This window comes from Haliotis rubra, unplaced genomic scaffold (assembly GCF_003918875.1).
Source record: "Haliotis rubra isolate DU_JTF1 unplaced genomic scaffold, ASM391887v1 Scf66, whole genome shotgun sequence".
Taxonomy (NCBI): Eukaryota; Metazoa; Mollusca; class Gastropoda; order Lepetellida; family Haliotidae; genus Haliotis; species Haliotis rubra.
In genome coordinates this window covers 505,329-577,417 of record NW_025767368.1, presented here as the reverse complement: position 1 = coordinate 577,417, position 72,089 = coordinate 505,329, and the positions used below count along the sequence as shown (strand labels likewise).

Below are 72,089 nucleotides of genomic sequence, written 5' to 3'. Positions count from 1 at the left end.
AGGCTATAAGGAATACACAATATATTCAAGATTGAGTTTGCTTTTACTTTTTTATCTTTTTAAAAATTGTCAATATTTTTGCTACAGCCGAAAAGATTTACCTTGACTTCGTTGTGTACAGGTCCGTGGTTGTGGTCTCTTTGGTATTTTAGAAACTATGTCGTTAAGACAGTTGAGAGTGTTGATCTGTATGCAGTCTTTCTGTATGCATTTTCACGAGATCCATTCTCCCCTTTTCCTCTTTTTCACTATGAACATATAACCATTTACACAAAGGTATCTTCCACCACGAAAAGTAGGGAAAACTACGAGTATTAGTGCACTGTTGATAAATGTCAAATCAGATTTGACATTTATCAACAGTGCACTAATGCTCCGGTATACACATGAATGGGTTCGAACTCGTATACCACTGCGGTACTCGTCAGGTCGGGGATGTGTACTGGGTTTTAACGTCGGTTGGAAGATTATTCCACATAAATAGCAACTTGCATGTATGTGAGTGAGTGAGTGAGTGAGTGAGTGAGTGTGTGTGTGGACGTACGCTTGTCAATGCTCGTGTGTTGTTTCTTTGCGTGTGCGTGTGCGTGTACATGTGTACCGTGCTGCTCGTATTAATCCGGAATAATACCGGTTTTGTAGGGTATACCCCAAACAGTTAACAGATTCGGTGAGCCCTTGTTTTATCTCCATCACAATAGTGTCAGGCGACAGAAACTGTACCATGGTTTGGTATGACGCGCCCAGGGATCGATCCATCAAACTTCCGCTCTCCACATGTGAAAGAAAATAGATTTGATAAAAGTAACTATTGGTATGAAGTAACTAAGATTATCAGTACCGTGTGCTCGGACATTAAATTCTCATTATGGCAACGAGTACATTAAATATTACAATGCTTCCAATTTTGATAAAGAACTTATTCAATAATACAAATTACCGAAATCAATCAGTCTGTAACGTCAAGAACAACGAATGACGTCATTTTAAGTTTGTGCAACAAATCCCCGAAACAATATCACATTGGGGCTTTTTACAACCTTTAAATGAATATGCGTGAACTAGACACAAAAATAGCATTCACATTGAAACTTACTGACAATAATGTTTTTGTTCCCCAATAAGAAATACAGCATAAAGACAATTGCATACCATATATCATCTGTTCCGATCGTTGTAACTTTGTAAGTCTCGAGCATTTGTGAGGTACGCAGAGAATTATTTCAAGAGAGGCAAACAATCCACAATTGTAGTTTTTTATATACTGTACCACCCTTTGTCGCAGACTGTGACGTCATGAATAATGGAAAACGCCAGCTCCAATTGTTTGTGACGATGTGTTGATATGACAACACGTTCCTGTCAACTACGTCGTAGCAAACACGAAACTAGAAGAAACTGGCATGCACTGATCAATTACCAGATTGAAAAACATAATTCTCTGTGAGACAAACCGAAAACAACGCCACCCAGTGCCCTTACTATCGCCTTAAATAGTTTGGTCTCACCATTAAGTTAAATCTAGCTATAAGTAAAAGCATTGTTTTGTTTCGGCAGTTTCCATGAGAATATTTTTTCGACCTCTGATAGTTGCTTGATAAATTCGCATCAGTTGACAGCTTAATATTTATTTAAATATCATTACTTTATCGCAAACTTAAACACCAATTGTGCTGTTCAGCGAAAATGGTGTACATGGTCTAGCGATGCGATCCCATATAAAGATCTATGTAGAAATGTTTAGACGGAGAGCTCGCGATAGAATCTCCCCGACCCTAGCCCTTGTTAGATGTGTGATATTTGGTGCATAGTAGGGTGGTTTGCTAGCTGCTTCATTTCGAATACAAAAACACTTGTAGAAGACAAAGCCCTCAAGTTGTGGAATCTTGTGGCCTGTCGATGTTCAAAACTTCATAGAACTCTCAACAATTGAAACAAAAAATGTTTCAAAGTGGTTTTGACACATGTCAAAGGCATCTAAAACGATATTGTCGGAAGATACCACCAGCTATTTTCATACTCGTCTTTGATGTAACGGAGACTGAATGTATGTCACCGGTCGCACAACACCGACTTTGTTCATCAGATGGAGGAAACCTAGCCTAGTTCCTTATACCCAGCACTGTTGCAGCACTATTGCACACATCTATCCGCGGCTGGGTAGAGAAGGGGTTAAATGATGCTGTTCAAAGGTTAGATACGACGGTTGTTGGTCCGAATCTCCGACAGTGAGTGAGTGAGTGAGCCGCGTTTAGCAATATTCCAGCAACATTGCGGCGTGGGGCACCAGAAATGGGCTTCACACGTTGTATCCATGTAGGGATTTAAACCGGGTCTTCGGCATAACGAGCGAACGCTTTAACCACTGGGCTACCCAACCGCCCCTAATCTCGGTTCGTTAGTTTCAGCGTCTGTGCTTCACGCCCGAGACCTGCATCACGTTGGGATTTTGTTCCCCATCCATTTCACACCGTGATACAATCGGAACATACCAGGTCTGTTTTTCGTATGACGCCATCAAAAACATACACACATATTAAAATTATGAATCACTTAAAAGATGAAAATAGCCAAAGTCAAATTGTCTGTGACATGATAGATGAGCTATGTAGGGGCTTTGTGAAATGGAGTTGGTATAATTTCTGAAACGATATGATGAAACGATCATATGAGTCCAGGATGTTATACATAATAATCCCTGGGTAATCGAGGATGGTCCAATAGGCTTAATTCGTAAAGTATACATGTGGGTCAAATAATAATAAGTTTAATCACATTCCTATTATCGCATCTCTATTGTCCTCGCAGATTCCTTGAGAGTGAGTGAGTTTAGTTTTACGCCGCACTCAGTAATATTCCACCTACGGTATATGTAAATAATCGAGTCTGGACAAAACAATCCTGTGATCAACATCATGAGCATCGATCATCCTTTTATGGAACCGTCCTTGAGAGACTGAGATACAGTAATCATTACTTCTGTGGGACTGCCCGTATTATGTGTTTGTCAGCTGTCAATATTTTGCTTTGTTCAGATTTCACTTTTTGAAATGACCCATCTCGATCAAGAAGTCACCAATTGAATTAATAGATAAATGGTAAAACTATACCTTCAGCGTTTTATGTCTTTCCCAAATCATTCATTCTCACACGACAGCTAACATGACGTTATCGGCTCTTGTTGTATAGACACCAGTTTCAGTTTAAATTCAGGTGGTCACCCACATAGGACATCTGGGTCAAGTAAATCAAACATATGGTTTTCAGAGAACCATACATCCTCGCTCTGTGCCAATCTGGCATGTGATCAGATATGGCTGGAACGATGGTCAGGAATCGGTCCGATTAGGGACATTTATGGACATGTACATAACCTGACAATTCAAAAGCACATCCATGAATGTTTACACCATTAAAGGTGATACAGATCACCTCAAGAAGACTCATTTACACACGATTTGTTTGAAATGATAACCCGGGTTTCGACCTCCGAAAGCTACACGCCCCAACTCATGCCAGTGGTCCTGTCACCCCTCCGGCAGATATCACACAACACACTATGTTTACATCAACCGATCATATCTCGCGCATGCTTATTTTTTTCAAAGGCTAACTTCCCCCCTAAAGTATGTAGATATAAATCCAACGAGCATACAACAGTGGAGAATGCACCCTGTCTGTGTGTGCTACATGCGTGGAGGCGATATCCCCTGTGCAGGTGGTCAACGTTCACAGCTGAGTATCTCACACTGTTGTCGTAGTTGTGTGATAAATAACGAAGAAGTAGGTGAGAAATTGCGAATGAACTGCTATAACGAAAGGTGATCTCATGTGTCCTACCATAGTCCGCAGACCCGTGTGAGCGTCTTTTGTAGTTCAGTCAGTTCCTAAACACGCACACGCACACGCACACGCACTAGCACATGAAGTACAATTGCAGTGATGCTTCATTCGGCCTCCAAGCATATTTCCAAATGCGTTAATAAACCATTTATGCCGATAATATGTCCGCGTACTGTCGGTTGCGGGGCGGTGGGGTAGCCTAGTGGTTAAAGCATACCCTCGTCACGCCGAGAACCCGGGTTCGATTCCCCACATGGGTACAATGTGTGAAACCCATTTCTGTTATTGCTGGAATATTGCTAAACCGGCGTAAAACCAAACATACTCACATTATATATTTTCTACTTTTACTAAATAAGAGTATGCAAAACCTACTGACAGAAGTGACTGAGCCAATGGTGTATTACATATTTAAAAAGGAATTTTTGGTCAGGTTAATATTTTTCATATATCATTTTACAGATGACAAACGTGTGAGTAAATGCTCGCTTACGCCGCAGTTGATAATATTCCATTTGTAACACGGCGAATCTGGACAGAGAAACAATCAAAACTCGGTAGGGAAACAATAGAATCAAGACAAGAAAACCACAGGAAAAGATCTACTTCATCTAATTATATTCAGATCGTTTACTTTCTCCGTCAACCTGAGTTAAAGATGTGACTTCCCTAACCGTGAAAGTCACACGTTTAGAAATTGGATGTGCCAATCCAATGCTTATCTTAGCTCTTACGGCAATTATGAGGTGATGGGTCCAGTCCTACCCCGGAATACCTACAGGTTAGTGCTACAAGACTGTCAGTGTTGGTATGTGTAATCCAGGTTGGTGCCACGCCGAATGTGTCCTGAATGGGAGAGAATGAGCGAGGATGTTAGTTCAATTTTACTACTCATTAATAAGGAACTTGCAGTATCACGACGGCACACGCAAGACCTCCACTTAGATTTTGTCCAAAGTAACTCCAGAAACCCATTGTTTTGTCTTACCTCAGCTGCTGCTATACAAGTTCACACCGTTGGCCATTGGCAAGTCTAGGTCAAATGCGGTAACTTTGGAAGTCAACATAGGCCTGGACTCTTGTTCGGGTAAACAAAGTCGATATGTTTCTTTAATGACTCACAAGAGCGACGATAAGTGATATATATTATATATGTTATCATGACAAATGTCCTTTGCCTGTTGTTTACATTAAAATATATCGATTTCATCAATCGAATGTCGTGGGGAATTAATGAGAAAGGTTTTACTCCGCTTTTAGCAATATTTAGGCAGCGGGCTCTAGAAATGGGTTCCACACATTGTTGGATGGTTGGTTGGTTGGTTCTTGTCGTTTAACGGCCGCACTCAGCAATATTCCAGCTATAAAACGCCGGTTTGTAAATAGTCTGGACCAGACAATCCAGTGATCAACAACATGAGCATAGATCTTCGCAATTTCGGACATAATGACATGTGTTCACAAAGTCAGCGAGTCTCACCACCCGATCCCGTTATAGTCGCCTCTTACGACAAGCATGGGTTGCTGAAGACAAATTCTATCTGGGATCTTCACGGGCCTTCACACGTTGTTCCCATGTGGAGAAACGAACCTACGTATTCGCTTTAACTACTGGGTTACCCCTCCGCCCTATTGCTTTGAGGAGCCAAGCATCGGCATATCGGCATGGCCTCTTCCAGGCAACAAAGTCCGAGAGAGTATCAAAGTAATGAAGTTGGACCGTTAGCTCACAGGTAATGGGGGCATCTCAGATTCAGATTCAGATTCAGTTTATTCGGTAATTCTGGCCTTAAGGCCTACATTACAATTGTTGTTGTTACAAAATACTATGCAAGTCACGTGAACATATGGTCACATTCATGGTTACATTTATGGCTACGCACAGTGAAAACATGCTTGAGATAAATTGCTACAGACTGAACAATGATAATATTCTTAGAATTTAACAAATTTGACAGTGAATGTTTGTCTAATATATGGGGGCATCTCGAAAAGTCCAAACACAACGGTGAATATCCGACACTCCAGCTGAAATTTTGGTTTATTACCTACTAGCAATTTGTAATGGTTGTGTTATATAAACCGGTCAAACGAAGATATACTCCACAAATAATTGGTGATTAAAAATGGAACCAAAAAAAGTAAGAGTTGTTCGAAATATGGTGACATATTAGATGCGGGCATCATAGTATTTGGACCTTGCAGTGTTTTGGCGCCGGTTTTCAGCCTGGTAGCATTTTGATAACTTTTATAATGTTTGGTCCAACCTAGTTTTCAAGTGTTCATGCTATTTGGCCCATTTCTTATGTCCCAGGCCGTGATTGCTGGAATATCCCTAAACGCGGCGTAAAACCATACTCACTCACTCCACTGATCTAAGTGAACATATTCTCCCTGTCATAGGATATTCCCTTAATAACATTGACCTTGACCTTTCGACTGTAGTGCAACAATACACCGAGTAAGTACCGCATTCCACTGTTAAGGAAATCATATTGTCTTGAAATAGGGAAGCTTCCAGAAGAGTCGAAATATTTCCTTAAACGGAATCTAGTGTAACCAGGTTGATGTAGGCGGCAGCGTTCCGCCTGAATTCGTTAGTATTCATATATTTTCGCCATGTCCTCATCATTGTTTACACGTGTAAACGGATGTTTCAGCGTCGAATGTTTCCGGACTACCGGAGTAAAGGGGTGCTACAAGGGACATATAATTACGTGGTCAGTAATAGTGAGGTTCTAGTATTCCTTCTTTTCAGCAGCGAATTGGCGAGGACGCAGTTTGTGAGAATACGCGTATGTTCTATTTCAGAGCATGACATAAGCTGACGAATGGACGTCCTTGTGTTATTCGTAGTATACAGAAGGCCAGAATGTATGTTCGACACGTGCGAACCAGACGCACAACCATTACAGGTAACTACGGTTGTAACGAACTCAAAGGGAACACTAATTTTAGTTGTTGCAACCGTAGTTCGTTATCCGACTAAAATAAATAGTGAATGGGACAAAAAACAACCGCTCCCCCCACCCCACCCCACACAACAACCCCCAAAACAACAACAACAACAAACAGATTGTAAATCAGTCAGCTATTTGCGTGTTTGTTATAAACATACTTTACTGTATATTGTTTTTTTCTGAAAATCTCGAATTGTAACGTTTATAATTTCATCTTTGCTTATTTAATTTTACACATCTAACAAACGTGCCGTGTAATTGAGTGCTTCATGACACACAAAAGATCGGTTCAAGTAAAGTAAGTAAGAAAAAAACTGAAAGTTAGTTGGAATTACCGTCTTTGAATTTGGAGGCTGTACATTATGCGAATTTGGATTTCCCAAATTCATATGACATATGGGGAAATGACAGGGCTGGTATGGAGCTTCTAAATTGTGCGCCACACCACCTACTTGGAAAGTCCGTGGTTTGATTACAAGTAAAACCGGAAGTAGTCACTAAATGTCGCGTGCATGTCCCATGACTAGTCTCATGACAACTATTTCTTCCGTTATTCTCGCCTTACGTGAGATTCTCGGCGTTATCCGCGAAGCACCGGTCCCCACTACCGAATCGCCTCTGTCAGCTTTAGCCTGTAGTTGAATGAGACACTTATAAAGGAAGATGTACTGACAATGATGGGTGAAAGGTCGCCATGGGACACCTGTTAAGCAGTGGAGTGTCACTGGACTCTGAAGTGGAAGATTTAATGAAAACAACTTGAAAACACTTCCTGTAGGGAAATGGCATACTGTCACTAAACCTTGAGTTGCACATTTTTCCAACCCGTGTATTTCACTGTATATCTGTATGGTCTATTGCAAGGTCGTCGTGACATTGTGTCGGAACAGAAACAAACTGTATCATGATATAATTGTGTGTAATACAAGCAGGATAGTTAATGTTTAAGTAAACGGAAAGATGACAAGGTTGGATGACTTGGAACATGATTGATTGTCCTCTCTCGAAGAATCGGGACCTCAGACACCAGGATCCGCTGAATGTGGGTTCGAATCCAAGTTACTGATCAGCGCGGTCTATCAAAGATTTTATGTTCAGTGGACCTCGTTCTTCACAGAAAGGGTCGGTGGGGTAGCCTAGTAGTTAAAGCGTTCGCTCGTCACGCGGAAGACCCGGGTTCGATTCCCCGCTTGGGTACAATGTGTGAAGCCCATTTCTGGTGTCCCCCGCCGTGATTGCTGGAATATTGCTAAAAGCGGCATAAAACCATACTCACTCACTCATTCTTCATAGAGAATCACGAAATATCGCGAGTATCAACAAAATATGACCTGACTGCCAACCCTCATCGAATTGTAATTCGTCATTGAAACGCTGAAGTCTTTTCGCCAGCAAAATATTTCTTGTTTAGCGCATTTTGCAAATACATGTATGTCATTATTGTACGTAATATTACTTATCGCCGGAAATGGTTGCTTTTGCTTTATAAGTACCTTCACACTTACAGTGTATTTTGAGAAACAGATGAGGAACATGGACAGTGAGAACACATCACAGCACTTGATCTCTGAACCTGTTCACTGACAACTCAAGTGATTCGACGTTCAGTCGGCGACAGGCGCTTCAGTGTAGAACACGCCAAACAGACACCGTATTTGGTTGTATGGGCTCTCTGAGAAAAGCGAAGCATTTCATATGAATTGTACATATGGGGGGCACGTGCTGGGGAATATGTGAGAAATATCAAGCTTCTGTAGTTTTAAAAAGACGAAGTGAGTGAGTTAGTTTTACGCAGCACTCAGCAATATTCAAGCTATATGGCGGCGGTCTGTAAATTATCGAGCCTGGACCAGACAATCCAGTGATCAACAACATGAGCATCGATCTGCGAAATAGGGAACCAATGACATGTGTCAACCAAGCCAGCGAGCCTGACCACCCGATCCCGTTAGCCGCTACTTACGACAAGCATGGGTTACTGAAGGTTCATTCTTACCCGGACCTTCACGGGTTAATAAGAGGAAGTATCGATGGTGTTTGATATAGAGTAATAACCATACAGAGATCACCACCGCCCAAATGTTGCTTATCATCGTATTCCAACTGTGTAGATCGATGCTCATTATGTTAATCACCGGACTGGTCAAGACTAAATTATATTTACAGTCCGAGGTCATATAGCTGGAATATTGCTGAGGCGGCGTGAAACAACAAAGCGGCATTAAACAACATACAAACAATCAAATCTCCATTGCTTTCTAAGGTGTAATGTATGAACGGAGTAATGCGAGTGGACATGTACTGAACATGATTCATGATCCATGTTCAGTTAGAAGTATACCAACAATCTTTCTATTTTCAGTGTGTCCCCATCTGGTTTTAACCCGAGGGCTTCGTAGATCATACCCACAACGGCCACTGCTAACACTCGCAGCCCCCTGTCCTTCTACATATCTTGACATATCTATCGGCTTAGCCTTGCTCCATGGCTGACAGCCAAACCCATGGATGTATAGTAATTTTGTCCTTTAAAGAGCAAGTCTAGAAAAGAGGACAGTATATCTAAAGACGCCAGTCAACTAGGGGGATATTTATATTTTTTAGAAATCATCATTTTAACTAATTATTATTACCTAAGAGACTTGTGTAAGTCTACTATCGGCTGTAGCTATGAACGAGGACAACCCGGACAGGGTGCACATGAGGGCTGAAACACATGTATACAACTGCATGATTCTGTTGTGTCTTTCCGAGATGGCTCCGTTATGCTCTAATCTCCGTCCGTCTCACAGTCCCTGAACCATATTATTTTCCCTACAGCCTAGTCCTCTCTGCAGTGCTAAAGCCCTAAATAAAGCAAGTCTAGACTTCCCCAGGTTCTGCCTTGGGCTCCTTTTCATTTTAATAGGTTTGTTTGTTACTATAACCCCCCCACTTCCCCAAACAGTGATTCCACTCAGTTCGAGGGTTTCCACGGGGCTTTGTTCACTGTAGATGTCACATTCCGCGCGACGGAGGCGGTTCCCTGGCAACAAGACCAACGTCTGGTCATGCTACATGCTACAAATGCTCATCGGTGTTGCAGGCCGGCTCAGTGGTAGACTGGTCCTGGGTGGTACATCCTGGGAGTAACCACCCGCTATATCAGACCCCCTGTCCCCCAGTTCCTACCCACTCTGCAACACACACACACACACACACACACACACGCACGCACGCCAGTGGCTGGTTATTTTCGAAACGTTCGTAGCCCTACGACCTTCTTAAGCCCATTCTTAACACACTGGCTACGATCCAAGTTAAGAATTCTTAGGGCTACGAACGTTTCGAGAATAAGGGCCCAGGACACTGCAGCACACGCTCATATATTCTCCATATTTAAAGACGTATAACACGCTCTTAATATCACGACTGTTACCATTACGCCGAACGCCAGACTAACCGGATGTTAGGAGCACTTCTTTGACATAACACGCAATCTGGGGTAGAATTGATCTTGAGCAACCCATGCTTGTTTGAAAAGGTGACTAACGGGATCGGGAAGTTAGGCTGACCTAGTTGATATATGTAATCCAGAGACGATTACTTACAGACCGCCGTCATATAGCTGGAATACTGCAGAGTGTGGCGTCGTTAAACCTTGAAAACCCATACTACAACAGTGTATGAAATAAGCCAAAAACTTCAAATACTTATCAGCCCAGAAGAGATTTAACCAGTCCTTCTTAAATACAAAATAGGCAGTGCCAGTGGACATGTTATCTGAACATTTATTTCCACCCGTCCATCGGGCTGGCTAGCTGTAAAATTAGACCGTCCAGCAGAAATCTAGCCTGTCTCGGGCGATCGGACGGGCCTTATTTCATACACTGACTACAATAACAACAACAACAACAACAACATTAACTCAAAAAAGCAATAGAAAACAACTCCAACCTAAACAGATAAGGACCGGCTTTCCCACAATACAAAAGTGATGACAGAAAACAGAATACATGTATATGAACGTTCAACTCGTGAACACCTTCCCTTCAAGCCAGTTTATGTATACCTTGAGCATAACCAGATAATTAATAATTTCTAAAGACATCTCGTGCTCTTTCCAGCCCTGGGCCCAATTACTCAAAGCGACCACAGTGTAACGATTAATCTGTCTCACAGTCTCTGAACCACATTATTTTCCCTACTGCCAAACCCTCTCTGCAGTGCTAAAGCCCTAAATAAAGCAAGTCTAGATTTCCTCAGGTTCTGAATCTCTAGTCTCCCTGGGGCTCCTTTTCAATTTAAATGGGCTTGTTTGTTACTATCAAAATTACATATTCAGAGACTAAGCATTAGTCTATGTTACGGTGTAAAGGAGTTAAGATCAACTTAGTGCTAAGATCATTTGTGAAGGTGGGCCCTTGATGCAACTATCCATCTTTGTACTGTCGATATTGTACAAGATATAACTGAAATGACAAATTTAATTGCCAGTCAACGACTTTGAACTACACGGCATAAAGCTGCCCCTATCTCCTCCCAACAAAATGAAATCCCAACAGGTGACACTCTACATCAGTTACCAAATTGGTAGATCTCCAGCACCTATAAACATGAAAACAACCCAATATTCTCCCGTGTTATCGTCAACAGTGTCTCCACAAACAGCATGAGAAGCATTATAAGGACCCTATCACCAACAAAAGCTTTCATCTGGCCACCCTAGTCATTACAGATTAGCAAATCTAATTCAAACGCTCTGTAAACTTTGAACAAGGATAAGATATCACAGTTTGAACGTGCCGCTTAAAACGTGATTGCTTTGCCCTCATGAGTTATTTCCCTTTGGAATGGGAACACGTTTCCATTAGATACGCCTTTTCGATAGAAGCCTCTTCGGGCTATATTAAGCTTGTCCCGCGAAACCTCGCTGACGGAGTAATGCATTAGCGATGATCGATGTTTCGCCTACTAAACCTGGTAGCCAATTCGGAAGGGATGGTAAACAGAAATAAAGGAAAATATGAGGTAAAGAGTTAATTTATGCCCGACAGATGTCATAACGCCCAGTAGTAAGAAGCTTTCAAAGATCACACGCTTGATGTTTCGTTAACTGTCGAAAACACGACCCTGCGCGACGGTGACATACAGCTGACTGCCTTTCATCCTGGACATAGATGGAGAAGATTTGAACAGATACTACTGTTAAAACACCTAAATTGTAACTTTAAAGTGAAATGTTCAAATGTTAGAGGTGGCGAGGTGAAGTGATGGTTAACGCCACGTTTAGGATTACTGCACTTCTTTTGCGTTTTCGTGACCATCCGTTCTTTATACGCATTTGAGATATAATCAGCGTTTATTATTCGGTTAATCTGTTTCTAACTGATGATACCTCGGCACGCCTTTCGTTGTAAAGTTTCAAATGTCTGGAGAAGTGTTGGCACAAAATGCACAAATAGATATTCCAGCATTTAGGTAAATCGATGTACACAGTTGCTCTCCTGTGAAAACATATTGGTGTGTGCGTCTGTGTCTGCGTGTGCGTCTGCATGCGTCATTAAAGAGGATAAGTTTAGCAGTGTACATGCAGTGCACATTTTTTTAATCAAACTCAAACAGAATTTCACCCTTCAAGAAACAAATCAAATACTGTGTCGGCCTCCATATGCTTATTTTGATCATTGTACCGTAGTAAAATGTTTCTTTATTATTATTATTATACTTTATTATTATTTTTATTATTATTATTATAGGATATTTATAGTAAATGTTTCTAGTATTATTTCTGAATAAACATTGTACTTTGTATGAAACCCAGCTGACAACGTTGACATTTGCGTCGATTTGTGTCACGAGGCATCCTTTAGCTGCTGCGCCTATTTGTCTGTGGTGTTACTGATGCCAGGGTTGACTTTCAGGCCTGACGTTCAGGTCGACGTCACTGTACTGCCTACAATAGTCTGTCATACAGACCCTAAAACAAATATATCAAAGAGAACTCATGTAAGTCTAGAATATGTGGCAGGTCTATATTTCTACAGTTTCTGAACATGAAGAAAGCCTCAGGGCTCCTGTTCATTATATTGTATTTTTTTGTATTATGAACTGTTATTTTCTGTAAAATATGTTCATATTACAGACTAGTTGTTATTCTATGGCTTGAGTAACATGTGAACCATGATCTGCATCTCACAAGGGTGTCCGCGCTGTAGCCGTGTTCACCCGAACTCACTCACTAACTAATCGTTGCTACTGGACACTCGATATTCAGTTTGTGTACCTATGTGTAATCCAGCCCAGTAGATTCAAAGACTGAATTCTGTATCTAAGCAACATCTTACCCAGTCACTTCTTGCAACCAAAATATACGCCAGGGAAAATATAATTTGTGCATTTGAAAACTGAATTTGTGCATTTGAAAACTGAATTTGTACAATCAATTGTAAATAATTTATTATCGAAACGTTACTCGGCTTAAAACAGTCACAAAAACACTGCAAACATAGGGTATATGTATCAAATAAATCACCATCAGTAAAACATGGTGTATGATTTCGTTTGCCCGGCAATTTGTTTCGATAACTCTAAATGGCTCAGTCTGCATGAACCAGGAACCAAAACATATTTCAATACATTAGCCACTACCAAAGAATTGTGTGTATACGGAATATCCTGATTTTGAATATAAAGAAATGAAAAGAAAGAACGGATATCATTTATCACATGTATACTTCCATGTGAAACTGACAGCCGGAGATTCGTCGAATCAGATTCGCCTACGACAAAATGTGTGGAGGGGAACTGGAGAATATGACGTGGGCAAAAAGTGACTGAGGATTTGGGTCCATGAAGGGTGGAAGTGTAAGAGAAGACACAGATAAATGAGTATGGTCCGTCAAGACAGACTGACTATAGAATGGGGTCCGCTAAGACAGACTGACTATAGAATGGGGTCCGTCAAGACAGACTGACTATAGAATGGGGTCCGCTAAGACAGACTGGCTATAGAATGGGGTCCGCTAAGACAGACTGACTATAGAATGGGGTCCGTTAAGACAGACTGACTATAGAATGGGGTCCTTTAAGGCATTAAGGCAGACTGACTATAGAATGGGGTCCGTCAAGACAGACAGACTATAGAATGGGGTCCGTTAAGACAGACTGACTATAGAATGGGGTCCGTTACCACAGACTGACTATAAAATGGGGTCCGCTAAGACAGACTGACTATAGAATGGGGTCCGTTAAGACAGACTGACTATAGAATGGGGTCCGTTAAGACAGACTGACTATAGAATGGGGTCCGCTAAGACAGACTGACTATAGAATGGGGTCCGTCAAGACAGACTGACTATAGAATGGGGTCCGCTAAGACAGACTGACTATAGAATGGGGTCCGTCAAGACAGACTGACTATAGAATGGGGTCCGTTAAGACAGACTGACTATAGAATGGGGTCCGCTAAGACAGACTGACTATAGAATGGGGTCCGTCAAGACAGACTGACTATAGAATGGGGTCCGTTAAGACAGACTGGCTATAGAATGGGGAGAGAGAGAGAGAGAGAGAGAGAGAGAGAGAGAGAGAGAGAGAGAGAGAGAGAGAGAGAGAGAGAGAGAGAGAGAGAGAGAGAGAGAGAGAGAGAGAGAGAGAGAGAGAGAGAGAGAGGCGAAAGATTGTCATTACCGAGAACAGATAGCAGATATTTTCGGGAAGCATGTTAGATTTAATGTCAGCATGTGATCATTGATTCACACATGGTACACTATATATGGACATCGTGAATACGTCGCCAGGGATAGGATTTCTCCGACTGGAATCAACACATGTGTTATAGGATGCGAGGACATTTGAAGCCCAAGTACCAGGCTATCTTACGCTATCATCAAGTCATTATATGTTGTCGCTAATCGCCAACGCAGCCCTCGATATGTCGGGAGGAAGGACTGACACTGAGAGACGAGCAAGTGGTTTTAGTGAGGCTTTGCTTGGAAGAGGTTGGGAGGGGGGGGGCTGGTGATGTGGAGAGGGGAGAGGCACGGTGGTAGTATTTAACAGTTGTTGATCTCTCCCGTGTCTTCTCTTCACAGTTTATCGTAAATAACAGACTTTAAAGTACAAAATGGTTCTAAATTAGTTAATCAAGATACACGAGGTGTGAACCAAGTTTGCTTTTTTTGAAAATCCGGATTCAGACAGGCCACGTGTTTTTGATTCTAAAATGACTCACTTACAAGGATATCTCTATGATTTGGTCAAAGCAGGGGCATTTGTGTGGATGACGTGTAATGATTCAGGCTAACGTGCTTGTGACTCCACCCGACGTTTAGTTTCCTATGCTCTTTAACTATTAGTGTCTACTATTTCTACAATTGTGTCTGCCTGACGTTATTTTACACCCAGTGCTCATAATATCCAGACGGGATTGACTATCTGTGACTGAATGCGGCGATTAACGAGTCATTCTACTCGGCGACAGTTCCTACTACTACTACTACTACTACTACTACTACTACTACTGACTCGTGAAGATAGCCGTAAGAGGCGACTTACGGAGGCTCGATGACTTTGATGATGCATATCTTAACATCCCTGTTGCTTAGGCCGATGCTCATAATATCAATCACCGGATTGTCTGGTATAGACTAACTGGAATAGCTGGAATATTTCTGAGTACGGCGTTAAACACCTCCACCACCACTACTGCTTCCACTACAACCACCACCACCACCACCACCACAAAGACCACTACTACTACTAAAACTACTACTACTACTTCTACTACTATTACAACCACCACCACTACCACTACTCCCACCACCACCACGACTACTACTACTACTACTAGTATCATTGCTACAGCTATTATTACCACTACTGTTGCTAGTACTACATTACCACTACTGCTACTACTACTACGACTACTACTACTACTACTACTACTACGACGACGACTACTACTACTACTACTACTACTAACTACTACTACTACTACTACTACTGACCAAGACTAGACTACGAGAAGCAGTACCCCAACATCAATTACCAGTTTATATGAAGGATTAGTCGGTAACGATGTACTCATAAACGCACTCACTCATTGATAATTAATGCTCGGTGAAGTTGAGTTGAGTTGAGTTGGACTTTACGTCACATCGGCACTATTCCAGCCATACAGTGATGAGAACAAGTCTGCATTAATAAACATTGTAAGTACAGAGTCAAAATGAGTTTTATTTCAAAAACATATATTCATTACATTGTCATTTGCTCGGTGAAAGATATCAATGATCAACCAAGAGTAGGCCTCGCACAAACTGAATTTAAAAGTGACAAAATGAAAACAAACACAACTTACATATGGCGCCATATCGTTTTCATGATATTTTTCGCTCGATAAATTGTGTGTAGCACAAAAGTCAATACCTGTCACTATTTACACTTTCTACCATCCCGTTGAGGAATAACGGCATATTTTTAAAAACAATGAATCGGGTCGTCACTTTTACGAGCTGTTCATGCCAAGTGGCCCAAACTATAAAAATATCTGCCATACCCGAAGCTGATGTTTACAACTTTGATGCGTCACTGTTTTGACTCGATCAAATCAGACGACATGTGCGCATGCGCTGCTCTGAGTATATCCCAGACGAGAGCCTCATCTGTTATCATTATCGAAAGTGATATTTCATTTTACACGTGTCTTCTCGAGTGACACGCGACATAGCAACTCACACCGTCAGTATGCCCAGATCTTTCCTAATCAGAAATGGGCCCCGCAGCTATTGTAACGACAATTCTGCTTTGACTCCAATAGGTGAGTACATGATTTAAGTGTTTCATAAAATACTTTAAAGGTTTTGAAAATATGTTATAAGTTATTGAAATATTTCATATTAGGAATCGAACTCCCGAAACCATTGTATCTCGTCGTCACATAATTAGAACAATAACAGGTCAATTAACTTTTTAATAACTGTTCATATACATATTGTTCTTCATTATACTTAATTGTTTTATTAAAGACGATACTGAAAGGTCATACGTTACCCATTATGTTTATACAGTCATTCTTGGTTGAATTATTAAATCCTTTTTCTAACCAGGATTATCAAATATACTAATCTTGTTTTCCTAATTATTAATTCGAGTAATTATTCACAGAGGTGATGATAATACATAGACGGTTCATGATTTCAGAGAAACGTATTTCGTCATCACTGTCTGTAAACGTTACGTTTTGCTCATGTGGCGATGTCGTTGTTTTCTAATTATATGGCCACATTATGACATGAGTTGGGCGCGAAACAGGGAATATTCTGGTACACACGGGGATGATGATGCATCAATAACATTGTAATTGAATTAGATACTGCCACTGAATTCCTCACAACTCTATTTAAACTTTTCGCAAAATGCATGCTTTTTCTATAAATGAAAAACATTACATCACATTTTTAGAAAACATCATCCAGGCGCAGTTATTACGATGATTAGAAGATAAATCATTCAAGTTTGACTTCATGAAATGTGTTTGCGGTTCTATTATCTATATGATGAGGTTAACACCCCTAATTACGAGAGATTGATGTGGCCTCGTGAGAGAGACATGTCCACCATCATGGCTGGTTCAGGAATCAGTTTATAAATACTTCCTTCCTAAAATACTTCACACAGAATACTGAGAAGTATTATGTGTAAAAATACTGGTTTTCGTTGTTTGACAAAATCTCTCAATTTATTAATTCTTAGAACGAAACCGGATGTAGTATGTACAGTAAGACCCACACATGGGTGCAACCTAAACTTGGGAAAACGCTAGATCATCCCCACACACAACTGCATCCCTCCCGTCCTACAGATGGATTTCCTGCCATTTCTCAGTTTCTTGTAATGTGCGTTTTCTCATAGGTTCTAATTTCAAAATGGTTCAGTCTCACATGTTCTGTACCCAATCTGCCCGGTCATTATGTTATCTACTGGTCCAGTCTCATGCACCATGTGCGTATAGTTAAGCTTGTTGTACGCCCTGTTTTAGACATACGTTTTACTGGTTCATATTGTACGCCCTGTTTCAGACATACGATATACTGGTTCATATTGTACGCCCTGTCTCAACCATACGTTTTACTGGTTCATATTGTACGCCCGTCTCAGCCATACGTTTTACTGGTTCATATTGTACGCCCTGTCTCAGCCATACGTTTTACTGGTTCATATTGTACGCCCTGTCTCAGACATACGATATACTGGTTCATATTGTACGCCCTGTCTCAGACATACGTTTTACTGGTTCATATTGTACGCCCTGTCTCAGAAATACGATATACTGGTTCATATTGTACGCCCTGTCTCAGCCATACGTTTTACTGGTTCATATTGTACGCCCTGTCTCAGACATTCGTGATACTGGTTCATATTGTACGCCCTGTCTCAGAAATACGACAAACTGGTTCATATTGTACGCTCTGTATCAGGCATACGTCACACTGGTTCATATTGTACGCCCTGTATCAGACATAGGTCATACTGGTTAATATTGTACGCTCTGTCTCAGGCATACGTTTTACTGGTTCATATTGTACGCCCTGTCTCAGCCATACGTTTTACTGGTTCATATTGTACGCCCTGTCTCAGACATACGATATACTGGTTCATATTGTACGCCCTGTCTCAGCCATACGTTTTACTGGTTCATATTGTACGCCCTGTCTCAGACATACGATATACTGGTTCATATTGTACGCCCTGTATCAGCCATACGTTTTACTGGTTCATATTGTACGCCCTGTATCAGACATACGATATACTGGTTCATATTGTACGCCCTGTCTCAGCCATACGTTTTACTGGTTCATATTGTACGCCCTGTCTCAGACATTCGTGATACTGGTTCATATTGTACGCCCTGTCTCAGAAATACGACAAACTGGTTCATATTGTACGCTCTGTATCAGGCATACGTCACACTGGTTCATATTGTACGCCCTGTATCAGACATAGGTCATACTGGTTAATATTGTACGCTCTGTCTCAGGCATACGTCATACTGGTTCAGTCTCATACGTCGTACACCCTATTTAGGACGTACCATCATGGTGCAGTTTCTTACGTCGTACGCCCTATCTCAGACATATCAGGTACTGGTTCAGTCTCATACGTCGTACACCCCATCTCTGACATATCTTGTACCAGCTCAGTCTCATACGCCGTACGCCCTATCTTTGACGAATCTTGTACCAGCTCAGTCTCATACGTCGTACACCCCATCTCTGACGAATCTTGTACCAGCTCAGTCTCATACGTCGTACACCCAATCTCTGACGTATCTTGTACCAGCTCAGTCTCATACGTCGTACACCCCATCTTTGACGAATCTTGTACCAGCTCAGTCTCATACGTCGTACACCCAATCTCTGACGTATCTTGTACCAGCTCAGTCTCATACGTCGTACGCCCTATCTCTGACATATCTTGTACCAGCTCAGACTCATATGTCGTACGCCCTATCTCTGACATATCTTGTACCAGCTTAGTCTTATATGTCGTACGCCCAATCTCTGACACATCATGTACCGGTTCAGTCTCATATGTCGTACGCCCTGTCTCAGACATATCATTTACCAGCTCAGTCTCATATGTCGTACGCCCTATCTCAGACATACAATGTCCAAGTTTCCGTTGTCGACATTCACATGTTACATCAGCATTCACATACTCTTTCTTTTGTTTACAAATTTCACATTTCGGTATACACATAATTTGTTTATAATATAATACTCCACTCAGCGATATACCAGCTTTGTGGTGGCAATCTGTAAATAATCAATCCAACGGTTGACACAATGAACATTGACCATCGCAATTAGGATGCAATTACATGCATCAATCAAATCAGCAATCCTGACACACCCCCACACCCTTCCTGTGAATGAGTGAGTGAGTTAACATTTTAAGTCACATCGGTCATATTTCAGCCATATCGTGGCTAAAAACAAGTTATAATTCCATGATCCCGTCCTATGACACGAAAGGTTGCTAAGCACCAATTGTAAGCAAGTCAATCTTCACGAGTCGTATCATATGAGCAATCAAATATTGTTTCGTTTTTCACACATATCGGCTTTCACATATTGTTCTGGTATTCCAACATTACAACATTATATCAATTTCTCGTATTGTTACAGTATTCGCATATTACCCTGCCATTTCTGTACCTTTTCGGTAGTCACACATTACCCTGCCATTCGCGAATTAAATTGGTTTCCATATTTCATATTGGCGTTCCCGAATTGTTTCAGTATTTACAAGTATTTACTTGTTTTGTTTTTCGTTATAATAATAATAATCATGATTTCGTATTGAGCTTTTCCATGCTCAAATCGGTATTCACATATTATATTCACTTGAACTCTCATTTTATATGTCAAATCGGTATTTTATGCTCAAATCGGTATTCACATATTATATTCACTTGAACTCTCATTTTATATGTCAAATCGGTATTTTATGCTCAAATCGGTATTCACATATTATATTCACTTGAACTCTCATTTTATATGTCAAATCGGTATTTTATGCTCAAATCGGTATTCACATATTATATTCACTTGAACTCTCATTTTATATGTCAAATCGGTATTTTATGCTCAAATCGGTATTCACATATTATATTCACTTGAACTCTCATTTTATATGTCAAATCGGTATTTTATGCTCAAATCGGTATTCACATATTATATTCACTTGAACTCTCATTTTATATGTCAAATCGGTATTTTATGCTCAAACCGACATTCACTTATTATATTCACTTGAACTCTCATTTTATATGTCAAATCGGTATTTTATGATCAAATCGGTATTCACATTATATGTTCACTTGTACTCTGATTTTATGTGTGTTATTGCTATTCATCTGATATTATCGCATTTGAACCCATGCATTGAATCGTTTTCACAAAGGCATCTATTCAGCAACATGTTTTGTCGGATCATTGGTGGTTTCGAGGTAAATCGTATTTGCGAGTCGTATCGACTCATTATCCAGCCTCAGATTGCGTGTTTGTTTAGTATATCTGTTCCATAAAGTCAGACACGGGTATCAAATATGCATTTTAGAGAAGACATCGGAGTAGATTAAGATGTAGTCTTTAATTACAACTTTGTAGTGCATTCATTCTTGCTCCTCGGTAAAGTCGAAGGAATGTACAGTCCGTTTGAGACAAAATGATACCGATGAATTGCAATCTAACACAAAAACAAATACACATAAAAGAATCAAACCAAGGCGGACTGCAATAAAAACAACAGACCAACTCTAGAAAAAAGTGCATAATTTTGGTCACAAAATTAAAATAAATGTTTAAGAAACTGTCATCATTTATTTGTACGTCTGCCAAGTTTGTTACAAGGGTGCATTGGCAACTAAAGGAACAGCGCGAAAAGCGAGATGCACGTGCATTAGTGACGTCAGAGACATGTGATTACTGCTGATTGACAAAGTGAGAGAAAATGAAAGTCTATAATTTACAAAGTCTATGATGTTTTCAAGGATGAAAATATCAGGGGGTGACCCAAGTATGCAATTACTAAGTACATACAGCGCACTGCCTGTGCAGCTGTGGTACGTGTCATCTCGCCAGCTCAACAGTTTGCTGACAACCCGTTAACGCACGTACATCTCGCTTTTCGCGCTGTTCCTTTAGTTGCCAATGCGCCCTTGTAACAAACTGGGAACAAGCGCAAATAAATGATGACAGTTTCTTAAACCCGTTAACGCACGTACATCTCGCTTTTCGCGCTGTTCCTTTAGTTGCCAATGCGCCCTTGTAACAAACTGGGAACAAGCACAAATAAATGATGACGGTTTCTTAAACAACAATTTTTTTCTAGAGTTGGTCTGTTGTTTTTATTGCAGTCAGCTTCCATTATTCATCAATGATATGTTTGTTCTCAGCAGATTTGGGATTCAACCATTGACAGTGAAATAAATATTATGCTGAATAACATGATAAATCTACTATTTATCATACACAGTACGCAGCTTCCAAAAGGACGTATATTAGCAAATAAATGAATTTGTCAACAAACACACAAAAAATAACCCCCAAAACCCAACAAACATACAAAAAAGACATACAAAAAGATAAGAAAATCACAGTTCGTGAATTTCACTACAGCATATTTTTACTGTTTTGTAAATAATAAGCTAAATGCGTTTTTACCCCGTCCATCCCAGCCTGAGAACGCTGTAAGGATCTACACCAAAATGTTATTGATGTAATATACAAGCAGTTAGATCTTATCCATATCAGCGTGGACATTTGCTTAAACATATCGTCTTTTAACATTCAACATAATTCCATTGATATAATGTAAATATACATACTCACATGTATATACACTTACATACCTATCCATATACATAAATATATATGTTTCCTCTCAGTGTACCCCTACATTTTATTTTCTATGAAATCATGGACAGAAGTTATCTTGTTAAATTTTCCTGTTACCGTTTACTAATGAAAATCCTTTGCACACTGCACAGTAATATAAGGATCTTTTGATGCTATGTTAAATAGGACAGACAAAGAAAAGTGGGTACTCTTAATTTAAACGGTATAATTGAAATGTTTAGCTCTGTTAGATTCATCACTACATCCAATTTTCAAACGAGCATGGATAATTTGACAATATGGAGTACATGATCTTAGTCAAAAGACTTTTTCGGTTCAAATCTTTGAAGGGCATTTAGAAGTGGAATGCTCCAGACGAAGGAGCAAGCATAACGTCGTGTTATTCACAATAAAGTTCACATCCATAAATATTGCTTTTCTTATCTTTTCCGGTGGGTTCTTACGTCTGACTCATGTATTACCACATAGAGATGAAAGAACATTTTGTTTCTTAATACGTTGGGTTGTTTTTGTTTGTTTGTTTTTTAATTAATGAAGCGGAAAAATGCGTATTCAGTTCTCTTTATCCAATCCATGGAAACGTTTCTTTGTTGATTTGTGCATAGATTGTTCACGACCAGTCAATGACTCACATTATCCAATCCCGGATTTAGTCTGCATGGTTGTCCTGCTGATTGAATCCTTACAGCTGAGATCATGCAGGACATCCGGATTGTGTGAGGTGAAGGGTGAGATGGGAGTAGACAAGCAGGAGTTGGTCTGATGTTAAACGCCCGCTACGTGACGACATTTGGTAAATAGTCGGACCAGACAATCCAGTGATTGACATTATGAGCATCGGTCTACGCATTTGGGATACGGTGAAGAGTCAGCGACCCTGACCATTTGATCCCGTTAGTCGCCTCCTCCGACACTCATAACACACGCACGCACGCACCCAACGCGCGCGCGTCTCGTCCCCGCTGTCTTAGTATATGATACGGCGCCGCTCATATTGAGTTATGAGAGACCGTAAAGAATGGACATATATGCAGGCAGGCAACTAAACATATCTTAAAGCAATAATATATTCATATACAATATGTTTTCTGTTTTCTATGTAGTATTGAAAGGCAGGTTTTTGCATGAGAAGTACGCATGCATAACTTTTCGTAATTTGACAATGTTTAAACGTGTACACTTTAGCTGTAACATTTGTAAAAAGAGTTATACTGAAATCATCGTATATGGGACACTGTGAGAAGAAGTCACACGTCATGTATACATGCTCTTCGTCTTCAATAAATTCGTTACAGCTAAAACATACCCCTCAGCATGTAAATTTATGTATAGATTATATATCAATAGACCAATTCTGACCGGATCTTTACGCGTTAAACCATCTGTAATGAGACTGTTACACCCTCAACTTGTGTAACTTGGGTTACATCATCATGTAACGCCCTGTATTATCGGTCCCATGGTAACCTATGCCGGCCACGAGAGGCGAGTAAGTGGATTGGGTGGTCAGGTTTACTTTTCAGTGTGTCTCTGCACCCGAAGTCGTGGACGTTGCTCATATCATAAATCACTTGATTGTCTGGTTGAGACTAGAATATTTACTGGCTGGCGTCATATAGCTGGAACATTTTTGATTACGCTGTTATATACATGTAATAAGCAAATTTAAAAGAAAACACTTAAAAACTGCTTCTGACAAAAGCTGACAAACGCTGCTTGGCTAAAAGAGCAGAAACATTTAAGGTCCAAATCATAACTATGACATCTGTATGAAGCACATCTCCATGAAATAACCATTTTCTGTTTCTTTCAATTTATCCACCATCATCTTGAATGTCAAAAGTTAAAAGGGTTCAATTAATACTCGAGGGCTCATTGAGATACTATTTATTTCATCAAATACATATGTTAATTCCGGGACTATATGTTGCTTTGCACTAACTTTAGCGTGAGCATAAGCGTTGTTGAACAAAGCACACTTGTACATCCCGACATCCCCGTTGCCTAACTTGATGGAGGCGGTGTCAGCCACGGTATTGGAGTTGGTACGACGGCCGGTACCCCACGACACTATCAGAGCCAGCAGGACCCCTGGCCCGAGTACAAGCTAAGGTTTCCAGCTATTAAACGCGCGGCTTGTCAGCAGATAACACCCTAAACGTTTTCTCATTGTCATTTGTTTCAAATAGATACTATCTCGTGTTGAACATCTGGGAAAAGTTATAGAAAATATATTTATGTCTTGTTTATATTAGTATTATTTGAAAACGGACTGTGTGAAAAACATTATGTAATACTAGAACTTAACACATTTTATTGATTATTAATTTGGGAAATTATTTTTTTCCGGAACAAAGATCGCAGTCAGTTGTTAAGTGCGAGTCATTACGCTGACATCGCCTGTACGTATAAAGTACAGAGAAAGTACAGAGAAATTGTGAGGAGCTTGAAGATGAAGGGCCTGAGTATAAGTGCGAGTTATTACGCTGACATCGCCTGTACGTATAAAGTACAGAGATAAATTGTGAGGAGCTTGAAGATGAAGGGCCTGAGTATAAGTGCGAGTTATTACGCTGACATCGCCTGTACGTATAAAGTACAGAGATAAATTGTGAGGAGTCTGAAGATGAAGGGCCTGAGTAAACGTATCGAATACACATTTCTGCAAAAAGAGTAGAACATGTAACTCAGTTACATGGAACAGTTTAGGCACATACAGGAGACTTTTCATTTACATTAAAAAAAAAGACAAACACCCCCACCAAAAAAAAAAAAAAAAAAAAAAAATAATAATAATAATAAAAATTAAAAAATTATAAAATACAACAAAAACCCAAACCAAACAAACAAAGCAAAGAACATAAAACAACCCCCAAAACACACACACACACACACACACACACACACACACACAAACGCAGACTGCAAATATATACCAATATTCCTATTGTGAGTGAGTGGGTGAGTTTTTAAAATCAAAATTCTAAGTCAAACCGACAGATAAAAAGGAATAGTGTTAAAGTATTCAGCTGCGACACTGAAAAACAGACTTTATCACCGGGAATGTCAGTCAGTTCAGAATTACATATTTTGAAATTTAGGTGAAATAAAAAATATGGTGCCATTTTAATAAGCCCATGAACACTTTAATGTCAAAGGTTTTGGTTTAAACAATGTAATTAATTTAGCTGAAAGCAAAATAAGACTGAATTAAGTGTCGTAAGTCTTCTGGATACCTATCTCTCTCATGCCAGTCTCAAGTGGACCATGCATTTCTGTAATTATACAATGTGCATCAGCTAAAAACGTTATAACTATTCATTATTGGACATATGTAAGTGCGAGTTGCTTTTGGGCCGTTTTTAAAAACAACCCAAACCAAAAATAATAAAACGGAACAGTCCTTAACCGACCGACTCTCTGCAATACACAAATAAAACTTTGTATTGCATTTTACGAATTTGCATTCTTTTCAACTGAGCATCATGCATTTATTGATGGTGATGATGATGGTGATTTATTATGATTATGATTATGATTATCTTTGGAGATTGATTTCACGATTTCGGTGCACCCGCTTTTGCACTGGGTTAATACAGGTGCTCAGATATAGCTGAAGTATGTACGACAGCACGGAGTGGCATCATCCAGAATGTCACAAGAGTTCTGGCAATACACACAGCCAGTGAACCAGCCAGCAGAACGAGGCGATGCACTTGCCGCTCGAGCGTGTCATCGTGTCAACAACACACCCGTACCCGTGTCAGCCCAGTGTTTATTGTGACCATCCCCCTATCGCCATGAATTATTCATAGGTGTTGTGTATATAGCACATAACGTATGTAGTATACATCGTCACACAATAACCCACGACGAGGTAAGAGAGATCGTCTGAATTTGCTGAATGTCTTTTCTGGACAGCTGACAATCCACGTTTTCACGGCTTTGTTGGAGGTAAGATATTGTGGCATAGTTATCGATATATGTTGCAGGGATCTTTTCGAATATTTTGAATAAGATTATTTATAAAAATAAAAATTCCAGTTTAAGAATAGATGTAATAGTTATAATGTTACATATGTCTCCAATGCAGACTTCCATTTTTGCAATACCCCATCAACATAGAAATGGCACAAAAACACCGTTGTGACGCCATAATACGCACCTCGGGGTAACGATCGACGGAATATTTACTGTTTATTTTCAAATCTGTTCCGATTCGCAAAGGCATTGACATATTGTGTTGAATAACATGATTAGCACAAACACCCTTTGGAGGACCCACAAATGAGGAACAACTTCAGTTTTAATGAAAAAAAAAATTATTTGCTGTTTAAAAGAAGTCGAAGAACATTATAATTTTTCATATTATTACAATTATTTTTTTAACTGTAATAATATGAAGAAATTGGTGCGTGTTTGACAGACGTTATTGTATATTTTGAATGCGAATATGCTGGACGCTAATTTTTGAGACGTGGACGTAGCGGTCCTAGATGCGAAGCTTTGGGAATTGACAACCCATAATGTTGGCCGATCAAACCCGAAAAACCCGTAGGCCTGCCTGCGCGTGCATGTATGGATGGGTGACAGAGGACATCATTTGTGATCAACTGACTGAGCCCTAGGTCAGATTGTTCAGTTTTATGGGATGTATGCAGAAAAAGATACTTTCATTTATTAAGGCTAGAACAACTACATTGAGGTTAGGACAACTGAATTCTTCATCCCACTCGTGTGAAGGGCTCTCCATCACCCAGTGCTTCATACTCCTGTTGAGAGATCCACCACTTCACTCGTCGGGAAATGAAATCTCAAAACAGCGTCTAAAATTCTGCAGCCCCAGACACGCAGTTAAGTGAGGAGGAGCAGACACTAGACCTATTTACAAAAACCACATGACAGTGCCTGTCTCAAACCTACCTTTCCTAATTACTCCAACTGTATTGTCATTAAAGAATCAGTGAAAATTTAGTTTCAATAATATTATTTCATATAATATCGTTTTTCGTCACGTTTTAATTGTGTACAATCAGCGTCTTGGCGCAGGACGCCAACAGATATGTTAAATATTAGTATCTTTTCTAATAAGATATGACCACAGTTCCATTGTTTGACTGTTTGATAATAATTGTATGTGTTTCGTGTTCGATTATAAACGAGAATTAATGTACCCTTACCTGACAAATTATCACGGACTAATGTTCAGTTCTGTATAGAAAATGAAATACAAATGAAAGTCACGAATTCTTCTAGTCCAGCTTTTACACTTTTCCTGAACATTATAAATTAGGTTCTTAATGTAGTAAATATAACTGAATGATGAAATATCATATAAAAGTCGGCGTTTCTGAGTATAACCGTTTCGCCCAGATTTTAATTGTGTTTGTAAGTCAGAGTTTTGGGTTTAACGTCGTGCTTGAGAATATTTCGCTCATATGACGACGTGCATGCGTGTGTATGTGTATGTGCGGCTGCTTGTACTAGCCCAGACTTAAGCTGGTTTTATAGTGCTAGCTCACTGAGATACCATGCCGCAGTGAAGCATGAATACCCCACTCAGACACATTATACTGACTCTGAGCCGACCGATCCTTGTTGTACCCATTAGTGCCGAGCGCCAGGCAGGGACCAACAAGTATCATATTTTAACGTTTTGGGGTATGACGCGGTCGGGGATCGAACCCCCGACCTTCCGCTCTCCTGGCGGACGCTCTAACCACTACACCACGGAGGCGGTTTGACCAACATGTAGAATGTCAGGATATGTCTACTTTTCTCATTACCCAAGGACAGATATAGATAATCACTTAAATATCCTCTTTCAAGTTTCCCACCTACTTATAGTGAAGTGTTACTGTTAAACCCAGCGGCGGCGTGCTCATGTGAATCCCACCACCCTTCTTACTAAAATAACATATAAACATGCATTTGCTGTTATTGCTGTATAATTTATGAAAGGATTCAGATCAGTATAACCAGTGGCCTGCAGATTCCGATATTTAAACTAGAGTCTGGATAAGGGCATAACCATTCCTTTTTAATCAGGACGTGTGTGATCGGGAATTTACGGTTTAAGATCTGCAGCACTTATATCATGTTTAATTATTTTCCCCCCATGAACAGGTGCTCATTTAAATGGACTAAATATAAACAACCAATTGTACCCTTTGCGCACTTGTTTGTAAGTAAAGGGAAAGTTATGTTTCCCTTACAATCCGAGGAATATGTAATATATAAATACATTACAATTGAACAGAGTCTTGAACATTGTTTTAGAAACAATTCCGGCGTGGTCTGGAAATCAAATGTTTGCTCCCTAAAATCTCCGCCTGTCACAATGCGTCAGCTATATAGTGCATAAACATGTATGCAGGACAACTTAGGCTCGAACACGGACCCTGAATATTCATATAATAATTAACAAAATGGGTATTAATTGACATATTATCGATTTAAATGATGACATGTACTCGTGTACTTTTGTATAAACCTAGGGGTATATCTTTGCCGGATTAAAACCTATTAAAAGACGGGTACATAAAAAGTGTTAGTTTTCTCTCGTGGAAGATATTGCACACTTGTCAATGTATACGGGTTGAAATAATGTCTGGTTTGAACTAATAGAAAAATCGGAAATTATCACGTGGAACATTTTATTTGAGAAATGTCTTTGTAACAATATTAACCACCCACACCAGCTAGTGAGAACGGGTCGGTAAAATTTAATCTAGACAGTGCCAAATTGATACATCATGTTGTCTTGTTATGTATATGTTCCGTTATTTTGTAATCTATGTATCTTTATTAGTCCGTCTTTTTGAAGTAACCCTGTCTTTATGACTAGCTGGGAATATAATTATGATCACTTATGTTCTATAGTGGCTTAAGACAGAAATATGATATCGTCTAGAAATTAGAGTTGGGTAATAATTGACAATAACGATGTAACAATCTACAATTAGTCTCTCCAAAAACGCGCTTGTGATTTTTTTCTTCTAAATTTTCACATTGAAACGCCTAACGGCCAATCTGCAAAAATCAGTAAGACGACAATATGTAAACGTTGGAACACGAGACGAAGAGAATTTTCTGAAGTTTATACATATATTGCATAAAATATTTCATCACACAATATTTTTAAAAATATATTTTCTAATGCTGTGGAATATAACCATTTACACTAATAAATTTTAATAACTGAGTTAAATGAAGAGAGTCCGGGATCGCAGTACTAGGTCAGATAGGCTACGAGTGACCTCCGGTTCATCCGCAGCACATGATCACGTGACTTATCTACTTCTATGAAAACATTTACAGCGAGTTTACCAAAGGACTAAACTGTATAGGACATTTTATGGTAAAAACATAAAAAGATTCCCTGAATTATTTGATATCAGTTTCGTTTTCAAGTCAAATGTTGAGACGTCTTTTCCGTCCGTCTGTTGTATTCCGTGCGGCTGGACAATAAAGCCAGTTGAGATAACGATGTAAACTAAATTCAAAACGAAGCTCGCTTTGTTCCTCGCCAGCCCATTTGTAAATGAAGCCATTTGTGTGGAGCGTTGGGGTCGTATTTCATGTTGTGACAGTGTGAACATTTCAAACAAAAAATACATCTGAGCGAGGAGGTCACTGACTCGGTAACCATGGGAACTAGATACGCCGTGTGTATATATTTGCGAGACGTAATCACTTCGATTCTTCAGCGATAATTTATCGCACTAATATCAGCAGATTAAATTAGGCTCTCGGATGGAAGATAGACTGAGGGTATTTAATACGTGAGAAAAAAAGTAGAAAACTCTGTCGAGAACAAAAGCGATTCTGTCACTGCAACGCACGATCGGTTCTAAGCCATCTGTTTGACGATGGGATGTTGTAAGTCGCCACTCGCCGGAACGACGCGATGGGTGAAGGCGCTGTATGCTGTTCAACCAACATGGACCGATGTTTAACTTAGGTGGATGTGAAAAAGGGCGTAGTGGTCCATTGAACTGTGGATGTCCGTTTTATGCAATAACACGGATAGCTCACGGGGCGACGTTACACGCCCACAGGGTGTCTGCGCACACATACGGAGCAATAGTTGTAACATGATACCCTTTTTTATTACCAGTGGTAAATGGATAAAATCAACAATTTATTTAGCGATAGACTCGCAACACACAAGTGTTCCACTAAAGGGTGTAAGTATCACCACGTGCATGTAGTTGAAATTGAACACTCACCGCATAATTCATTTTTTCGTAACCTTAATTACTTACCCAGCTGCGTGTCGTTGTATGAGAAAAGACACATTTGCTATGTCAATGAAGAAAGAACACTTCAAGTAGTACTAAAATAATATCTGCCAATATACCACCTGTTGCAAATGTGCAAATTCTGCACTGTACGTTACACATATACGACGTTCTTTTTACATGTTTCGTAATATTAAATGCATTCGGTGATGATTACGTAAATTATTATGAATTGCACTTACCGACAGTAATAGTTTTTAGCGAGGGATGTCGTGAATTACGACATTAAATCAATTGAATTAGTGGATTGTATAACAGAAGTGCTGTACGTTTTATGCGAGAACATCGGTTATATGAACAAAGAAACAAAGCTAGAATTCATCTAATATAAGTTGCATATCTACTACTGGGTTCCACTATTTATCATCATCAAGTAAATGAAAATATTTCACAGTGTCAGGAAATTTGTCATTATCATAACAGTGGTCAACTTACTTTTGTTTTTGCTGTGAGTTAATTTTATTTCATTTTATATTTAAATTACATTTATTCCTGAAAAGTACATCGTGAAAAATTCCCCTATTAAAAGAGCGGGCAAGGAAAATGACCATGATAAAAAAATTATCTGTGTATAGTTCTAGGGACATGCGACTGAACAGCGGGCACACAAAACTGGTTTCATTAATATTAATAATAATAATAGCATATTATAATAATATTTTACTAGTATTTTATCAGAAATGACTAACATGATATGGGTGAGCTTTGACAGCAGTGTTGAGACCAGAAATGCATGCGATGTCAAACGGTTGAGATTTATTGAATCACTGGCAGATCTATTTTAAGATTATAAATGCAAACTCTACGTATGTGTATCATAAAAAAATCTTACGTCCAGATATATAAGCCCGATAAAGGAAAAGAAATCGACTTTGAGCGACATATGCCTAGTGCTGTATGTATGAAATGCGCTGGCTTAAGCGCCAAGGGCGGGTAACTCTAATCTATCATGACTTAGAACTATTTATTCGGTAAGCACCCGCCAAGCAGCATAAAGTATTATAGAAATTGGTTTTACTTATGCCATTTGAAACGTCGCACTGCGTGAAATATGAAGATGGCCGTCCCAGCATGAGAGGTATATTGATAAGAAGGTCTTTGGTAACAAGAATTGACAACCACATTTCGCTTTCAGTCATTAACTATTCTTGGTGTCCCGTCACAAATTCCCAACAGCGCAGCAAATGTGTTTGTATCGTGAAGAATGCGTATCTAAGCTGTTATTTTCTATGGAATAAATGCCTAACATTTGCATTATGTCACATGTAATCGGTTTTTGTAATCGGGTTATTAACATCGACGTGAACTTTCACTTTTCTGGTCATAAATTCGCGCAATTTCAAGATGTAGTAACTTGATTTGGTTTTAGAGACAATGACATTTATTCAGACCAGGAAAAAGATGTATAAACTAGGTTGGTGTTATCATGGACACCTTATAAAGATAAGAAGAATAGTTCCAGCTATCTCCATGACATCAGAGTGTGTTGTCAAGTTGCGCTCACCACTCTCACTTCTCCGACAAAGTCTTATTTATTGCAAGTTGGCGACTTTTGACTTTAACCTACCTCTACAAATTAATTTTTCTCCTGAGTGGACATTTTTAGAGAGAATGTTTATAAGATTAAATATATATGTCACAGTTAAATCAAGATTTAACAGAGCCAAGACCTCCCATGTCCTCAAATCGCTTCGCCATGATGCGTTACGACGCCAGACCAGGGGTTCCCTATCGTATTCTGCAAACCTTCTATTTATTAATTTATTCGTATTTCTTTTGCAAACAAGTTTGGCATGACAAATGGAAAAACAAACGCAATTAAACTTTGTTTATAGCTATTTCTTGAACTGTTATTAGGCTGAATGACTTTCTCATGAGACTTTGATTTTACGTCGGCAGAATTATGTCTGAGTTTTCGTTGCCACGTAACATACAAGACAAACACTCGTCCTTGTTGAAATATCGTGAAACAGCCACATGTGGTTTGTGTATGCAATTCTGTTTGTTTTACTTTGTCTTAAGAAAGATAAGTCTGACGTTAAACCACTTTCAACCGACTCATGCCGGCCGTAAACCCTAATTTCTTTTTGAAACAAGACAAGTTTTGCTGGGTTCAAATTCTAAGCAAATGTCCAATCATGAAATAATCAAGTCTGAAAAAAATGCGCTTTCTCACAAATATTTTCCAAACAAATGTGTTTTCACTTGTCAAACTTCGCGCATTAATCACGTTATCAGATTCTGCTGTTTTTTACAAATACTCTAGACATGTTCCTGAGAGAATATTTTTTCATTATTTTACAAAATACACAAATTTTCTGTCGATAGCCCTGACCTTTGGACTCTTTGAAACATTGAGCTTATATCGTGACGTGTTTTTGCAGGATTAGACCTCAGTGTTCCCACGTTCTGTGATTAGAACTAATTTCCCAAGCCTCACAAATATCCATATGCTTTTAAATCTGACATTGGGTTCCCTTAAAAAAAGTTTGAGCTTCACCGATAGGATGTATGTTTTCCTGGCTCACATAATCTGTGGAAACACTACCTGCCATGGTCTTGGAGTTCCCACATGACTTAAGAGCCTGTTTATGGAGTACATGTCCTCAATATACTTGCATAACCCTTCCAACCAACCCAAATATTGCGCAGTTGCACAGATGTGAGAACGTCAGTGTAAATCCGGAACATAGGAGCTGGTCTCATACACCCTAACGTAATGCTCTACCGTCTTACCAGACTAATGTATGGGAGCTTTTTTAAATTAAAAGTGAAATATAACTTATGAGAAATGAGAAATGTCCCACGTAATACATCGCCCAGTTTAAAACGTCTGCGGGGGTAAACTCCATACGGGCATGACCTCGTTCCTCTGCCCTAGTTGGCTGTTTCGAGGCCGCCCAGCGTAACAGCGGCACACGTTACACGCAGACCAAAACTTCGGACAGAGACCATATATCTCTGCTTCGAACCACTACCGACTCATTCCTTTCGGGTAAAGCACTCGTAACTCATGTTTATGAATACCACCTATAGTAACATATAATAATATACAACCATGCATTATATACCTCATATCTTCAAATTCTGGCAATAAGCGTTCTGTGTACAAAGAAGCATCCGCTTCTCCGGCCACTGGAATAACGCCCGATTCGCCAGCGGAATGCCTCGCCATAAGTCATGTATCTTCGTCCGTTTACGGTTAGCGTTGCAAACAGTGAATATGTTTACCACATCGTTTGTAGCTTGGTACCACGGTGAAACCGATACAGTTTCTTGTTAACACCTGAATATATGCGTATCTCAAGTTCATGGAGTAGTCATGAATATTCATCATGTTGTGTGTATGAATATTCATGAAACAGGCAGTTTGGAGACTAGTGAGTTACGTAAGCGTGAATCATAAGTCGACGTTTCGCAGTAATCGACTCAGTACGACTGAATCCCGGCACCACTAGTAATAAACATCTAATCAGGTCACAATCAGTAAGTTGCCTCTTACTAAAATTGTAACTTCCCCTCCGATCGAGTACATTGTTATTGAGGAAGGATGGACGTGCAATTGTTTTAAAAACAACACATTTTGGCGTCGTTAAACAAAGAATAAATTGTTAAACGTCTTCAAATACAGACAGACAGACTAAGATCAGTGTTTGTATATTGCATCGGATCTAACAAAGTTGATTCTTTGATGGACATTCCAGAAGTTGAGGAGATGAAGAATGAGGACAATTTTTATGGATATACAACTTCTTTATTCTATATAGGCGACGTTTCGACATAGATTCTAATGTCGCTGTCAAGAAAGTAGCAAGTGCTTGACAAAGACATTAGAATCTATGTCGAAACGTCGCCTATACAGAATAAAGAAGTTGTATATCCATAAAAATTGTCCTCATTCTTCAATTTAACGAATATTGTTATGTAGTCTCAGATTGAACGTGTATTTCAGGGGCGGATGCAACTTTTCGATAAAAAAAAGGGGGTGGGGGAGAGATGTGAACAGTTAAGAAAGGGGGTGCACTGTTGATTTTCACCCGTTTTTACGAGAGTTTCAATGGTCATTTAATAATCCTTCAGAACAGAAAGGGGGTGGGGGTTGGTGGATCCGCCTATGTGTTTATTAAAAAAATGCCTTCATTAGTTCATACCCGTAATTGCAATCCCTGGTGTCTAACAGTAGGTTAGTACGAAAATACTAACCTTTCCTAGAGTTCAGTGTACCATACCTCAGCCATTATTTTGCGGTTTGAGTAGAGAACGCAGCACCGTAGTGTCCCCATGTCGGAGAACACCCCCACTGTGATCTCCGGTTTATGATAGTGGAGATACATCGCGATATATCACAAGACAATTACTGTGGCGCTTATCTCCCTGACTGAACATAACCCGTCTCGCATGTCGGCATCAAGCGTTCAGTTATGACCAACCAATAAACTCCTAATAAAATACCATATCAAATTGGTCAGGCAGTAGAGGCTTCAAAGCAGAGTATCATGTCTTATCGGACTAGTTTACGGGAGACAATTATGCAAATTAATCACAAGACAAGGGAATATATCTCCGTATCGAGGCTCGTGGTCGCTCGGTTGGGGTGACCTGTTGCCAATTAAACGTCGGACCAGATTAAAGGAGTCCCCGTTAGAGTGATTACAAACAACGGTTTCACCTTCTCGGTCGACAATAACAACAGCGTGTTTCGCAAGGCGGGGCTTTTGATGCAATTAGCGCCACTGATTGGCTCACAATTGATGACAAAGACTTGAGTGGGATTAATTAGTCAGGTGTGAGCTTGTTCTAAAGCGTTGCTAAATACACAGCCCGAGATGTATCAAATCACAGTTAATTGATGCCAATCTGCTGTGTATATTCAGTAATACCTGTCTCAACCACACCTGAACACGTGCGATTTCAATTTCCCTCTCCCCACTGTGACTAAACTTCTCTATACGTGAACCTATATGTGCAATCCAAAGTTAAAGCAGAAACCTTATTCTTTATTAAGTATATATTATATGATGTGCATATATCATTATAACGTAAATTAATCTGACATAGCTATTTCTATTTTCAGTTTCCCTTATGTTTCATTTTGTTTTGAACACTAAGTCTTGTGAAAAGAGGCGGCATTTATGGATGTCAATATCTGTAATATGAGTAAGTTATGTTTCGGAGTACATGTATATTCTTACAGATGATGAAGGAATAAGAATATACTCCGAAAAATCGGGTTCCTCATTCAATCAGAAGTAATACTACACGCAATATGCAATACGGAATATATGCAGTGTAATATATGCGATAGGTAAAAGGTTCTATTTGTAACCAACATCCGAACTCGAGGCAAAACAATGTCTTCCCTAGGGGACTCGATATCCTCCTTTACATGACATGCGGTTATATATTTTCTGAGTACTTTCTATTTTGCATGAAAAGACAATTTATCAAAACAATTTTTTAAATATATTTCCAATACGTAAATTCGGCTTGGCAAGGTTGCCACCTGAAATATACATAGCTCACCTATACCCTACATATCACAGTCTTAAGATAATTCCAAGCAATTTAAACACAAACAAACACAAGGATGTGACAACAAAACAAATGAGAGAAGATATCGATGTGATCAGTATTTCGGGCTATCGCCAGTTACTATAAATATCTTATCTACAGCAGACAAACGGGCGCACATTAAGTCTTCCACCAGTCAATATCCTAAAAACTACGACATCTCACTGTTTATGTATGTCTTTGAGAATTTAAGTGGTCTCTTAAGAAATGACAACCAGTTTATTTCCTAAAATAAACATTACTTCTGAAACGAAATAGCATTGTCAGTTGCAGCACCACAAATGTTTGTATATGGCGGTCATATCGTAATTAAAGCAATCATTAGATATTTCTCTCTCACTCTGTTAACTGATTTAATTTTGACTTAACAGCAAGCATTTTAATAGAACACAGAGAATTTAATAGCTATGCCGTCTTAAAAACATTTTTTTTAAATACACACACGCAAACATTTGGAACTGCAAAGGTAACTGAAATATTTGAGACTGAAGGACAGTAACCTCGTAGGAAGTGCAATACATTTCCCACCGATCTACTGCTGTGGGTATGTTAATGAGGTGCGGGGCGGCGCAGTAGAGGGGAGTCCCCTGTGTATACCCGTAATGACGTGTGTCAACAACCCCACATCTCCCTGTCTTGTCTAAATGTGGCGCGAAATCTCACGCGGGGCTCTCTATTGCCGGGTAATTTGAAGCAAGATATGATATAGTCGTGTTTATTGCGCCCTCCCCGTGGCCGTGTCACGTCCACTCTAATTATTCTGTTTGTGCTGATTTAACAAATTAAACCAGATGAGACTGATTGGGTCTTTTGGAACCAATTCTGTTCATATCTTTGATTAACCCAACTTTCAGCATTTGTTTTGAAGCATGTCTAGTCTGAAAAACAGGGATAGCTATATGGGAAGAATAAGAGAGTACGAATGACATATTTAGCAGCAGATTGATAATATTGGTACGAAGCACCTGCCTGAGCAGTATATCGTTTAGAAATAGCTCAAAAGAAGTGAAATGGTAACCATGTCATAATAGGCAGATGAACAGTATTACGAATGAACCAGATGTTCCTAATTTCTTTTGAGTTGTATTCAAAGATGACAATAATAGATTATGTTAACTGTTGAATAGAATGTACCAAAATACCATAGATATATGTTTTAGACCTGATTTAGTTTAAAACAGGACACGGTAGATTTCACCTTGAGAATACATGTACCTCACATCTGTGGGTTAAGAGAAATACATCAGCGCGTCTTGGAGGAAACACAATGTGAACTTTCTTCAAAGTTGATCACACGTTTTTCATTAGTTCACCTGTAGACAAAATAACGCCAAATCATCGTCAACATACTGTTCTGTCATAGGTCTTCCCATATTCCACAGTTGCCCGTACGTCCACAGGTGCCACCGGCTGCTAAACCCCCAGTCAACCTGCTTCTGTGGCCGCACGAGAATGACCACCACTATCTTTATGTTCAAATTACCTCTCCACGACATCTTGTTATTTTATCTAACAACGAAATATATATTTGTCTAGATTTTACGGGTATTATGTGAAGCTATACAATCAGGAAAATCAAACATTGTCCCGAAGGTCATATACTTGCCGCACTGTCAAGTTGGGTGGAGATTACAGAGGTTTATGCATGTATATTTCCTGTACAGTTAGAGAGCTGTCGAAAGAGGGACGCGTTTATTCAGTATAAGAGGCCTAATGGACGAAGTTCAAATGAATGATAAAATAAGCTCAGTCACTTGAGGTTTGGACAGAACCAGATTAACACAGAATATGTGATATAAAGGCTTGGTTTCCCGGCGACCATTTTTAAAATTTATTATATTTACTGTTCACTGTTTACATATTACCATATGAAGAATACATGGCGTTAATTTTATTATTAAAAATGAAAGCCTTTCCAACACAAATAAAATATGGGCTTCACGTTCAGTTCCAGCAGATAGACAGTAGGAGCCATAATGAGGTGAATATGTGCGATTTACGGATAATTATTATTTTAAACACCATGAAGTGATAGCCTGAAGTAGTACCCAGGTGTTGTTCATCGATCATAGGAAATGAATAAATATTGACCCTTACTCTGGCGTATTCGACTATCTCTCGTAACTAGACATATAATTAAAAAACAAGATCGCAATCATTCAGTCCTCTTAGTGTCAGTACGTGGTAGACATCAACAGAGAATCAACAGAAAATCCCAGTACTAATTACTCGCCCCCCTCCACCAGGTATACACCCCCCTTCCTCCCCGGAGAATATACCCCCTCCTCTCCCACGACTGCACTGCCCTCCGCCGAGAATATCCTTAGCGGATGCCACTCTTATCTCCCGAGGATATTCACTTTACAGAGTATATTATATGCTTGCTCATTATGCACGTCGGTTGTGTCAGTGTGTATGTTAAATATAGCAGGTTTAGACATGTTTACTGTACAACTAAACACTGCTATCTCCATTACGCTGACGATCTTTATTATAACAAACATTCTGATTTCTACTGCTATGTGTTGCATGCTGTAAACATAATAGCTAATACAAGATATAACTATCAATACTTATTAGAGACGTTCTCAACATATAAAAGGGGTTCACACAAAAAGAGAGGCTATTGTCTTACTTTGTAACATTTTTTTCTACAATAACAATAAAACCACAGTTTTTTTTCTAGAAAACCATTTGCTATGTAATCCATTATTGATGTAATTGTATCACTGGAATAAAACAAACATGTATGTTGTTACATGTTCTATATCAAACATATACTCATGCCAATAATGGTTGTCACCCCCTTCAATGTTTTTAGAGGGTGTGTGGGGTGGGGGTGTGAGGTGTGTGTGTGGGGTTGGGTGGGGAAGGGGATGATTACCATTATTGGCATGAGTATATTATGTGTTTTTATGATGTGTACCATAAGTTAATTTTCTGAGTTCATGACCTTTATCGTAACACTTTAACTGAAACAAAATTAAAAAAATACACCCCCATCTCTAAAATAATTCAGAAATGTCTTTAGATGATGGCACTATGACCTCATATTCAATATATTTGAATATTCCCACGGCAATAGGGCGGAGCTCTGTGTTCATAGTAATATCCTGGATTCACTTATTCGACATATTCTTAAGGAATACGTTATGTAACAATAAATATATTAGTGGACATTTTCCTGCAGATAGATAAATCGAAATTGTTTTGAAAAAGTTTTTTCCAGCAATCACAAATTTCGCGAACCACTGACAGTGTCGGTTCTGTGAATTTCCTCCCATTTCCCTGTAAACAAGTCGTTAAGCCTCGATGGGACGGACTCGAAATGGTTCATCTCCCAATCAGCAATGTGTATAATTCCCTGTGAGTACGGCCTCGTACACCTAAAACAATGTGGGTATATTTGCGGGTGCACGACGGTTTGCGGGTACATCAAAGTGTGCCTACTTTCTCAGGCCGGTGTTCCGTGTAAGCGGGTCTGTGATAAGCACTTCTGTAAACAGATTACACCAAGTAACGAGCGGCCAGCTTTGTTGTCGTAGAGCTCATACTTCACAGATGGAATTTGTAGCAAATAATCAAATAAATTCACACATATCTGTTTGCGGTTGTTGCGAGTTTGTGTTCTTATTGAAGGCGTTGATGCAAGTGTGAACACCCCTTAACGAACATGGAAACATATGTAATTCCCATTACGGCATTTTTCGTTATTTTGTTGAATATTGTAAATAATTAATTCTCTTTTCAAATGGCAACAACAACGTAAAAGATACAATGTGCTTAAGCATAAAAAATGCAAAACGTTAAATATTTTAATTTATATAATCGTTTAAAAATTATATGTGCGAGAATGTATGGATGCCAACTCCTTTGTTTTGAGGAATACATATGGACAAAGGAATATGCAGATACAACGAAACGTTGTGTTTTTTAGAATAAAGAAGGTATTTTGATGTCTTGTAAACGTCATATAAACATTTGACAAAAATGATGTCATTTTTACATACCAGTAAAAAGTATGGTTAGAGCGTTGGATGCACAATGTATGTTGATGGAACATACACATACCGGGTACTAAGTTAGATCGCAACATTGTATTGATCAAATGTTTATTAAAAACAATTGCTTCCAGTATTGTCCTGATTGTGCTTTAGCAGTTCGTTGTCTTATATTCCTAAAACAGCGTCGGTTAAAACAGTTCCTTACTAGTAATCAATTATATTTATACTTTTAAAATATATTTCTGGTTGTAAAATATTGATTAAAGGACAACAAAAACATATTTTGTCGGATCACACAAAGTGCATCATTTATGTGCATGTTCCAGAGTGATATCGTGCTGACAAAAGCGTGCAAAATATATTGACATAAGTTTTTAAAAAATGGCATTGTTGTAAAATATTTACGGTCCTCAAATTTGTACATCACTTTAAGACCTATACTTAATCCAGTCATCTTCTACGATTTATATATGACCAAAGTTCCATTTTCTTTGATAAGTTAAAATTAAATGCTACAGTGGGCTACACACGGGATTGCTAAAATAATAACAGCTTCTTTATGCGGCATTTAGAAGCTGGTATGATGAAGAGGAACACATTTTATGGATCACTTGCTTGATAACGGTGTTATCACCTACACCGAAACGGCGCATCTATTGCAAAAAATAAGATGTCAATCCATAAAAATTGTTCCTCTTCAAATAATAACCGGTTCACAACATATGGCGTTCTATCTTGCATTTGTATCATCTTGAAAGGTGAAGAAAGAAAATCAGAGTATGGCTTTCTTCTTGATACCAATTGGGTATTAAGCCTCCCTGTAGGTACCTCCCTGTACATTTCGGACTTAACGAATGGGTTAGTGTGCACGGAGATAACAAATATAATGGTAGTTTATTGATAAATATCAAGTCTGCCTTCATGGCACACTGCCTTTATGTGTAACACTGGCTATATGTGGAATTACATATTTTAGCCTTTATGTGTGTTAATGTTGTTATTTGCTTTATTTAACGTCGCAAGTTACTCAATGACCACATATATCCCTTTGTATCAAGTGTTTATGTATTTGACACCTCTGAACTGTTTAGAAACATTAATTATACTGAATTTAATATATATTCATTTGCAACTGTAATGTTTGTCGAATAGCTTGGACAACAACCAAACAGATTTATAAAGATCTCAGAAATCAGGGTTTGTTTAGCAGTATTCCATGTGAATGTGATCAGTAAAACACAATCAAAATACCGAAAAGTACAACATAATATCCCTCTCCCCTCATCAATACATCGCACAAGGCACTCTCTATGTATATTCTACAATCGCCCAGCTAACAACACTAGATATCGCCTCACACCTGCCTTCTCCGATCACTTTGTGTTTCAATCAAAGCTTGTATCAACTGTAATTGTTAGTGAGGACTTACTAATGTGATCCAAACTAGTTGTGATAAGAAATCCCCTCCCCGTTGCCCCTCCCCCACCCCTCTTTTTAAACCCCGCCTCGCTGTGATCTGTGTCTCCGTGGGACGAGTCCTCTCCGCTGTTGTCCTAGCGGTGTCGATCTCGAGCAGTCACCAATCAAAATGTGTTACGTCACGGCGCTATAGTCACGTGACCTTGGGGCCACATGAGTCGCCGTGATGCTTTATGGAATATGTAAATGTATATATAGGTTTCGAGTAGCACGACCTCAATCACACTGGTGAAAGGGGACTTGACGCGCTGCTGCAGGTAAGGCTTTATACCCCCAAACGACTTCCTTAAATTCATGTACAACTTGAAGCTTTTATTTACGACTATATGACATTATCGGACTGTCAGAAATGAGCAGCATATAAATAATATACCAGATTACGCGACGCCGATTGTAAATATTGTGATTTGACTGATTTTAATATGCACTTATTACGTACACCGGATAATATGTGTTATTTTAAAGAACATAAACCTGGATGTTTGTGTATGATTAATATTTATTTGCAATGTAAGAAAATATGTCTTATAAATATGCTTGATACAAGAACTGATTTGCATAAATACTCTACGTCATGTGATTGACTCTTAATACTACACTCTACTTTTGGCACACAATACCATAACAATGGTTTACCTAGTTTCATTGTGGTGTAGTGAATTCTTCCTTGTCGAAAGGACTCTCGTCCTTAACGCGAATTAAGGAAATCTGAACTTTCGTTTCACTGAGAATCTCAATCTTACCTAACTAACTGCAACCGTTTACTGTTCCCGGTCAATCTATTTTACATCCAAGAAATCTCAGATTTAAATATTTAATTAAACAAGAACCTAGAGACATAATTACCTTTACAATATCATAGACCTTCCAAATCAGACCGTGTATTTGTGTGTTTCGTTTTACACTGCCACGTACCCATTTATTAAAAGGAAATTTATTTCAGATTACTCCAAGACCGGCTCCCTTCGCCATACTTCTCCACCCGGCCACCCTGGAAACAACATGGCGTCGTCTACGGCAGTCCAACCGCAGCCCATCTTCAGCTACCCTAGTCTGTCTTCACACGGTAGCCCCTCCCTCGGAATGTACCCTCCCGTCCCCCGGGCGTCGCTTGGCGCCCACAGCGGATTGTCATTGTACCCTCTCCCGGCCTACGTCGCCTTCAACTCGTACCACATGAACTCTTGGACGTGTTCGCCTTACCCCGACTGTCGGTGTGAGGGGGACGGGACTCCGGTCACCCCCATCATGGGCCTACCCCTGGAGGCATACCGTGGAATGACGACACCAAACACCCCCGAGAAAGACAGTAGTCCAGGGTATGACGTTGCCAGAGAACTTGTCTACAGTGACGGTGAGTACTCGAATAAAATACTAAAACACAATGAACAATTTCTCGATGGTTGCTGCATGTCGGTCCTCATTTTTTGTAATTAGTTATTATTTTTATCACACTGCCTTAACAAATATTCACCTTCTGGTTGATCAGGAAATAGATCAAGGAGAAATTGTCACTATAATTGTCACTTGAATAACATACATTTCTTGCACTTATTTCAAGAGTCCAAGCTTGATAGCTGTAATCAATATCCACTTTGTGTTAATATCTTTATTATTTATGGATAATGAACATGTTCTCAAAAATGTAATGTTCCTAATATTGAACGTGCTGTTCCCTGAAGTGGCGCTCCAGCACGTAATCAGTCATAAATTTAGTACAATAAATAGAATCAGGATGTGGAGGATCTTCCCAACAAGAAATGGCTAATAGGATATGAAACTGAGTAGTCATATAAAGAGGGTAAATATCGCCATCAATGGTAAATGTCGGGTAATTGAATTCAAATTTCTTTTGCCACAATCATTAGAATTAAGGGTTAGATACCTAGCTGGACACTTGTTAATGAATGTTTACCGGCCTTGTGGTGACCTGCAGTCGGATACACAGATCCTGCAGAGGAAGTGATAAGGCAAAGACTCAGTAGTTCATATTGTTTTAACCACAGCGGTAATGTGATAAGACATTTTTTCTAAAATTTAGTGATGCTCCTATAAGCATCCAACTTCCGGAGATAAGTCCCCGTGCAAAGGGCGCATGACATGACTTCCGGAAACTTGAATGGTAGTCATATATCACAATTGGATATAATTTATGCACAGACCTATCAGATATTTTAACAACCCACCCCCTCTCGCTCCCCACTCTGTCTCTCTCCCTCCCCACCCCTCTCTCTCTCTCTCTCTCTCTCTCTCTCTCTCTGGTATAGGATGTGTGTGAAGTGATCTCTCCGTTCCCACGTGGAAGGTTTCAGTGCGGGCGCATGTTCCAAGAAAAATTGATGTGTGTGAAGTGATCTCTCCGTCTAGTGTGACGTGTGTCCTCTGTCCGTCTGTGGCAAAGGACTCTCTGTCCCCCCCCCACTCTCTCTCTCTGTGATCTCTCTCGATCTCTCTCTCTCTCTCTCTCTCTTATACAGGGGTTCTCATATCCTTTTCCCAACCGAGGAACCGTTCCCCTATTCTACGTAGAATAGGGAGAGAAAACAGCAAAGTTGTTCTATCTTTTTACTGTGTTCTTGTATACATCGATAATGATTGGTGATTTTCTGAATATTTTCAGCCGATAGCCCTGATGAGAAACCACGATTGAAACCCCGCTTCGACTTTTCCCGTCTTGCCGAATCAGCCACACGAGACTTGAAGAAAACCGAAGGCGACGCGACGAGATCTGGTAGCGCAGACGCCAAAGTCTACAGCCACGCTCTAGCCCTGTTGCAAGACAGCTTGAGGTAAGTTGCATCGTATACACTTAGTCCTAACTCAACACGTACACCATAACAATTTCAAATAACTGTTCAATCAAATTATGGGGAAAAGATTATGTTTGACATAAAACGGATCGCCATCCTTCTTTTCGTCCCTTCTGTAACATACAAGAAATGCATTCAGCTGTTCCCGAATTGGCATGAGTGGTAGCGAATGGAAGATACCGTGACTTTGCTGTGATTCTGATTGGATGTTTGTTTACAGGTACAGCCAATTACTGAGCGGTATCAGACTTCCGGTGTTGCAGAGGGCACCAACAGACACGGAGAAACTAAAGATCAAAAGACCTAGAAGGTGAATAGAAATACATGACTTTCTCTATATAAGTCTATATCGACATAGATAATAACCACATGGGTTTAATTTTAGCTTAGGTTGCTTCTATAAAGTAATTGTATCGCCCATGCAGCCGTAACGCTAATATCGCTTTGAGAAACGGAGCCAAGGAGCTAAAATTACAGTTGGGTCGTCAGATTGTCATTTCAGTTTGTTAGCACGGTACTGACGAGAATGCGAACTAGTTTCTGACTAAATGAATGTTTTTTTTCGTAGGGTAAGATAAAAGGTAAGTTTAAATGTCTGATGCAATTTAGAGTTTCCTATAATGGAAGAGAGTTTTTTTCAATACAAGTGAGTGAGTATGGCCTTACGCCACTTTAGCAATATTGCATCAATGGGCTTCACACACTGGGAAATCGAACTCGGGCCTTCGGCGTGGCGGGCGAACGCTTTAACCACTGAGTTACCCCACCGCCCTTTTCTCAATATAAAAATAGTGATACGCTCTTAAATACATTCCACAAATGGTACGGCGGGGGACCCCAGAAATGGACTTTGCACTTTGTACCCATGTAGGGATTCGAACACGGGCGAGCGAACGAGGGCATTACTCCACCCCTCTGTGTTTATACACAGAAGAGCATGTGCTTGACATATGTTAATAATGATAATATTTTTCATTTGTGGCACCAGTTCTGTTGAAATTATATTTCTGAGACATTTTATTTTTTCATAGGGGACGCTAGTTTCGGTATTTTATAGAGATTTGTAAACAAATTAGCGTATGAAGACGCAAAATTAAAGTATGATCCTGATCTTCTACATTTCTCCGAAATTTACAAAAAAAACACTTGCCACATGGAGTGGGTTAGTGTTTATTTCGAATTGTTTTACACCCTCATCGAGCAATGCATGTATATATCCTGCCTTGTTCACAATGATTCTCCCATCTTCACTGTATCTTCTCACTTATCTATAATCACGTGATGAGATCTAACGCTAATCGCCGAATATAGCTGCTAGATTGGTTGGACGACTTTAAACAATCCTCACTCACTCACTCCAAAGTTAATGTTGTTTACTTTAAGTCTAGTTGATGCACCACTAGCCATGAACTGTGCACGTGATAATGTGATCTGCGATGTATATAACTGTACGACCAGGAAGAATTACATACATACACTTGAAGCAGGAGTAAGCTGCCCGATTCGGCTTCCACTCAACCTCCGGATCTGGGATCGGAAGACCAGTAGTCTAAGCGAAACCCCCGACAGATCGACTTTCCTGAATAAAAATTGCCATTATTTTGACTCACCCGGAAACTGACACACCACGTGAGATACCGCGCAACAGTTCCCACGTGGAAGGTTTCAGTGCGGGCGTATGTTCCAAGAAAAATTGATTTGTTGTGAGTTAACTGACATTACAAGAATGAGTTGGGATATAGAGTACAAATAGCAACCAAACGGACGTTACTTTCACATCGGTGTGTGGGTTGGGTTTAACCAATCGTTTCCAATTCTCCCAGCACATCGCGGCATGATACATCTGAGATGGACTGTACAATGTATCCTTCCGATACAATAGCTGTATCGAGACTCTTAAATGAAGTGTTCATAAATGTACGTGAGTATTGAACTCAAACATATATTCCTATTTTTCCAGAGCCAAGAAAGAGTTTATATGCAAGTACTGCGGGCGCCATTTCTCCAAGTCCTACAACCTGCTGATCCACGAGAGAACCCACACAGACGAGAGACCCTTCCCTTGTGAGATCTGTGGCAAGGCGTTCAGACGACAAGACCATCTCCGTGACCACAGGTACGTGACAGTCTCACTGACAGTCTCACTCACATGGACTTACCAAGTTATCACCGGTAAAGTGAACCTAATGCCGATTCTTTACGAAAAATAACAACATGTTGGGCATAGCTAATTGATGTGTCACAAGTAAAGCGTAAAGCTACTTGCACCAGCTGCGTCACTAGTACAGCTACTTGCACCAGATGTCACTAGTAAAGCGTAAAGCTACTTGCACCACCTGTGTCACTAGTACAGCTACTTGCACCAGATGTCACTAGTAAAGCGTAAAGCTACTTGCACCACCTGTGTCACTAGTACAGCTACTTGCACCAGATGTCACTAGTAAAGCGTAAAGCTACTTGCACCACCTGTGTCACTAGTACAGCTACTTGCACCATGATGTCACTAGTAAAGCGTAAAGCTACTTGCACCTGGTGCAAGTCACTAGTGAAGCTACTTGCACCTGATGTCACTAGTAAAGCGTAAAGCTACTTGCACCACCTGTGTCACTAGTAAAGCGTAAAGCTACTTTGATCAGCTGCGTCACTAGTAAAGCGTAACTTTAGCTACTTGCACCACCTGCGTCACTAGTAAAGCGTAAAGCTACTTTGATCAGCTGCGTCACTAGTAAAGCGTAAAGCTACTTGCACCAACTGCGTCACTAGTAAAGCGTAACTTTAGCTACTTGCACCAACTGCGTCACTAGTAAAGCGTAAAGCTACTTGCACCACCTGTGTCACTAGTAAAGCGTAAAGCTACTTTGATCAGCTGCGTCACTAGTAAAGCGTAACTTTCGCTACTTGCACCAACTGCGTCACTAGTAAAGCGTAACTTTAGCTACTTGCACCAACTGCGTCACTAGTAAAGCGTAAAGCTACTTGCACCACCTGTGTCACAAGTAAAGCGTAAAGCTACTTTGATCAGCTGCGTCACAAGTAAAGCGTAACTTTAGCTACTTGCACCAACTGCGTCACTAGTAAAGCGTGACACTAACGTACTGCATCCATCTGCCGTCTTCAGGTACATACACTCCAAGGAGAAGCCTTTTAAATGCGAGACATGCGGCAAAGGATTCTGTCAGAGTCGAACCCTGGCAGTCCACAGAGCAACTCACATTCAGGTATGTTGTCCTAACTGTGTCACGAAAGCCTTCTCAGTAAACAAGATTGTCAGTTACTTGGGGGATGTGTGAATGAATGTTATTTTAGATCGCATTACTCAATATCCAAGGCCTATCATGACGACCTGTATGTGATCGAATCTGGACCAGGCAAACCGGCGAAAACATGGGCAGCGATCCCACATTAACAATGACTGAATTTATAGTCAGACCTCCCGCTCTCGTCCGCCTCACCACAAGCAGTGAAGCGCAGGGGAACTGTACTAAGCCCGTTGCCTACGATCGTTTAACGTAACCTGAGTTTGGTACAGGATACGTTTTATGCAACTTGCAATCCCCTTTCCTGCGTCGTTTAAAAATCAGCCCCAATTCTATCCAAGATTACCCCATAATCAAGCTAGGATGTTTCACTCAGTGTATCATGTACTTCAGGCGTCGCCCCTCACAGCTCCCTTCAGCAATGGCGTAGCAGTTATTAATTGTTGCTCATTTTTGGTAGTATGTGGACTGTTTGAACAATTTTTGATGACCTTTATTTTCCTTTTCAGCCTTAACCTGTAACCGGTGCGGTTTGCAGTATTACCTGTTATGAAGGCCGGAAAGTGCTATTGAAAGACAGACGTCATCGCAAGTGGCGAACACGCGGGCTTGTGCATGTTTCACCACCGCGCGTACTGCTGACATCAGCATCTCCAACAAACTGTTTAGGGAACAACTTGAGACAGTTGTTGCAGTGCCTGCATTGCACGTGCTCCACAGCCTACTCATCCTAGTCTTCAGAAGGCAGTTGTCGCAAGGCCTACGTTGCAAGTGCTCCACGGCCTACATTGTTCTCGACGAAGGCCATGTTGCATGACTGTGAACACCCCGCCATGCTGCATGAAGATGAACACCCCTGACGTTATGTTGCATGACGGTGAACATCCCGCCATGCTGCATGAAGATGAACACCCCTGACGTTATGTTGCAATCCTGTTATCATTATTTGTTTTGTTATGATTTCACGTTTACTTTGTTAGTGATGAGATACTTCATAATATACAAGTATTTGTATTCTAGAACCAAAACTAACGTGTGTAGCTAGTCGGTGCTTCTTTCTCTACACGATGCCAAACTTACGCCTAGTATGTATATGACTAACTGTACATAGGTATATTATCAAGACATATACACTACAGAACCAGTTGTGCCAATTGTTTGAAGCAAATCCTAATTGCGTCCATGGAATCTACCTGTGTGCTAGCGAGCGTGTCCCGCGAACCCAGTGCCAACGCCAATACAGTATTATAATGTGATAAGCACAAAGCTGCCCCCACCTGTAGAGGGTGGAGCAGTGTAGTTGTAGTGGGTAGATCTGTAGGTAGGGTTGTAGACTTAGTGACGGTCTCAGTGTCTGAGATTCATCGTAACTACTGCCACCATTCCTTCGATGTACATACAAGCTAGGCATAGACATGGGAAACTTGCTGATGCAAAATAAATAAATAATAATGATTTGTGATTTGTTCCTCTTGTTTTCCTGCCGTTTGTGCGCGCGTGCGCAGTGTAGACGGTGTGGACAAATGGCGGGGTTGACTTCCCATTTCCAGATTCCTATCTGTGGAATAAAGACATTGTTGCAATTGAGGGTGAAGTGTACTTTAATACAGGTGTGTCCAGACATGTTGTAGATATGTTTGAAGTGTACATTAGTACAGGGTGGGCATGGAGGGTAAAGTGCACTTTAGTACAGGTGTGTACCAGACATGTTGTAGATATGTATGGGACATGGAGGGTAAAGTGTGCACTTTAGTACAGGTGTGTCCAGACATGTTGTATATATGTTTGGGCATGGAGGGTAGAAGTGTACATGTTGTTAGTACAGGTGTACAGGTGTGTCCAGACATGTTGTAGATATGTTTGGGCATGGAGGGTAAAGTGCACTTTAGTACAGGTGTGTCCAGACACATGTTGTAAATATGTCCAGACATGGATATGTATGGGCACATGAAGTGTATGTTTTGGAGTGCACAGGTGTGGACAAGATATGTTTGGGCATGGAGGGTAAAGTGTACTTTGGTACATGTTGGTGTGTCCAGACATGTGTGTAGATATGTATGGGCATGGAGGGTGAAGTGTACTTTGGAACAGGTGTGTCCCAGACATGTTGTAGATATGTTTGGGCATGGAGGGTAGAAGTGGTACAGGTGTGTCCAGACATGTTGTAGATATGTTTGGGCATGGAGGGTAAAGTACTTTGTACAGGTGTGTGGAGCAGGTGTGTCCAGGCATGTTGTAGACAATGTTTGTTTGGGCATGGAGGGTGAAGGTGAACAGTGTCCAGGCATTTGGATACAGGTGTGTCCCAGGCATGTTGGAGATATGTTTGGGCATGGAGGGTAAAGTGCACTTTAGTACAGGTGTGTCCAGACATGTTGTAGATATGTATGGGCATGGAGGGTGAAGTGTACTTTGGAACAGGTGTGTCCAGGCATGTTGTAGATATGTTTGGGCATGGAGGGTAAAGTGTACTTTGGTACAGGTGTGTCCAGGCATGTTGTAGATATGTTTGGGCATGGAGGGTAAAGTGTACTTTAGTACAGGTGTGTCCAGACATGTTGTAGATATGTTTGGGCATGGAGGGTGAAGTGTACTTTGGAACAGGTGTGTCCAGACATGTTGTAGATATGTTTGGGCATGGAGGGTAAAGTGTACTTTAGTACAGGTGTGTCCAGACATGTTGTAGATATGTTTGGGCATGGGGAGTAAAGCGTACTTTAGTACAGGTGTGTCCGGACATGTTGTAGATATGTTTGGGCATGGAGGGTGGAGTGTACAGGTGTGTCCAGACATGTTGTAGATATGTTTGGGCATGGAGAGTAAAGCGTACTTTAGTACAGGTGTGTCCGGACATGTTGTAAGCCCACTCATTGTTAACGATCAAAGTTAAGAATTCTTAGTGCTACGAACGTTACGAACATCTAGGCCCAGGACAAGATCGGACAGGAGTCCGTAGGACAGCACCGAATGACCCCGCACCCGACTGGTCATTGCGATAGCCTTGTCCAGTGACACCCACCTCCCTGCTATCTGCATGGTCACGCCTGCTGATGACCGGCTAGTTTCATCATATCTCCATAGCCATACAACTGATGAAGTCCGGCTAATTACCACATCCCAGTCTTTGATTAGTGAGGCTATAATCACTGCGACTCGGTGTAAACTTCATGCATATCATGTTTACAGTAACATAACCTGGTAAATGCTGTGGGCATCCTAGAACGCCTCGATAGATCACATTACTTAGCCAGTTGGAATTACTCCTAAATATGCTCATAAGATTAGAGACGCTATTGACCAAAAAGTAGTTTGACCGTGCCGAGATTGTGTGGACCCTTTTGGTGTTCAACAAGGATGCTTCTGCCACTGTCTTTATTTACAAGGATGCTTATTTCGGCGCCTTAAGGATACTAACCTCGCTGTCTTCATTACGGGAGTAGTACGTGCTGGATTCCATGGGCATTGTACCCTTGTACGCCATCCCATAATGTGTGATTGTGTATGAGTACGTCGCCGTTATCGAACTTTCTCCCATTTCACTTCATGGAGGACATTGAAGCCCATTTCTGGTGTCCCCCGCTGTGATGTTGCTGGAATACTGCTAAAAGCGACGTACGTAAAGCCATACTCACTCACCCAGGGAGGACATGTGAAGCCCATTTCTAGTGTCCCCCACCGTGATGTTGCTGGAATACTGCTAAAAGCGGCGTACGTAAAGCCATACTCACTCAACCAGGGAGGAAAGATAATTGACGTTACAAAAAAGGCAAAGGCACCAAATATCAGCATCGGGGTAACTTTAGTGTCGTGGGTGCTTTAACAAGACACAACATGTGTTACCCGAGCTAACTACTCAGTTCTGAACACCATCTAAAGAGGACTTTCAGAACTCCATTGCTCACCCTTGAAACATGAACGCCAATGAAAAATAAATCGACAACTAAAATGCATAATTACTTTACAGAATTATTGAATATGCGTACCAAATACGATTCTGTTTCCGTACAGAACTTCTTTCAAGTAACCCCCCGAATAATGATCTACAAAAGGTGGTTCGTATCCTACTTCCTAATAGTTTTTACGTAATAGTGTGAATAATCGTTTTGGCAAAGGTGTTATCGCAGAGAAATAAAATCAATCTTTGCTTGTTGCTGAACATTTTAATAGTATAAACCTTGTCTGTCTCACACCGCACAACCCTGTCCTCAATGCAACAAGTCTGGACTTCCCCAGGTTAAGAATCCATTGGGGGATGGGATTCCTTTGTTCCTTATTTTGGGGGGTCAAAAGATATCTTTCTCTCTCTCTCTCTCACACACACACACACGCGCGCACACGCACACACACATTTCGTGTATATATTTATTCCCATACTAAGCACTATTCTATTATAAAACAACTACCACATTCTGTTCAACTGTTTACCTGAGTACTGTATCAGATCAGCTAACTGGGTGATTATCCCTAAATCTAATATGAAACTATCACCTATTTCAAACCCACTTAGGCTCCCCTGGCAAATCTTCCCACAACCCACAACCTCCATGCCAAGGGTTAAAGTTTAATGTCGACGCTGGCTGACAACGCCGTGCATTGTACAACCAAACCTGACAGTACAATGTCGCCATATTTACAACCGTCTGCACTACTTCAAAACTGTGATGATCATTCTATCATCACACGCCGATTACGACTTGAGAATAAACTCAACTACTGATACTATAAATTGGTGTTGTCAGCAGAGGCGCGGGGGGCTGGGCGAACTACTGGCTTCGCTCCCAGGCACAACCCAGTTATCTCCCTTCACTGTGTTGAACCACTGGCAGCTACACAGCGGGTGTAAAGGAAACTTGCTGCCGCAAATTGTTATGAGCTGTTGACAAGGTGTGAATTATGGCTTAAAGAAACACTCGATTGTTGATAGGAAGCAGCAAGGTAAACGATAATTAAACTGCTAAGTACTACTGTTACATAAATCACCCCCTAGACGAGGAGGCGAAGTGTCGGACTCTGTCATATGGCGTGTCGGTCTGAGACAGATATAAACGACATGTGTGTTAATACACTTTACCTTTGATCCCAACACCACCGGTTTGTCATTAAACCGGGTCGTAATACGACACACACCACAATAGACACATATCGCTAAAAAGGCTGCATAGTAAGGATAGAGAGGGTAATGGTATAGAGAGAGAGAGAGAGAGAGAGAGAGAGAGAGAGAGAGAGAGAGAGAGAGAGAGAGAGAGAGAGAGAGAGAGAGAGAGCATAGAGAGAGAGAGAGAGAGAGAGAGAGAGAGAGAGAGAGAGAGAGTCCTTTGCCACAGACGGACAGAGGACACACGTCACACTAGACTGAGAGATCACAGAGAGAGAGAGAGAGGAGGGGGGGGAAGAAAGAAAGAGTCCTTTGCCACAGACGGACAGAGGACACACGTCACACTAGACGGAGAGATCACTTCACACACATCCTATACCACAGAGGAACAGAGGACACACATCACACTAGACGGAGAGATCACTACACACACATCCTATACCACAGAGGACACACGTCACACTAGACGGAGAGATCACTACACACACATCCTATACCACAGAGGAACAGAGGACACACATCACACTAGACGGAGAGATCACTACACACACATCCTATACCACAGAGGAACAGAGGACGCACATCACACTAGACGGAGAGATACTACACACACATCCTATACCACAGAGGAACAGAGGACACACGTCACACTAGACGGAGAGATCACTACACACACATCCCTTACCACAAAGGAACAGAGGACACACGTCACACTAGACGGAGAGATCACTATACACACATCCTATACCACAGAGGAACAGAGGACACACATCACACTAGACGGAGAGATCACTACACACACATCCTATACCACAGAGGACACGGGGGCCACATCACACTAGACGGAGAGATCACTACACACATCCTATACCACAGAGGACACACGTCACACTAGACGGAGAGATCACTACACACACATCCTATACCACAGAGGACACACGTCACACTAGACGGAGAGATCACTATACACACATCCTATACCACAGAGGAACAGAGGACACACATCACACTAGACGGAGAGATCACTACACACACATCCTATACCACAGAGGAACAGAGGACGCACATCACACTAGACGGAGAGATACTACACACACATCCTATACCACAGAGGAACAGAGGACACACGTCACACTAGACGGAGAGATCACTACACACACATCCCTTACCACAAAGGAACAGAGGACACACGTCACACTAGACGGAGAGATCACTATACCCACATCCTATACCACAGAGGAACAGAGGACACACATCACACTAGACGGAGAGATACTACACACACATCCTATACCACAAAGGAACAGAGGACACACATCACACTAGACGGAGAGATCACTACACACATCCTATACCACAGAGGACACACATCACACTAGACGGAGAGATCACTATACACACATCTTATACCACAAAGGAACAGAGGACACACATCACACTAGACGGAGAGATACTACACACACTTCCTACACCACAGAGGAACAGAGGACACACGTCACACTAGACGGAGAGATCACTACACACACATCCCTTACCACAAAGGAACAGAGGACACACGTCACACTAGACGGAGAGATCACTATACACACATCCTATACCACAGAGGAACAGAGGACACACATCACACTAGACGGAGAGATACTACACACACATCCTATACCACAGAGGAACAGAGGACACACATCACACTAGACGGAGAGATCACTATACACACATCCTATACCACAGAGGAACAGAGGACGCACATCACACTAGACGGAGAGATACTACACACACATCCTATACCACAGAGGAACAGAGGACACAAATCACACTAGACGGAGAGATCACTACATACACATCCTTTACCCCAGACAGACAGAGGACACACGTCACACTACACGGACAGACTTAGAAGCTACACACACATCACAAATCAAACGGCAAACGACATTGATAAGTCACTTTCCCATCCGAATGATGAATCATATTGAACTTCTTATTGCCGAGGGGAAATCAACGCTTCACCTGCAAAGGCCATATACAACAGTTAAAAAAAGTCAGAATTATGCAACTATCTCTATGTAAGACAAAACAATGTACACAAATGAAGATGTACGGGCCATGCCCCCGAACATTCCACGTCCTTTTGTATCTTCATAATGTATCAAGCTGTCGTATATTGTAGAATACCATGTGATATATAAGCGGGGACATCACAACCGGCTTCTAGTTACTTAGTGCAGGAATTGTTCAAATACACCCATGCCCCTTCTGCCTAGGCGTCTCCCCTCCCAGATCGGGGAAGGTGTCGTCCTCTGTCTGACGCTAGGTGTTCTAGTGTGTAATTTTGGGGAACAGTATCGATACAAAACAGTGATTGTGACGGCTATATCATACACGCGTGACACAGGTCATCATACCAGGGACCCCTGCAGGTCAGCGCGTGCCAAGAATGTGCCAATTGTGCGCCACTGTCCACCAACAATGATAAAGGGAGGCAACTAACGCCACCTGCTGCAACCAACTTCTGCTGGCTGGGGTCGGGATGTAATTGGCAATTACGCAGATAAGCGTGGTGGCTGGCGGGTCAGGAGCCATCATACTACTATGAAAGAAATGATCACTGAATGTATCTTTTACAACCTTAGTCGTATGAACATATACAACAATAATATATATCTCTTGGAATTTTCACCAGGTGTAAGTGAATGAGGTGTTGGGGACTACTGGGACAACGACCTGTCGTTCAAGGGAATTCCTGAACTAGCGGGGATTGTGAACTGGCGTTTCAGAGAATACCCACGGGTTTCATGAATGACTGCATGAACTTGCGGGGTTTGTGGATTGTAGTTTCCCAGAATACCCACGGGTTTACAAAATGACTGCATGAACTTTACGGTGTTTGCGCCTGTCATATACTGGAATTCCTGCTGGTACGTGAATGAATATATGATCTGGGGCCTGTTGGTTGGTTTGTTGTTTTACGCCGCACTTACCAATATTCCAGACCAGCTATATTGCAGCGGTCTGTAAATAATCGGGTCTGGACCAGACAATCCCGATGGTACATGGGTGAATGTATTACCTAGCGGGGATTGTGAACTTGCGTTTCCCTGAATACAAGCAGGTCGCATGAATGTCCATGAACTAGAGGTTTTATTTAGTGTTGGTTGTTAGTCGCCTCTTACGACAAGCATGGGTTACTGAAGATCAATTCTGATCAGGATCTTCGCGGTTCCTTAACCTAAGTAGACACTGGCCAGAATATTTAAAAAAATACCTTGAAGGATTTGACGTTTTTTTCAGCATGACTAGGTACTGTTCTTATGCAAAACACATTCATTGTACAGACATTTTAAACAGTGCGACCTTAAACGACGAACAAACACACTTTGAATGAGAAAGTCCTCCTTCGCTTTCTTAACGTTATCAATGCATTTTAACTATATCAAGAGTTCAAATTATGACTCGTCTAGTTTGTGTTTGAACTGTCTTGTTAGTATCATTGCCTAATTGCATTCACAATTGTGAGTAGTTGTTAACACAGTCTAATTACCATTCTGTAAAGCAGAAAAGGCCACATAAGTGGGTGCCAACCCGCTCCCCATCTGAATTCCGACTTCCATTCGATGTTTCAATCGTCAGATTCATTCCCTCAAATCTAAAACCCGAGTACAAATAAACGTAAACCTCATGTGAGATGAAGTTAAATGACAGGGACATATTGAAACAGGTAACATATAGGAAGGATACACTTAGCTACATCAGTATGTATCTTTGTAAAACAATTTTGTGTAAGCAATATGATTTCATTGGCGTCCAGCATACCGCATTGCTCCATCTTGAATACCCTTTAACTTGGCCCCGAAACCTATGCACCTGCAGGGGGTGGCAGCCTCATATAATATGTTTAGTCTGTATTGAAAGGGATTTCAAGTACATAATAAATTTATATGATCGCAGGTGTTTCAGTGCATATGTTTTCGGAGTGTACCGCTATAACTGAACCAAAATGGTTTTACCACGTCGCCTCAAGATTGCAGGTGGTTTAACATGGGGTAGGATCGTCATCGATTCTTGTTTACTATTCTACGTGTGACCCTTGTCACGGGGTATATATATACTTTGAATTCATGTTGGCAGTGTCGACACAACATCCTGGAACAGCTGCCATCTGTCTTTTGTCAAACGAGAAAAGAGCGTTTACTTCCCACATTGATGCTTCGACATCCGCAATCTGATACGTTATTTTATGTCCGTTTCAAACACCATGCCAGGCAAGATCCGGAAAAGGAACGGAATGGAACGTTGTGCAGATCAAATAGATGCGCTGTTTTCACACTTTTTTAGTTGATAAAATACGTGTACATCACATAGTGTTGACATCAGGGAAACCTACCGATCGGCCTATAATAGGCCAAACGGGATATTATAGGCCGTTCTGCCTATTTTACTGTAGGCTGATTGGCCTATAATTATGATATTTATCAAATAAATTTGAAGTGGTGCATTTCCGCATGAGGATATTAACATCATTCAAGCTTTGATGTCCTAAGGTTCTCATTCAAACCCTTTTTGAGAATTTTCATCACATAATAAAGGAGTTTGGAAATTGCTAATTAAATATAAGTCTATAATATTTTTGACAATTTTCACTGAAAATTAATGACATAGAATATTCAGTTTTAGATTTCAAAAGGAAAATCTATGAAAAATTGTGGTCTTAATGAAACATCTTTTCCTGAACATGATATAAATTTCCATTTTGTCCCAAAAACTTTTTTTTTCAAGCTGAGGAGGTCGATTAACTATTCATCTCTATGATCAAATATAACCATTTCGTGCGGAAATTGATACTTTGTGAAATAATTAGAAAAATGTTCAAATATAGCCCGATCGGCCTATAGCAAAATAGGCGTATAATATCGGCCTATTATAGGCTGATCGGTAGGTTTCCCCAAATTCTTCCCAAAAAAGAAACCCTGTGGGGTTCTGTGTACAAGAAGTGTTTGGCACAATTGGTCTTACATAGATACTGGCACTCGATATGAGGAGCAGCCAGCAGGTACACCATACAGTGACTTAGTTGATTGACTCGGTGACTGTCATTGGGCACTGTTGTGGTTCACAATGTCAACTACTGATGGAGTATTTGCAAGCTGCTGTGATATGCTGGATACATGTGTTAAAAGATGACTGTTGGTAGGATAATGTGGTATCACACTCTATTTGGATATTAATTGGTGCCATAATGTTGTTGGAGTATTGCAGTCTGGTGTAAACTTTCATTCTCTCATTCAAGTGGTGCTGACAAATACATGTGAGTTAAAAGTTAATGTCACCTCGGCAATATTTCAGCCATATCATGCATATAGTGATGAGACTGACAAATAAAGCATGGACATCAACTGAAGCAAGGTTTAAACCATTTTCCCATATTTCCTTGTTCAAGATGAACACAGAAGTGCAGGTGAAAACTGAGCCATTGGACATTCCAGAGGACAGTGGTCAGCCGAGTGTGGCCAAACGGGATGAAGAAGGGGGAATCGAAGAAACAGGGGTAAATGATGGCCTCCCCCATCAAGAGGCCATGGCTAGAGTCAGCAACACCATTGCAGAACTCATCGAAGTGAGTTTATCCTAGACTGTTCAGTTTCAGATACAACAAACTGTACATGTGACTGTTACATGATAGATGATAGCCTTGATATGTTTGTTCCCAATACACAAAACTTGTCATAACAAAAAGTTGGTAACTGAGTAAGTGAGACACTTTGGTTGCAGTGAGTGCCATCACAATTATTTATTAAGTCACTGAAACGCTTGGTTAAGATTTGATTATTTATAGGCCATGATCTACATATACTGTTCAGTTAATCAATTGGTCAGTCATGCCTTGACAGAGTAGCTATATTAACAAAGAAATATTTAGGGGTTCTTTAACTTTTTCTGTAATATGCATATTTATGTGTTTTTGCTTAGAACATCTCATGTTATTTACTAAATCAGTGTCATGAGAGTTTGTTGCCTGATTAAAAAATCAGATGTACATTCAGATTTGTCACTTCTAAAGTAACATCCTGCTTGGATTGTAGCTTTGACATTAATCTTTTCACCCGAAATGCAATCAAATATACGTATTTACCGATACATTACGTTTGTTATTCTATCAAATTGAGGAAAATGTGTGACCTAATAAAACTCCTTTAAGTAAGCTTGCAGTGCAGCTTAGCAGTGTTTTAGAAACTGGTAAATTTAGACAATCTGTTCCCAGTTTGAAGGTGTTTGACCAATGGCTGTTATTGGTTGGAGGCGCAAACACCTCTAACCTTATATTTACGTTATAATCAGGCTGAATTTTCTCTCAGGTGAAATTCCTCTCTATACACAGTTGGAATATTCAAAGTAACTTTCAGCCAATGATACTTAGTCTCCTTGTATTTTGGCAATTCCAAATGACCAATGAACATAGCTGTAGCAAATTAGGAGCCATATGACTAAGTGAGTAATCTGAAATAATTGTCCTGCTTTAATGCGGAAATCAAGTTTTCTATAAATCTTTAATTTAAACACATTCTGTGTTTTTACTGATCAAAAAACGTTATTAAACTGATACACTTTCAATTCAAAACAATTGTACACGTAATAGAGCACACTTTTCCTAGTTCAATGCATAGTTCCAAACTGCAGAATCGGAAAATCTATTCCCTTTTAGTAGCACACATTAGGTTTTCCTACAGGTGTGTTACTATTTTAGGGAGAGAATGTCTGACAGGTCACGTGATTGAAATTTAATGAAACTTACGTCACTTCGCTATGTGATAACTTTATTAACATAAATGCCCTTCTTGTCAAGGAGGCCCTCAACTCAGTGGTACACAGCTTCTAATCAGTCATGTTGAGCATGGTTATTGATGATTAAAATAAAATTACAAAAACAGCACACCTGGCAAGAATTAAAGCAAATGAGAGTTATCTGCCCTAGATGTGCGACGTGTGCTTGCAAATATTAACCTCTGGATATTTTGATAACGAAAATAGGGAGCACTTGTAGGTATAAGTACAAAGAAGTCATACATATAAGCTTTTCGCAATAGTCGTAACGGGTGTGCGAAAGTTCGACAAAGGATTTCCTCCACTGCGGCCTATAGAGATATGGAATGTCATATACTGCATAGATGGATCATGTTTATTAAATGACCATTGAAACGAAACTCTCGTGGCGTCTCTAGTAGATGCAAGTCTCTAACAGACGGAGGTATGGTTATCATGATGCTCTTGAAATCCGCTTCACCCCTCAAATCATCTCACGTCCGTCTCACTAAATTTCTTAATTTACTCATGTGCGTCCAATGTTGATTTTTTAAAAGGCTTTTCTTGTTTGTTTACAGGCAGACCCGTTGCTGAAGGATCTGCCAGCTGGGGTGACATTAGAAGAGGTTAACCGGCCATTGCAGTGGAGTACGGCCAGGCCATGGTGGTGGATGTGATGCGGGCAGATGGGGAAGTACTCAGTAAGTCATGTGTCTCTAGATAATGTCCAAACTGGGTTTTGGTAAGGTGTTGCTGATTTAAAAATAATTATGCGTTTTCACTGAATTCTCCCAAATGTCTTTAGTTTTTTAAATTTGGTTTGGTTATTTAAATTGCTCAAGTCCTATTAAAGCAGGTTTCATTATCAAAATTATGTCATTGAATGTTTTTTTTCAGTTAGTGTTTTATGGAGCTTGGAACAGTATTTATCTTATGGAAGTATGTTAGTTAAATTTGGGAAATTAGCCCAAAGTTAAAACTTGTATGATCCAAATTACTACCGGAAAAATGTGTTAGGGTACTGTTGAACCAAGGATGATAATCTTGTGTTAAAACTCAAGATGAGCTAATTGCAGTTCTGCACATAGAAAAACTCACCATAGACAAAGAGCTGTCTTTGCCTAATCGATGTTCCTGAAAGCATGTGTTTCTGAAATATGTATCTAAGACTTGTGTCAAGAAATGTTTGGTCATGTTACCTAAAACTTCCAAAATGTGGGTTACATGTATATTCACAAAACCAAACACGAACTTAGTCATGGTTGGTATCTATGGTTTATGTTTTTTAAGCTAAAATTTAAAAATTAGTAATTAACCCAAACACTGATTCAGATTAAAATGAGATCTCAGTCCTCACTAGTGCATACTAAGGCTAAAGGGGTCGTCGTTGGCACAGGTACTAAAGGTATGTACCCTAGCCAATATCAGAATACAGAAATGTACCCAAGGACGTATCCATTCTGCGTTGTGCCGTTTTCTTGATTGGAACTGTCATGCTGTTATATGAGAAACAAGCATGCACAGTTACAAATATTTCGCGATGCACAATGCCACTCGCAATCAGTAGAATGGAAATAATTACATACAGCTTTCAGTATTGCGGAATATGAACTCACCCACTGTTTAGGGTACCGGGTATGTTTCTGTGTTTTGACTTTGGTAAGGATATATTTCTGTATACGGAAACGTACCTGGGTACACATCTGTAGTCACAGTGCCGACAACGACCCCTTCAGCCTAACTAAGATTTTGTTGTAATGAGAATGTGAAACTAGATATCGAAAAAGCAACACCGTATACTGGTACTCCTTATCCTAATGACAACCCGTGAAGGTCCGGATTGGAATATTGGCCTTCAGTAACCCATGCTTGTCGAGAGGCGACTAACGGGATCGGGTGGTCAGGCTCACTGACTTGGTTGTTCCCAATTGCTCATGTTGTTGATCACTGGATTGTTTGGTCCAGACTCGATTATTTACAGACTGCTGCCATATAGCTGGAATATTGCTGAGTGCGGCGTAAAACTAAACTCACTCACTCCTTATCCTAATGACCTGCATCTGCTGTTTCAGAGATAGTGGTGGTGCAGGACGCCAGTGTCCTGGATCTGAAACATGCTATCAGAAGACATGTCGCTTTACGTCAGTCCAGAAGAGGAGGGACAACCCACATCAGCTGGTATGTTACCATAGCGATTGGGGTATGTCAGCCCCCTTGTTCCTAAATATCTCCCTGGTCCAGCAGGTTTAACCTTCTGGCACAGATGTAAATCTCCAATAGTCCAACCTTGTGGGTAGCTAACTATAGCATCTACATTTGTACATTTACTACAAGAAATAATCTCACGGTAACCATCAGCTTGTGTGTCTGTCTCATCAAGTCATCTGTCCCTACTGGGACTACAAGAACTTAAATGAATACTTTGAAGACACTTTCATTTCATGTGCTGTTTGAATATTTCTTTAAACAAATGAGGAACAGGTTAAATCAGTAGAATTTTCTTTCATAAAACACGTTCCTCTGTATAGCCTTGTTATGGCCTCTTAAAGAGCTGAAAAAGCTTTGAATTTGGTGGTTGAAGTGTGTGTGACCCTGCCTACATTACATGAATACTGCACCCTGTCTGTCATCAGGAGATACATCTGGAGGAGCTACTGGCTTTACTTTGATGGGCAGAAACTCAGTGATGACAGGAGGACTCTGAAGTCGTATGTAATTGCTTTCCATTCTCTCTTAGTCTCACATTACAAAATCACAGACTTGGATTAAAAGTGCCACAATTTGTTGATGTACAAGAACAAATAAAATTAGCAGACAATATCTAAGATCAATTTTTGAAGATCATTAAATATGTTCAGATATAATTGATAAAGGCAGCACTACTGTTGACCACCCTAAATATGTGTTCATCTGATGATGAGAAGATAACATGGGTTATCTCCCTTTGATGTGTAATTGGTGACATTGGTTATCTCCCATTGATGTGTAATTGTTGCCAAGGCTTGTGATTCTTGCATTTGTCATGGAAATGTCTTTGTCTGTCAATCTAAACATTAGCATCTGTGCTGTTGATACTGTTTTACTGACACTGGTTTTAAAAAAATACCCATGTCATCCAGAATGTTTCAGCTCTCATTGAAATAATGAGTGAGTGAGTTTGGTTTTACACTGCCTTTAGCAACATTCCAGCAATAACACGGTGGGGGGACACCAGAAAGGGGCTTGAAATAATGAGGATCAGATGATTAGGGAGTGTAGTTTGATTGATTTGGACACTGTCCCATCTCTGCTCTTATTCATTGAAAACCGGTTACACATACATACTGTAGGGTATAATGGCAGATGTTGAGTAAAATGTTGACATTAATAACTTGTTTTCAGCTACGGAATTCGAAATCGCGATGAGATCATGTTCCTCCAGAAACTCAGGAAATCATGAAGATAAAGATCTAATGCATGCTGGATTTAGAACAAGAAGAAACAATCAATGCGATTGTGGAAAAGCGAATCATCCTGGTGGTTCTTGAAAATGTGACTCATCCTGGTGGCTCTGGAAATGACAATCATCTTGGTGGACAGGAAAATGTGAATCATCCTGGAGGTTCTGGAAAATGTGAATCATCTTGGATAGGAAAATGTGAATCATCCTGGTAGTTCTGGAAAATATGAATCATCCTGGTGGTTCTGGAAAATGAGAATCATCTAAATGATTATGGAAAATGAGAATAATCCAGGTGTTTCTGGAAAATGTGAATCATCTGGATGGTTCTTGAAAATGTGAATCATCTAAATGATTATGGAAAATGAGAATAATCCAGGTGTTTCTAAAAAATGGGAATCATCCAAGTGGTTCTACAAAATGTGAATCATGTAAGTGGTACAGAAGAAGAAGTGGATCCTCCGGGTAGTTCAACAAAAGGTCAGCAGTTCTTACCCATGGCTGCATCACCTAACACATGTTGAAGATGGTACTTGTTGTTACCTTGCCTTGTACATGGGATTTAGGAAAACAACATGGACAGGATGGCTTAGAGTCAGTGTAACTGGTCTCAGTGATGTGTTCAAGTTCAGACTAGTACACTTCACATACATACGCCTGCACAGAGGTACAGATAAGCTGCATATCTGCATAAATTACGCAAATATTTATGTGAAAACTCAATTCCTAGTAAGTCTCTTGCGTACAAGTACGCTTGAATTTTCATAAATACTCAATAAATGTGACCTTACATGTGTACACACAAAAATGTCAAATCTTGGCTTACATACCAGTGGATAGATAAAATAACTGAGGTATATTGAGAGTTTCTATTTCAGGACACGAACTTGGCAACTTGCAGTCTTTCTTATCGTTTCTCATATTTACAGATGAAATATTAATAACAAACACTAACATTTAAACTTTATTATATTTTTAAAATTAATGAAAAATGGCAAAATACCCAATTGAGTTTGAGTGAGGTGAGTACAATTTATTTGGTTACTCAAAGGAAAATTAGGATACCCAATTGAGATGAACACAAGCGAGTACATAACTCAATGACCCAAAAAGGTATCTGTAGCTCTGCTGCAGTTGCCTTGTATGTGCAATAATCTTGAACAAAGCCTTAAATGTTAAACAAACTTCTCGCCTTGTTCAGTGATTCTGGGTGAGAATGACCTACTATTGACATTCTGGAACTACACAAGTTCCTTGTACATGATACATCTGCATTGGCAGATCAGAACTTTTGTTTCAATATGAATACTACACATAGTTTTTGTTTTGGTATTTGTTGTTTAGCACCATGGTCAACATTATCACAGCTGTTTCACTACTGTCTGTAAAGAACTGAGCCTGTACCAGACAGTTCTGTTATAAATATCATGAGCATCGATATACACAAATCGGATATCACCCACGGTTGCGCTTGACCACCCAGTCCCGTTTATCACCTCTCATGACAGGTATGGGTTGTTTAACAATTCTGAGCTGATTTTCATGGCAGTTATGTGACGTGTAACACATGGTCATGTGAATGACTGATTCAGTCATGCAAATGGATTATAAGAAATCAACTCATTTATTAGGTAATATTTGTACATCTCAGTGTTTTGCTTCCATCTGTAAAGTATGTATTCTATGACATCTGATACTGGTCAGCTCCCATGTATAGTGTGGAGGTCTTTGGGTACACGTTGGTGTTGCAGCCATCCCTGACACAGCAGTAGGAGCAAGTGAAGCTAAAGGGGTAGAAGTCATCCACGTTCAGGTTGACACACACTTCTTGGTCTGACGATGATAGCCACCACATGCTCTCACAGTCCTCACCATTGCCACACCTAGGTGAAGACAGACAGTGTTAGATAGTACTGGCACTGCCATGTCTAGGTGAAAATTCAGTGTCGGAAAGTACTTGGTACACTACTGATACGAGTTATCAAAGGTTCGATTGAACCAAAACATAAAGAATACATAAGAATATAGGAAGAAAAAATACGAACGAAGGGACCAAGCATTTGCTTCCAAACCATCTGAAGTTCGACATTAAGGTATTTTTCTGTATAAAATACCTGGTAATAAATTGACTCAATGTACCTTTTGGAGATGGTCCTGGAACCCCTGTCATCGTTGAGTATTGTGTTGAGACAGTAAGGGGATGCGGCTGGGCATGTCGTCAGTGGTCGCAACCCCGGGACGACCCCACAGAGGCCGCCATTACAAACCTCGCACCGAACTGGAGCATGAAACAACCTGTAGTCTTGGTATACATCGCAACTCAGAGTCATGTGACATGTGATTTATGTTATTACGTAGCTTCCGGGAGACAATTTACCAAAGGGTCATCTTTTATGTGCCGACTCATACATATACTGAACCACATTAGAAATGCACCACACTAAAATGCACCAACGATGCTCAGATATCATGGGTACATTTCGGTCTGACGAGGATATTTTGTATTATATGGGTGGTGCGTTTCTAATGCTGTTCAGTATACTGTCACACAGATGCATCGCCGTGTCCACGTATAACCTCTATAGAAATAGCACATAGATGTATCTCATCCAACACAAAAACGAAACAAAAAGAAATGACAACAATAACGGGAAAGAGGAGAAATATATACATTCGAAAAGAGGCTGGGGACATCCAAAAGGTGAGATTGTTTAGGCCTTACATACAGTTGGTTCATTTGTTACTGATTACAGTGAGGGGTGTTTGGGAGGTATGTGTGTGAAAACCGCTGGTAGTTAATTTGGGATGTAGTTCTTATGGGATGTAGTTCTTATGGGATGTAGTTCAAATGGGATGTAGTTCAAATGGGATGTAGTTCAAATGGGATGTAGTTCTTATGGGATGTAGTTCTTATGGGATGTAGTTCAAATGGGATGTAGTTCAAATGGGATGTAGTTCAAATGGGATGTAGTTCAAATGGGATGTAGTTCTTATGGGATGTAGTTCAAATGGGATGTAGTTCAAATGGGATGTAGTTCTTATGGGATGTGGGATGTAGTTCAAATGGGATGTAGTTCAAATGGGATGTAGTTCAAATGGGATGTAGTTCTTATGGGATGTAGTTCAAATGGGATGTAGTTCAAATGGGATGTAGTTCAATTATGGGATGTAGTTCAAATGGGATGTAGTTCTTATGGGATGTAGTTCAAATGGGATGTAGTTCTTATGGGATGTAGTTCTTATGGGATGTAGTTAAAATGGGATGTAGTTCTTATGGGATGTAGTTCAAATGGGATGTAGTTCTAATGGGAGTAAACCACCAGCAGTAGGGTCCGTGAGTAACCAAGCACATGAAGCGGTTGAGGCGTACATTCAGTCCGCACATTTTATTCTCCAAGAGTAATATTACATTTACTGTTACGTTTGTTAGGACATTGTTATTTCAGAAATTCTTCAGAAGTGACGTGGTTGCAAGAAGCGTACATAAAAGAATCATTGTATTTCCTATCTTCTTTAAGTACAACTCGGGAGATATGTATACTTACCACCCACATTGGGTGAGTTAGATGATGTAGTGATGGTTGTAGACGATGTGACAGTTGTAGGCGATGCTGCTGGAGTAGGTGGCGTTGAAGTTGTCTCAGATGAAGCTAATCAAAATATTAACGGACTGGTGTATATACCAACCGACGTCTCCAGATATCTGTCACACCACCTAATCTGTATTGGCATTAAGTTTAAGCACAGGCGAACTGTAGCACAAATAGGGTTGCGCATCAAAGAGAAAATGGCCAGTCTTCCCATATGCTTCACTCGCATATGGGAAGACTGGTCATTTTCTTTGATGCGCAACCCTATTTGCGCTACAATTTGCCTGTGGTTTAAGAACTCTTGAGTGATATCAGTACATAGCTGGCACAGGTTAGCTGAGACCACAGAGACCATAGGTTAATTATGAGTTGATTAGAGTTGATTGATGAATAAAATATTGGCTTCCTCAATACTGATATATCATGCCAACCAACCATTGTGCCGAAATACCACTGAACAGAGCTCTGCATCCGGCATACACAAGGGGGCTGGTACCCTCACAGATATTGATGAGCATATTACGGTAATCTATTTATTAAAGGGATATAGCTTAGTGCACACACACGTGACAAGTCCTTATAAACTGTAGATAGTTTATAACAAACAAAAGCAGGAAAAACAATTGGTAAATTGAAGCACTATTATGTCTATCAACAGTGAGCGCCAAAGAAAACTCATGTGGCATGGAGGGTTGTAGCGGTGCAGAGTTACGTCCCTTTATCGTATCAGCCGCTCTTGAAATGCCAAGTAAGTCTCTGTGCCCGTGTTTAGGACCTGCGTTACTCCCTGCTGAGAGACGGTGGGGTAGCGTAGAGGTTAAAGCATTTAATCGTCACGCGGAAGACAGTGGTTCAATTCCTTACTTGGATGTGAAGTATTTTGGGGGTCTACCCCCTGATACTTCTTGAATATTGTTAAACGCGGCATAAAACAATAGTCACTCCCTGTTGAAACCGAATTCACTTTCTTCTCACCTGTTGTGTGTATTGGATGGACACCGTCAACACACAGATCCTTGTTACATAGATTGGGACGGCAGCACTGCTCACATATTGTCTCGCCAGTGTGTTGACTGGAAGTCTTCATGATAGCTTTGGCCTGACATGTCTTTAAATCAGATAACGGGATCTTGTACACACTGAAGACCGTACGCCAACCGATACAGATGTTTTTAAAGTAGTAAAGTAGTTTCACCTCTCCTGGGATAAGTATACACGCCTTAAGATGGTCATACATTAAGATAATCTGACATGCATTCATATAAACACACATGTTTACAACAGAACTTCACTCCAGGGGCGGTGGGGTAGCCAAGTGGTTAAAGCGTTGGCTCGTCACGCCGAAGACCCGGGTTCGATTCCCCACATGGGTACAATGTGTGAAGCCCATTTCTGGTGTCCCCCGCCGTGATATTGCTGGAATATTGCTAAAAAAAAACCGGCGTAAAACTAAAAACTCACTCACTCACCCCACTTCTTCACATTATGAAACACGTCTTTCCACGACCAAACACGCCTTTACATAAATTATGTTTACCACGGTGAAAGTGACAATGAATTTCTACGCTCATGAGGTACAGAAGTCCTCCTACCCAATGCTTGCCGTCAGAGATCTTTTACTGTAGATATTGTGCTCACAATGTCTCGCATGTTTTTGTCATCACTCACACAAAGGCCACCCACTCACTCACTCACAATAGTATTGAGAGATCAACCCACCTCGGGACCCCTGCAGCCAGCAGTGTACGCCATGACGTCATTGTGCATCCCCGTCTGGAGGAAACACACCTAAACACATTGAAACATGGTGCTGGATTATCAAGGAAGGGTGGGTGGGGGGTACAATCCATACGCGTCTGAGTATGTGGGGTGAGTGAGTGATGGAAGCATTACGTAAACAATTAAAAATTGCATTTTTCGATGTAATAGACAAGTATATTCCTGTGCTTTATCCTCTCATTATCGAACAGCACACATCCACATTTATGTGACATGTGGACCTCAATAGTATAGTGGGTCTCGTCACGGTATGGCTGAAATAAAGCTTATGCTACGTAATATCCATAGTATAATTAATCTCCATAGTATACTACTTAGTAGCTGGCTAATATTGTGTTAATATCCATAGTATACTACTTAGTAGCTGGCTAATATTGTGTTAATATCCATAGTATACTACTTAGTAGCTGGCTAATATTGTGTTAATATCCATAGTATACTACTTAGTAGCTGGCTAATATTGTGTTAATATCCATAGTATACTACTTAGTAGGGATCCATAGTATACTACTTAGTAGCTGGCTAATATTGTGTTAATACATTGACTGCAGCTGGCTAATATTGTGCAACTACTCATTGAGCTGGGTGTTAATATCCATAGTATACTACTTAGTAGTTGGATGGCATACACTACCTTCAGTATCCATAGTATAATTGTGTTAATATCCATAGCATATACTACTTAGTAGCTGGCTGATACTGTGTTAATACAAACTGGCTTTATCCTCTCATTCACATAGTATACTACTCAATCTAATATTGTGTTAATATCCATAGCTACAGTAGCTGGCTGATATTGTGTTAATATCCACATTTACCTAATATTGTGTTAATATCCATAGAGACTGATATGTGGTACTAATATTGTGTATATATCCATAGTATATATACTACTTAGTAGCTGGCTGATATGATATCCATAGTATATAGTACTGCTAATATTGTGTTAATATCCATAGTATATACTACTTAGTAGCTGGCTAATATTGTGTTATTATCCATAGTATACTACTCAGTAGCTGGCTAATATTGTGTTAATATCCATAGTATATACTACTTAGTAGCTGGCTAATATTGTGTTAATATCCATAGTATACTACTTAGTAGCTGGCTAATATTGTGGCTCTTGTGACGACGTCTGTCGGTGTTGTTGTTGATACAGACCTCGTCTTCATGACACGCGTCCACGTCGTTGCAGAGAGACAGGGAAGCCACCTTATAACAGCTGTAGCAGGTCGGGGGGCCGGGCTCTGTTAGAGACCTTTAGTTTAATATGTAATTGGAATTTAAACACGGGGTATTCGAAAACACGAGATGCAATGATTTCCATAGAGACAGTAAAACTCATACTGTCATCGCAGCCTGGCTATATATATATATTGTCAAAAAGAGGGACATTTAGTCCTAGTTACATGTAGCCTATCGGTATATAATTATTATCTTTTAGTGTAAGTTTTAAAAATGACACAAATACCCCAAATTGGTCTTATACTGTATTAGCAAAACAGGGGTTTTACGAAGCTTGGGACGTGGGTGACAACTATCTTGAACTAATTAAAATTGTCAAAGCTTGACAATAATCAGTCTCTATTATTTATCAAAACAGTTTCCGTTGAGAATGAAATGCAAAATAGGAATGAAATTTCATGAATGGATCACTAAAAATCAGTAACATAAACATATCGGCATAGACTTCTTTAACTGGCAAATCACCACTTACCAATCAGAAAACTACACACGCCTAACGCCATACAGGCGATAAGACCTGGGAGAAAAGAAATGGATTGTTCATGACAGACGTCAGTATTTCACAATAATGCCAATGTTGACACGAATGGTCAGAATTTCGACATCAAGTGCGTCCATCGACTCCTGGCATTGTGTGTAGGGACATACAGCTGATGCTGATGTAAAACTGATGTACAACCTGTGGCGGTCAGAATGTCCGACACCATGTCCTGGCAGAACTGTTGGCTTGACCGGACAGAAAGGTCCTTGCCGACTGACGCTGATAACACGTATAACTGACCTGCCAATAAAGATAAAATTTGTGGATTAGTTTTCGGACTTGCTCACCAGTATATCAGTGAACTAAACATACATCGAGGTCTCACAGCATATAACAATTTGTTTTCGAGATGACCAAACACTAAATATGTATTGAGCGTACTTAGCCGTCGCTTCAATGGCACAGAGTGCGGCGTAAAACTAAACTCACCCACTCACTTATTTGGCAAAGATAGTAATTTTGTGTGTGAGCCCGAACGAGCGTTGGAATTTGATCCGTAACTACTGCTACTACTTCTTCTACTACTACTACTACTACTACGACTACGACTACGACTACGACTACGACTAACTACTACTACTACTACTACTACTACTACTACTACTACTACTGCTACTACTACTATGACGACGGCTATTACTATTAGTAATAGTGAAGGTTAACATACACATTACACTCTCATCCTACCGGGTACCCATTCGCTGCTGGGTGAACAGAGGCGCAACTCGAATAAAGTCACTCACTCATGGAAACACATTTTGCATGTCCAAGGGCCCTAGAAACTTCGAAAAGCGGAATATGTCAGCTTAATACTATCAAAACAATCAATGTTTGACTAGATCAAACTGACAGCCACGGAGAACTGGTCAAACTCAGAGAAACGAAACTGCATACATATAATTATTAAGACTTACTGACTACGAACCTTAATCACTACGGATATAACTAAAACATTAACAGTTACAACATTTCGTTATATACAGATTTCACTGTATGTAGGTGTTTACAATTCGGGGCCTGTGATCAGATAGATAGCGATATTGACCGGGTCAGTTGAGAACTAGACGTGAAAACCAGCAGGTGCCCGTGTTAGTTCAGCGTACAACAGTAAATTCATGATTTTATTATTGAACCAGTATTGATGGAAATTGTCATGGAAATTCAGTAAACGTCCCGGAAAACGCACATAATTCCTGATGTTATCTTGATAGAAATGGTAAAAACATGCCAAACAAAAGCATCTCGCCCTCACGCATCCATTTCATTTTTATTATCATACGGTGTAGTGCACAGCTATTTAATTACGCCACAAAGGTTGACGACATTGAAAGAAATAATGAGTCTCATAACAAATCGATAATATGTGAAGCTGATTTAATGCCCTGTGTTGTGGCCATTTATGCAACGCCCCAATGACCAATAATGCAGCGGAGAACGTGGGTAGCTGACAGACATTAAATATAAAAATAATATGTGTTTGCAGTATAATTATTAACATTATGCATCACAATGGAACACGAGGCGGGGAACGGACGCGAGAGTATTCATCGACATGAAGGAGATGGGCAATTACGACAGACATTAGTATAAAGTATCGCCACTGGTGATACTAGACTCACGTGGCGATTAAGAAAAGAGGTGAGGCGAAATTGGGTTTAACGTCGTGCTTGAGAATATTTCGCTCATATGAATATGACGACATGCATGCGTGTGTATGTGTATGTGCGGCTGCTTGTACTAGCCCAGACTTAAGCTGGTTTTATAGTGCTAGCTCACTGAGTTACCATGCCGCAGTGAAGCATGAATACCCCACTGAGACACATTATACTGACTCCGAGTCGACCAGTCCTTGTTGTACCCATTAATGCCGAGCGACAGGCAGGGACCAACAAGTATCATATTTTAACGTTTTTTGGTATGACGCGGTCGGGGATCGAACCCGTAAACTCCCGCTCTCCGGGCTGACGC

The 72,089-nt window shown here is 40.3% G+C and overlaps 2 protein-coding genes and 1 long non-coding RNA gene across 4 annotated transcripts; 2 read left to right on the top strand and 1 right to left on the bottom strand.

Moving 5' to 3' along the window:
• Positions 1-16,461: 16,461 nt before the first annotated feature.
• Positions 16,462-49,092, top strand: LOC124257419 (protein odd-skipped-related 1-like). Of its 2 annotated transcripts, none has more exons than XM_046691467.1 (7): positions 16,462-16,605; positions 42,511-42,921; positions 44,188-44,356; positions 44,598-44,687; positions 46,338-46,493; positions 47,496-47,595; positions 48,144-49,092. In XM_046691467.1, exons 1-7 carry the CDS (start codon positions 16,533-16,535, stop codon positions 48,147-48,149), a joined length of 1,005 nt encoding a protein of 334 aa, XP_046547423.1. In that variant the 5' UTR covers positions 16,462-16,532; the 3' UTR covers positions 48,150-49,092. The 2 variants fall into 2 exon arrangements, with proteins under 2 accessions (XP_046547423.1, XP_046547425.1); XM_046691469.1 differs by lacking the exon at positions 16,462-16,605 and adding an exon at positions 41,733-41,824.
• Positions 49,093-57,758: 8,666 nt separating this feature from the next.
• LOC124257370 (U11/U12 small nuclear ribonucleoprotein 25 kDa protein-like) lies at positions 57,759-63,100 on the top strand. The gene is given in 7 exon segments (XM_046691415.1): positions 57,759-57,776; positions 58,164-58,340; positions 60,103-60,154; positions 60,157-60,225; positions 61,597-61,702; positions 62,158-62,232; positions 62,906-63,100. Coding segments are annotated over 7 exon segments (555 nt in total). The 3' UTR covers positions 62,964-63,100.
• A 1,466-nt stretch (positions 63,101-64,566) lies between these two features.
• LOC124257430 lies at positions 64,567-66,882 on the bottom strand. The gene is made up of 3 exons (XR_006893268.1): positions 66,509-66,882; positions 65,103-65,241; positions 64,567-64,846 (listed from the first exon to the last, which is right to left on the bottom strand). It is a non-coding gene; the product is annotated as an uncharacterized LOC124257430 (long non-coding RNA).
• Between the last annotated feature and the right edge of the window lie 5,207 nt (positions 66,883-72,089).

Bases quoted from the DNA above. Each gene is read 5' to 3' on its own strand.
- LOC124257419 (XM_046691467.1), top strand. From the start codon at position 16,533: ATGCCCAGATCTTTCCTAATCAGAAATGGGCCCCGCAGCTATTGTAAC. The intron at 44,357-44,597 runs GTAAGTTGCATC...GTTTGTTTACAG, and splicing joins CTGTTGCAAGACAGCTTGAG to GTACAGCCAATTACTGAGCG. The intron at 44,688-46,337 runs GTGAATAGAAAT...CTATTTTTCCAG, and splicing joins AAGATCAAAAGACCTAGAAG to AGCCAAGAAAGAGTTTATAT.